Here is a 72,089-nt window from a genome sequence, read left to right as displayed (position 1 = left end):
CTTGCACCAACTACATTGTTGGTGTTCTATGACCTAAGCGCTTACGTCATTATGCAATAATGTTGAGGGATGCTTCAGATGCACTGTCCTCTTCTTTTATCATGTGGGTGGATGCACTGTCCTCTTCTTTTATCATGTGGGTGGATTCCATTTCATTATTGCTTCCTTCAGATATTTTTGAGACACATAGCTGGCACTTGTGGTCTTCTCTGTCTTTTATCAAATAGCAGAGATTCCTTTTTATCCCTTCAAGGAGCTTTTCTAAGAGTCCGGATAGATTATAGAATGCAGATTCAAATTCCACCAAGAGTCTTATCTCTCTTTCTTCAATTTTATTTCTTTTACTGGACACAAGCAGAGTATTTCTGCTTTTATAATTAATTCTTGTGTGAGATTCCCTTGTTATTTTTTGGATTCTTTCAAAAACCCTTGCTAATGTGCTGACTAGTCTTCCTTCATGACTGTAGATTGTTAAATCTTGAATTTGATCAATTGGTTGAAAGTTTCCTGGGAAGACGGACATGAATATTACTTGGTGTGCTGGAACTAAGCATTCTTCTTCTTCATTAAAAATAGGTTGACTATTTATAAATTTTAGGGATATATCCCTTGGATTTACATTGTCAATCATATTTTTAAATCTCTTTACTGCATCAACAAATCCTGCAGGAAACTCACTAATAATTTTTAGATCATTAAAATTAAAATTGTATCAATTAATCCATACTGAAAAAATTAATTAGTGTCAGATGGGGAAGCCTTTGGAAAAATAACCAGCTTTGTTAGCTGTTCTTTGGCAATAGGATAGTATCCCAAACTTGCCCTTTTTTCTTCAGTCCAATTTAGGACTATATTAAGGGTTTCTCTGAGATTTGATCTACAGACCCTTTTTTTTTCCTTGATTTCAGCTCTTGTAGGAATGTTTCTCATTATTCCTGTTCTCTAGGCTTGAATCGGAGCTTTATCTGCTCTTTTAAGGGTTTGTTCTGGATGAAGAGCTTCATATTCCCTGAAGGATTCTTTTTCCTCTTCTAGTGTTGAAAATCCTCCTTTATGAACTATCTTTGATTGATGTGTGAATGGTGCTGCTTTTTCCCAGGCATCATATACTCCTTTCATGGGGCCATTATAAATCACATAATATTTTTTGTCTTGTGTGGATTTTTTAATAATTTCAGCAATTGTTTTATTTTCTGAAATTTTTTCTTCACCTGGTTTGTCCACCATGCTTAGCTGGCTGAACTCTGATGGTTTTGCTTGTTGTGTTGATTTTATTGCTTCAATGGCTTTCTTGAGGGATTGGATCTGTACCCTTATTTGCAGACAATGCTTGCATTCTTCGAGTTCTTGCTGATATTTTTGAATTTCTTGATTTAATGCGTTGTAGACGAACTCCATTCTCTTGTCAATGTATCTGCAATAATATTTTTGTCACCCTTAATATATTCAATTTTTATTGGATATTGTAACAAAAATAATTGCTATCTTACCAATCTCCCATGATTATAATCAACTTTTAAATTGTATCGAATGAAACCTGTTAGGTAACTTGAATCTGTCCTTAATGTAAATTCTTTGGGTCGTAAATCAATTTTTCATTTTTTAAGAGATTTAATTGCTGCTAGAGTTTCCTTTTCATGAGTAGTATATCTCTGTTCTGTTGGAGTAAAAGTCCTTGAAATATACCTGCACAGTAATTCCTTTGGGGAATATTTAGAATCTAGTGATTCTTTTTCTTGTTCCAAACTTTTTATAGCATTCTTAGCTTTTAGACATCCTGACCAGGTTATGTCTGAAGCATCTGTTTCTACTATTAAGTAGTCATTCTCTATTGGAATATAAAGTTTCAGAAACTTTTCACATAATTCTTTGATTCTTTGAATTTGCATACTATCTTTTTCTTCCCATTTCCATTCTTTTTTAGTACTTATTTTTGGAAATAAGTTTTTAGTGTATTCTGTTATATTTTTTAAAAATCCTTGATCAGAAATATAATTTATACACCCTAAAAACCTTTGTAATTGTTTTCTATCTTCTATTTTATTAGGAAATAAATTTACCTTTTCTAAAATATTTGGTTGAAGTTTTAGCTTTTCTTGAGTGGATAAAATTAACCCAAGAAACTCTATTTCTTGTTTTGCTATTTTTGCTTTCTTTTTGCTAAGAACTAATCCTTTTTCTTTACATCTTTCTAAAACTATTAATAATTTTTGAAGATGATCTTCTTTATCTTGTTTTATAAAAATTAATATATCATCAATGTAAACTAGAATAAATTCATTTAACTCTTTTAGATTTTTTTCCATAAATCTTTGATAGATACCTGGGGCTTGTTTTAATCCGAATGGTAAAACATTCCATTCATAGAGCAATACACTTGTTGATTCTTTTGTTGGGCAAGTAAAAGCAGTTAATTTCTTTGTTTCTTCATCTAAACGAAGTTGGCAGTATCCTGATTTTGCATCAAGAGATGAAAACCAAGTTGCTCCTTTAATTTTTTCCAAAATAGAATCTTTTCTTGGAAGTTTATGAGCATCACCAACAGTTGCTTCATTCATTTTCTTATAATTAATTACCATTCTTCGTTTTTCCCTTTTAATTTCATTGTTGTTTTCGACATAAAAGGCCGAAGCCGCATGAGGACTTTTGCTTAGTCTTATAATTCCTTTTTCCAAAAGATCTTTACATTCTAATGAGAACTCTTCTCTATCTCTTGCAGAATAAGGAATTTTATTTGGAACATTTATTTCTTTTGTAGGATCTTTTAATTTAATGCTTATTAATTCTTTATTTGTATTTTTAACATCTAAAGGATTTTCAGCGCAAGTTTCATCCAAAAGTTCTTCTATTTTTATTTCAAGATTATTTTTTGGGATATTTATCTGAAAATATAAATTTAAATAACATGTTTCTAATATAGAAAATATTTTAAATTTTAAAATCTTATCTATGGTAGTAGTTGGTATCTTTATACGTTTTGATTTTTTATTTATTGAAAAATCGTGTGGAGCTTTTAAAACTATATATGTTAATTCTTGAATGAATGGATGATATAGCTTTAAGAAGTTATTTCCTATGATAAAATCCATCCTAGAATCTAACATATATATGGATGGAACAATGAACCTATAATTTTGAATAAATATTTCAGCCATTTCTGCTTTTTGGTTAATTTTATGTATTGATTTGTCAGCTATTCTAACTCTTAATGGTTTCTTTAATTTTTTCCAATCAAGTTTTATATTTGTACTAGCAAAGCATTGTGTTGCTCCAGTATCTATGAAAGCATTTATAAGCTTTTCTGTTATTTTTATAGTAATAAATGTGGCATTATTGCTCAGTCTCTGAGTCTGTTTCTGAGACATATTCAAAAATATAGTCTAAGTTATCATCTGATTCTTCTAATGGTTCCATGAAACAAGATTTAGCAATTTCTAATTGTTTGGTAAGGTCTTTTTTATCCTTCTTTTTTGGACATTCATTTGCATAGTGTCCTTCTTCTTGGCAGTACCAACACTTACAATTTTCTTTTTTATTTGGGCAATAGTCATTTTTTTATTTTTTATTTTTATTGTTACTTCTTTTTCTAAAATACCTCTTTTTTCTCCAATTTGGATAGTATTTTCTTTTTCTAAATTGATATTTTCGTTTTCTTTGAAAATTTTTATTAAGACCATATTTTTGAGGTATTTTTTCATTATCTTGACAGCAAATTCTAATTATATTTTCAAATCTTTTTTGAGTTGCTTCTTGCATACAACGTTCTTTTATTTCCTCTCTTATTGTAGAGGTTGCTCCTCCAAAATTATTTTCAATTGTTCCTCTATTTATTTCTCTTATAAATCTTCCCATTATAAATTCATTAGCAGGGTATAGAAGTTTTGTTATATACATACTAAGATAATGATTTTTATCTTCTTCTTTTAGTTTATAATAATGTATTCTATATTCACATATGTAAGATTCCACATTACATAAATCATATATTTGAATATTAGCTAAATGATTTTTCACTTCTTGATATTCTTTATTATAGACTTCTTGTCTATGATCTATAATATTTTTTCCAAAAAATTCTTTATATAGAATCATCATTATATGTAATATCTTATCGTAAACTGTTGTTTTTGTTCCTAATTCTTCTATTATTTGGTTTTCTATTGATGTCATATAATCTCTTACAGTTTCTTTAGTATGAAATCCTATATAATTCCAGATATCTCCTCCAGATAATTCACTAAGTTTTGGATTAGTAAAGGCTTCTAATAAGAAGGAGTTCAACCAGTTCTCGAAAATTTCTTTTTCATTCTTTTTACAGTCTAAATCGAGCATTCTTTCTCCTTCCGTTTCCTGGATTTTAGGAACGTACTTTGATGATATTTTTGTATACTTTGAATTTTTATTTATAAATCCCTTTTTAAAAGCATAATTTTCAAACCATGTTTCCCATTTAAATTGAGATTGATTATCCTTAGATGTTCCAACTTCATTTTTTACTTATATTGGAACTGCTGGTTCTTCATCACTTGAATAATCTAGGATGTGTTCTTCATTTTCTATATTTTCAGAATTTACTAATTCTTCTTCTATCTGAAATTCTTGTTCCATAATATTATTTTCTTAAGCCATTTTTAATTGTTTAAAAAGCATTGTAACTTCTTCTAATTTTTCTTCAATATTCATAATTTCAATGGTGGTTTTACTTTTAATTTTGTTATGTTGGCTATATTTTGAATTTTTTCTTCTTTAGGATTCTCTTTCTGAAAGTATTTATTTAATATTTGTTTAATTTCGTTTATATTAGGTTCCTCTTTTTTCTTATTTCTTTGAAAATTTATGGATACTAATATTTCTTCAACCATATCTACTATAAAATTTAATTGTGGGTTAAAAGTATGATAGAGATGTGGGGAATCATTTCCATGGTAGCATTTTTTAGAAATTCTATGTGAAATATAAGTTTTTTTAGGTTTTTGAAGTCTTTCAATAAAACTTATAGTAAAATAAAGATTTTGAAAAAAATCATTTTGTATTGATTTTAAGAATTCGGTATCATTACAATTAACATTAGTTAAAATCATTAGTTTTTGATCTATTAATTTTGATAATTTAATTATTTCTTCTCTTAAATCTTCTAATTTACTTTTTTCCATTAGGTGACGCTTTTCTTATAAAATGCTATGGTTTTAAGTGTTATGTAGTTAAAAGTGTGGCTTTAGAATGTATGGTTGAGGTTTTGCCACGTAGGTGTCTTTAGAAAAAGTGGTTTTTGGAATCTTTATTTGAGTGGTGCCTTTCATCTAAACCATTAAAATCAACCAAATCAAATTAACGGTAAAAAATAAAAGAACAAAGTGACAAATATCCCTAAAAATTTATATTTTGGACAGATGAATCTCTAAAGAAGAAAAAAGTATCAATGAAGTCTTTTACGATTGCACATGTGGACAAGTTAGTTCATATTAAGACTTTTTATTCTAGTCATAGGGGCTAATTTGGAAGTAATGTGTCCAGATCTACTATCCTGAAGAACTTTATTACTATTTTATTCTTTATGGATTAATATGTCCGAAACAAATTTTTAAAAATCGGACAGATCATTAAACCGTTCTAATTATTAATTTGCTGGTTTATTGGTCTAACTGAAATTGGTTCAACCAAAATAATTATTTTATAATAAAATAATAAATATAAATAAACATACTAAAATATAACATTTGTTAAGCTTGTTGATATTGATAATATACTCCAATTTAGAACAAAAATGGCAAGGGTTGAAGTTTTGATTTAGACTTTGATACTATGTCAACGACCATCTCACCTTATATATCTAAAACTATTTTAAAAACTTGCACTCAAGGAAATCACCTTATATATCTAAAACTATTTCAAAAACTTGCACTCAAGGAAATCTATAAAACTGGTGCCTAAAGTTATCATTTATAAATACACAAACTTACTCATATTATAATGCACAAACTTACTTAGAACAAAGTTTTAACTTAAAATATATTTCTTTTAAATACGCAAAACTACTACTTCCCTACATATGCATTCTTGAATATCATATAATGACATATTCACAATCTGAACTTAGGTTCTGTTGACTCCACCCTTGTCTACTTTGCCGTTAAACTGAGTTGAAAACATGAAATAAATTTATAGATAAATTCTAGTTTTTATCCCTGCCAACCCAAATTTCAGCACTTCTAAATTCTATTAAAAGCTCATATATTAATATATAAGGTTAATTATTAGAGCGTGATCCTCAAAATCTTAGTAAAACAATATAATTTCGATTCAGCAACATTAAACCAAGATAATCCATATTGATCAGCATCATGCCATAATCCATATTGTTCATGTCATAAGAATTTTTTTTTCTGATTGGAGTTGTACCTAATAATAAGAAGGGAAACTATATTTTTTTCTTGGCTAATTGATTGTATTACTCTGGTTAGTAATGTAAATGTATGTTTTGTAGCAATTGAAAACTGGTCTAGCTGCATCCTCTATTTCTTAAGATTAATGTATACTGTCTCTTAATTCGTAATTGTATATGCCAGCCTAATTGTATTAAAGGTGCAGGGTAAGTTATCAAAGCCATCAGTTGGAAAGAAAAAAAATGGCTACCTAAAAAATGGTGATTTCATTTATCCCTATTCTCAGATGGAGCAATATCCACATCTGAAGCAACCCTTTGGAGTATCATCTAGTGCAGTTACTTCTCAGGATAGCATCCATAAAAATACACCAAACATGGATTTAGATTCTTTAGGATGTGTACAGATGCGGACTCCCTTAACTCACTGAGATTATAATCATACTCCAAGTTACACTTCCCTGCTTTCAGCTTTGTCTGGATCAAGGTCTGAACATAATAAACAACTGTCTCCTTTGAAGAGTCCTCATGAAAAACCTTTGAAGGCTGCTAGCTTGGAAACAAATGATCAGAGAAAAAATTATATAATTGTTATGATGCACGACTGTTAAGTAGAGGTATCAAAAGTGAAAATATGGCTAGTCACATGACATCGCTTCCAAGTCCAGGTTCAGACCAGCGGGTAGGTCATCAGTTGGAGGAGTTAGCATTGGATTTTTACAGGAAATTGATTCTTCAAATGCTCAAGAAAGCCCATCCATGAGCTCAGCTTTGGATGAAATCTGACTTAAAGCAACTTACTTTCGGCAACTCCAACAAGACATGGATCAGGTATTTGAATATTTTCTGATGCCGAAGTTTGTTCTTGTGTTTTTGCGATAGTGTCTCCTAGGCAATGAATTAAAAATTAACATGTCATGCATTTAACTTATGGTTTGTCATAATGAAAGATTTTATCGTGTAGGTGTTAACATAGCATCCTAATTATGCTTAGCCATGTGGATGCTGGAAATATGGTGCTTATCCTATTTTCAAGTATTATAGTCTGAATTAAGTTGGTTGTTACTATGGGTGGTGAGATACGGAATATATTGAAAAAGATGGGAACAAAACTATAAAAAGGGAAGAGAAAAAAGAGAATGTCCCATGTTGTGAATGCTAAGAAAATCTTATCTATCTACCCTTGTTGAAAGTCTTCCGCTTCATTGATTATAAACTTATAATCAATTCACTTGAATGCAGTTGGATATAAGAACTAAACTATGTATAAGGGACAGTTTGTACCGATTAGCTAAGAATAATGAACAAAGACATACAGATGCAAATGTGAATGGTCAACTTGGTGATGATATTGAAACCCGAAAAGCATTAATGACACAGGGTGCAGACAGGTATCACCTGCATTATTCATTCTTCATAATCAGATATATATTTTCGTGGCACTAAACATTCACTGCATACACATTGACATGTTGTTCCCCTAGAGTAGTTTAGTTATCTGCTCATCCTTGCACTTACTTTGTACTGTAGAGTAGTTTTTATTTTATTCATGAGAATGCTATATTGATATGTGAAAAATAAAATATTGATGAATATGTGAACTGAAATAACACTAGGTAATAGGACAATATCATTTGTAACTAATATTGAGAATAAATTTTCAGATATAATATCGTTAAAAAATATTTATAGTCCATTCTAGATTTCTAGATCTTAGCTTCTAATATATATGGAATATTGGTGTTTTGCTGAAAATATTTAAAACTGGTATAACACTTTACTCTATTCAGGTATATTGGGTTCATGGATGTGGAAACTAAAACAAATCCCATTGATCGGTCTATAGCACACTTACTTTTTCATAAGCCCTCAGATGCATCAATATTTTCCTGTAATGATACAACTCCTTTTAAATCGGGTTCCATGGTATGCTTTTATGAATGATTAAAATGCTTATCAAATGTTAAATATTTTGCGCGGCCATAGTTCTCATGTTGTGGTTTGAATAAAAGATACATGCAATCCACCAGTAATGACTGAGAACCAGGTTTGCCAGAAAGGATCTTCGGGTGGAGTAAAAAAGAATCCCTTAGCGACAACACCTAGTGAAAAGTGAAACTAGCATTGGCTATTTGGCCTTAGCCTGGTGTACAATGTTTTTCTTTCAAGTAAGTCATCGTATCGTGTACCATGTATTTATTGCAGGCTTACTCAGATCCCCTTGTTTCTTAACTGCTGATTTTTTTTTTGTTTCTGATATCATAAATACTGATGACCGATGTATAATTTCCCGATCAAGATTAGATGGCAGATATGACAATGTAGAGTAATGCTATTTTTTCAACTTTTTTTGGGTTAAATAAATCGTTAAGGATATAATTTTATTTAAAAAGTGATTATGTTGCAATTTGCTTCTCAATTACCAATTGGTAGTACGACTTTTATGAATGGTGATATGATCGATGATATGGAATATCATAGGCATATGGCACTGAAAACCTCTCCAGTCACCGCGGCCTTCAACACCGAATTAATCGAAAATTAATCAACAAATTGATTAGTCTAGTTTAAGTCAACCTATACGAAGTTGATACTAACTTTAAAATGACACATTTTTTCCCATTTTATTTTATAAATGACATTTGATTGTTTATTTAATTTTAACGGTTAAACATTGTTGTTAATTAAAAATAAAATACAATAGGATAATGCTGTTATTCAGAAATCAATATTGTAATATAATAGGAAATCTGCAAGTTTTGTGATTTGTAACCATCATTTAGCCATTGTTAGTATTTTTAATGGTGTGAAATTTCATCTAATGATATGAGATTATTTACTTTTCTCTTGATGGTTAAGTGCTGACCAAATTTTAATAGAAGTACTGGCCTCATAGACTTTCTCTTATTTAAATTAAACCAATCATCAACCACGACTTAACACAAATCTACTCACAGCTCACCACTAAGAGGGGGCTTAATATTGTTACCCTAACACTTTCAAAGCACTTTCATCATTCTAAACATGAAACAAAATTCATTAGTCGCGCATAATTGTCCATCAATTATCAAAAGTATATAATCCCCTAATTGGATTTTCATACTAATTTACATAACATAACCAACAGTTCATATGCTATGTTCGGCTAAACACAGCCACTCAATTATGGGTGCCATCCTCACCGTGCTCCATCTCTTCTGCATCCTCAAAACGCTGATCGTTGATATGAAGCTGCAATCAATTAAACTTAATATAAATAAGGGATAATTTTGAAACAAATTTAAAATCTGGTACTGAACATGGGTTTCTTATATAACTGATCGACAATTTGCCATAACCACTCTTCTTTCCTCCCCGGCTCCTCTACCAGTTACTTCGGAAATAAGCAAATACAAAATCATCAATATGAAGCATTAAAGCCTCACAAGTCATGAGAATAGATAAGGATTCCGGTACAGAGAAACACATTACAAACTCCTTAATATTTAATAGATTATCATAAAATGCAATGAATTTTACATTAATATTCAGGTCATGCCTAAGGTTCTCCTTTAATTAGAATTCACAAAAGGGTACTTGATCCAAATAGTATATAGTAACCTAATTTGTTCTAGATACTAAAAAAAAGTAAGGAAACAAAACAAAACAAGGTTCATGATGTTTGCAATAGCAACAAACATTTAAACAATTTAAACACAACTGACGTCTTCTCTCCTGACCTAGTCTCTCCCTATATCACAGACCATTCAATAACTGTAACAAACCAAGAGGGACAAAATCGAAATCTAACTCCTTTTAAATTTACTTATAAAAGGAGGGGAAAACACGTAACTGATTAACAACTTCAAATTGTTGTTATTCCACATGTTTAGGGAAGTAGTTAGAATTTTGATATTATAAATAAGAAAGCTGAAAAGCTTTTAGGCAGGGAATAAGTGGAGTGACTATTTAGTGGAGTGTTTGGCCTCTCGAATGCCAAATTAATCTTTTTTCATAACTCATTCTTCATCCTTCTTTTCTGAATAATACTTCTTGAGAGTGTCACATTGATACCTCAACCTTTCTCTACCCTAACTTCTATCTTTCACGCCTTACTACTCTAATTGTTAATTATATGCTACTGTACCTCTTGATAATCTGGAATTAATGAGGAAACTCTTTAACAATAACCTACAGTGCTGAAGTGGCAGAACTAAGAGTGTCTTCGAATAAAGCATTTGGAGGACGAAATGTATTCTCTAAGAGGCTTTTAAATTCTTTCATTGGAAATGCTGTTTGGATATTAATAGAAAGAATTTTACAACTTACAAAAGTATCTTATAGAGTAATTTTGTTTAGTTTAAATAAAGAAATTAAAATATCCCATAAGAGAGGGAATTCTCAAAATTCTTCCATTATCTCTTCTTTTAAAACTTGATGGACAAAAAATTTGTTCTCAAACTTGATACATATATATATATATCATCTTTTGTTGTTGCACAAACAAGACATTTCAGAATTACATCAATTTAGTTACACAATATTTTAAATTCTTCAAAAATTTTAAAATACTCTATCCAAACAACACTCTAAAGGATTTTAGGCAAGAAAAGAATGAAGTTCTAGTTTGAATGTGTTAAAACAGAAAGCAAATGATAATTATTCCATATTAAGAGATGAACAATTAATCTGCAAGTTTTAAAATTGATTCAAGAGACTCAGTAGATCAAGACTCAAGCATAACACCATATAAAAGGAAAAATAAAAACAACCACCAAAATGAAAGAGAAAGCACAATTAACAAATAACCTAAAGTATCCATAACTGAATTTACAGAAACTTTGAAGGTTAGACATAAAATAGTAATAGACAACTTTTAAGTATCCATAACTGAATTTGCAGAAACTTAATCACAAGAGAAGTTGCAGGATTATATGTCAGAATGTGAGACTGCACAAACAAAAGTGGATAGGGAACTATGAGGAAGAGCAACCAACCTCAAGTACTGTACGAGCTAGATCATGATGTCCATTTGACTGACCAAGAGAGTTCGGTGGATTAGCAGAGATATAACCTTCTTCCTCTGGGGGAAAATGAAAATCTTTAGCAACGTAAAAACTAGAACAATCTACGGGATCAAACCTTTCCAAATTTTAATAAACAAGGTAAAAAGCCCCACATATACCTTCCTCTTCCCCTTCCATCTGATCAGCACTGAAAACCCAATCATGCTCTTCTCCTTCCTCTAAAAGAATAATATCAGCACAAACAACTCAGAAAGGAGTAAAAAGTAAAAACAGAGTATTAATAACAGTATGGGAGGTTAGCGCTAACCATCATTTGGTTCTGGATTAAGCTCTGCACACTCACAGAATACTTGAAACAAAGTATCCACTGCAAAAAATACATATAAGCAAACCCCGGAGTAACAAACTAATAATCTATCAACAAGAAAAGTACCAAAGTGTAAATTGGTAACATACATTGAGAAGGATCAGAGGGGATAAGCCTCATCTCTGTGATCCTGGATAAATCCTGTATGTCACTGGATTCAGAGTCGGAGCTTTCGGAACCATCCTCTTCAGCATTAGTGTCAATCTTCAGGAAGCGCCCTACTAGTCAGAGATTTGAAAATAACAAAACGACTAAACTGTAACACATTAATTAAGAAATAATAGGTGATACCTGGGTGTATAAACAAGGATAGGGGTAGGCATCTGGGTCTCTTGAGACGGCATGGAGGGAAATAGACAAGAAATCAATAGCATATCCCTTGGTGTTGTCTACATCGCTGAGCCATATCACTTGCCCGCAACAAAGTCACCAGATTGTGATGTTTAGTAAAATTGAGTATGTAACTGGAAAAGGAAGGAAAGAGCTATGGAAAATAACAAGTGATTTAGTTACTTGGTAGTAATATAGAGTGTGCCGGAGGAGATGGGAGGGAGGTTGGCAAGCACAAGGTCCACACCACGCTGCATGTGCATGAGTTCCTCCCCATTCTCAGTGTCCAGGACAGGTTGTCCATTATTGTTTCTCTCAGTGAAGTTTCTCAACCCTAAACCCATTTTATCACCGATTCTGCAAATATCTATTGACTCTTAGAATGAACTTCAGCTTAGCTATTACGGTTGCACACGGTTAGGTCAGCTCAAGCTCACCTTTTGTTAACAAAATCAGACTACAATTTCAGGAATCACACACACACAAAACACAGAAATATAAATTTATACAAAAGAAGTAAATTTATAATTAAAAAAAAGGGCATACTTAAAGCGAGAACAGGAGAGGCAGCGAAGCAGATTGGGAGGCAAGGGGAGAGAGGCGGAGAACAGAGAGGAGCAGCAGAACAGAAGAGAGGCGACGGCCGAAACTGGAATGCACGGCTAGAGGAGGTGACGGCAACGGCAGAGCTCAGCGGACTGGAGTTGAATCAAGCCTTCAAGCTCAGGGGCCCGGAAGAATGGTGACGGCTGGGCCTGACGAAGACCGGAATGGCGGGCTGGTGTCGCTGGAGGAGGATGGAGGAGATGTGGAGAACTGGATATTCACAGAACACGAATCCTCAGGATTTAGAGTTTTTTTTTTTTTTTTTGAATCATCACTGCATTTTAATTTTCTCATCATCTAACTTTTTAGTAACAAATTCATCACAAATAAAAATTATAACAAATCCAGAATGAGTAACACACTGAAATATAGAATTAATCACAAAATTGAATACAAAGAAGATAATCTTATTGCAAATACAACTTCTGCGTAAATGCGAGTAATTAATCAGGCAAGTAGTTAATTGCACTGATAGTAAAAATTCATACACCCAGAGAAGACAAGTTCTGTAGTTACAAATTCATACAACTGCAAACAAACAAAAAAACCAAGAGAAGACAAGCTGCAAAAGGGCACCCATATAGAACCCATTACAACAACACATAAGCGAACAGAGAAGATAGGATTGAAGAGGAGACCACAAATTGAAAAATGACGCGAAAACAGCTGCTACGAAGACGAAGGTTCGACGGCGACTAACCTTATTCGTGGTGGGTTCAACGACGAAGAGGCAGCGACAAAGCAGGGGCTTCCGCTAGGTTCTTCGATGGTGGTACAGAATCCTGTGTTTGACAAGGGAAGAGAAGAGACGAAGAAGTTAGCACAAAGGACAAGCTTGAAATAATTAATTTGGATTGAGGGTATTTTTGGAAGAAATTATTAGTTAAATTTCAATCTCTATCTCCAAAAATTTCTCTTTTTAAAAAATATTGAAAGAACTTAAATTTTGTATTTTGGTAGGCTAACAAACATAATACTGAGACTGAAAATTAGTTATTGAGATAAAATACATATTAAAAATGAGAAACAATATTTGTATTTGTGTATAATATATGGTGTTTACTGATTAGTTTTTAATATACACATGATATTTTAATTTTATATGAAATTAAGACAACTAAAAGCATAATAAGATGACTTGAGTATTGAATCAGTGATGGCAGAATAACTATTCACTATTTAGGATTTTTGGATCACAAAGTGATCAAAATTAATTAAATTATTTCAACTAAGTAATCGAGTACTTCTATAAATTAAAACACTTCAAAAGTAAGCAGAGGGAGTTTAATAATTTGAGAGAGTAATTTGAATATAAATAATTAGCTGATTTTTACCCTTCATCTAACAAAATTATATAAAGTGTTACCAAAAGTTCACCAACATATACGAAAAGTAAGGTTCTTTATACACGTGGAATATTATATTTACATTTTTTATTTTTTTTAAAATATCCAATTCGGTTTGTAAAAGATTTGTAGTGAAGGCCATAGTTGTAAGAACCGAACCGGTAATCAAACCGGCTAGGTTACTGGTTCACTGATTTACTGGTTCAACCAATAAATTACTGATTGAACCGGTAAAACCAGTTTCACGTAACTAAAAAATATAATACCAAAGGTATAAAACAACAGCTATTACAAAATACAAATTCACATCAATTGTTCAATATTGGGAGCATAACCTATTTCCAACAATTCAATTCAAAGGGTTCCTGTTGGGCAAGACAAAAGCAACCATATATGCATTCACTAAAATCTGTTTTGGACATAAAACCAGTTTTGCCCACATGTTTTCAAGCCTAAATCTGCCAAACGATTTAAATTATGAGCAAGATTGGTATCTAAGACAAACAACCATGAGAAATTGATGAATGGATAACAAGCACTTAACTCACAAGTAAAATGGTTGCATTCAACTTGAAAATAACCATTTAATTCAACACACATTTAAAAGCAACACCATAGTAGTTCAACAGCAAATAATTCGACAAAAAGACTCAGAGTCACTACACTAAAAAGATGCACAATGGCATAATAGTTCAACAGCAAATAACTCCGACAAAAATTGCTAGAAAATCCAGCAATCCTTCTTCTAAAGCAAACAGGCATAATGGCATAATCAAAAATTTAAAAAAAAAAATCCAGCAATCCGAGAGAGGAGGCAGTGGACGGAGAGGACGCGCCGACGGCACCCGACGAAGCAAGGAGCCGCGGAGGGTGGTGTTTCTGATGGTGTATCGGCTGAAGACATTCTAAAGCAATATAGAATAACAATGGTATAAAATAGCAGCTATTACAAAAACAATGTTACATAATCCATATTTCCATATTTTCATATCCAGCAATATAAATTCACAGCAATGTTACATCAACAAAAACTACCATAACCACTACAAATCTGAAAAAAAAAATCAACAATCTGCCATCAACTAGTTCAACAATATAACAAGTTATAACTCAACAATATATACATAATCAATAATCTCCCATTAACCTATCAGTTATTCACTCCCTTAATCAAATTAAAATCCAACTAAATAACTAAAAAAAATAGAGAACAGATTTCATAGTTTGGAGACCAACCTGGATGAGGCAGATTCTGGCGACAGAGAGGCAGCACCGCAGCAGCGACGGAGAGGCAGGTCCGCTGCAGCGACGGAGAGGCAACACCGCAGCAGTGACGCAGGAGACGCGATGACGACGACAAGATACGCGGAGCCCCGAACTCGACGTACTCAGACACACTGTGAAGCCAGCGAGACGGAGCAGAGGGAGAGAGTCTTCGAGACTGAGAGAGACTGCGAGGAAGCGTGTTGGTGGACGAGGGGAGGAAGAAGACAACAGGCCGGCGGTGAGGTGAGGTGCGGTGATCAACTATGTATGGTGTGATGAGCAGCTGAGGAAGACTTGAAGGACTGCCGTTTTGGCTTTTGGGGATTTAGGGTTAGGGGGGAGAGGGCAGGGGGGTATTCGAGAGAGTGAGAGACATTCGTTTTGAAACGGAAAAAAAAAAGGTTTTCCAAACCGGCCGGTTACACAAAAACCGCCGGTTCCTTGATTTTTATCAAAATCGGACGGTTCAAACCAATTTTATCCGGTTCTATTTCTTGTCCAGTCAAAATGACTAATCGGACCGGTTAGGTGACCGATTCATCGGTTTTCCGGTTAAACCAGCCGGTTCGTCCGGTTCTTATAACTATGAGTGAAGCACTCTAATTTCTAGAAAATTTTATTTACTAAATCGATTTTTAATATTTGAAAGAACGGACAATTTGTGTTAAATGTATACATAAAATGTATGTTTCATTGGTCACATCTACCCTTTTATCAATAGAGATCTGTTTCTGCTAAAAGAAATTAACTCACATTTTCATTTTTTTTTTTGGTAGAAGGAAAGGATCTAGGGTTCAAAGCAAACTATAAAACAGAACTAAATATCAAGTTAGGGGGCATTGAAACCCCTTTGGCATCATCATTCAGGAAGAACTTTGAGTTCCTCCAAGGGTTGATCGACAAAAAATTGAAAAAAAAACCTTCATCCTCTTTTGCAGAACCAAAAAAACCCATGCTTCACAACAACTTACATGAAAACAAAGCCCTAAAAACCTATTTCATGAAATCAATACCCAAACTCAAAATAGCGGAAAATATGTTACCTTTGATCGTGTCTCGGGTGAGAGTGGTTTCTCTAGGATCACTTTTCTGCTATGCGTGTTGAACGAACACTTGATCCAATACTTGAATGTTCACCTTCAGCTTCAGAAACACAAATTGGATGAAAATGGAATACAATATGACAATATGTTCAGTTATCCACTTTCATCTTCACCTTTTTACTGGGACTCTCCTAGGTTACCAAAATGCCAACAGTTAAGAGTAGGGGTAAGATTTTTATATAAACTCAACCCTATTCTATTCGCGAGGTAAGAATATCTCAACCCTAACTTTATTCTTTTTTTAATTCGTGGGTATTCGATTTTATCCACAGATTATAGAAAAGATATACTATTATTATATAATTTGATGATAATTTAAAATAGAACTGATTTTTATATAAAAAAATATTAAATTATCAATTAATGATTTTTTTTAGTGGCCAAGAATTTTTTATATTTAGTGAGAGATTTTTAGTTCAACATCCACTTAAAACATATTTTTATATACGTATATAAAGTGCGGGTTGGTCGGGTAGAATTGAGACTCAACCTGCACCCTACCCTATCCGCACGAAAACCTTACCTGCACCCTACCCTATCCGTTGCGGATCGGGTTGGCAACCCTACCCGACCGGGTGAGATCGGGTTGGGTACCCACGAATAAGGTACATATTGTCACCCCTAATTAAGAAAAAACACGAACTTGACTCTTATGCTTTTATTTTATATTTTTTAATAATATTTTTAAATAAAAATTTAACCTAATCGCCAAATAAATGAAATAAAAGGTGACAAACCCAGCCCAAACCTCAATCCAGACTCGAGATATATTCTACTGAATTTAAATTTGTTATTTTTATTCAATATTATTTTTGAGTTATATTTTGGGTTATTCGGTCTCACATTATTTTTATAGTAAAAATATATATTTTAGAATAAAATTAATAATGTTATCAATAGTGAATCTAAAAAATTTTAAAAATGGAAGCAAAATAATATAGTAAAATAATAAAAAATATTAATATAAATATATTTAGATATTTAAATTTTGGAATATATTAATTAGTCAAATTTTTAATAAATAAATATAATTAACACATCTAAAAATATATTAATTTAATTTTTTTTGTTTTAATATTTTAGTAATATTGTATGAGTAATATTTATTATTATTATTATTATTATTATTATTATTATTATTATTATTATTATTAGTGTCTAATCAAACATTTAATATCCATCAAATCATATTTTTATTGAATATTTTTTATATGATACAAAAAAATTTATAGTTTAACATCAAAAAAATTTATAAGAAGTATAATTTAAATGAACTAATTTAAAATTTTTATTTTTTTGTGTCTGAATTTTCTTTAAAATTATGTGAGAGACACAAAAATTTGTAAAAAAAAATAAAAATTCAAATCAAATAACCACAATTTTTTTATATATAAGTATATATAAAATAATATTTTTTCTATTAAAAATATTTAAATAATTTTTTGATATTTAATTGTAAAATTGATATTTTATAATATCATGACAAAAAAATTTTTGACTAAAATAATATTATATGTATAAAAACCAAATTAAACAAAACAATAAAAAGTAAATAACTTATATATATTAGAAAAAAATATTAAATACTAATAATTTTATTTATATTTAAAAAGTTAAGATTGATTTTAGATAATTAAATAATTAGATTATTATTAGTTATTATTATTTGTTTTAAATTTATATGATACAATATTTTTTATCATTGTGTTAATATCTAATAACATAAATATTTCTTATACATGATATTTTTTGAAATGTCGGAACAAATAAATTATTACAATGAGAGAAATTATCTACACATATATAGTTGTTATTTTTTTTTAAAAACTCAATGGGAGCAATTGTTCTCACAAAAATATATATATAAATCCATTCGTATATTATACTTCTATATTTCAATTAATATCTTTTATACGATAAAATATATTTTTTGTTCTTGAAGTTCGTTAAAAATCTAAAAATACTTTTAAGTTTTATTTTATTTTAATTTTATTTTTAAAGTTTTCGATTTGCATCAAATATATTCCTAACAGCTAAATTTTTAGAAAGTTTAAGATCAATCTAACAATAATGTATGACATTTATGTTTAATTTGTTTGTATTGAATGTTATTTTCGTGAAATTGTTGCTAAATTCATCCTAAATTTTTTAAAAAATTAGCCGCGACGAGTATATTTGATACAAATAAAAAATTTTTAAAATAAAACTAAAACAAAATAAAACTTAGTAGTATTTTTAAAATTTTTAAAAAATTTCAAAGAGAAAAAATATATTTTATTCTTTTTTTATATTATAAAGTATTATTTTTGCTTTAAAATAATTTACTTTGGTATAAATATGATATATTATTTGTTAAATTTATTTTTTAAAAGTAAAATTTTATTACTTTAATATATATAAAATTTACAGATTTGTATATACTAATTTTATATTGGGTCAATATTCAGTTTAACTCGATTTATTTCAGACCATTTTTAGGTCGGGTTAAAATATATCTGCCACCTTTTTAAGGTAGGTCCAAGTCTAATTAAATTGGGCCCGGCTCATGAACACTCCTAATGACACATGTTAATTTTTCTTTTAACGGAAATAAAACTTCATTAAGGGAAGGATGGATGTGGCAAATGGAACATACATTTTATGTATGTATTTAATGTAACACCCCACCACACAGAATCTTATGCATAAGTCATAAGATATGAATGATGAGGTATTACGATCTCTAAAAATAAAATACTTATATATATAATATAATTTGAAAAAGGTTTGTAGTTAGGAGCCTTTGAAAAAAGGTTTAAAACAAAGGGGCGCAACGCTCACGTAAACGGAAAACTTGCGTACGAAAAAAAGTAAGATATATGTATATACAACAAGAGTAGAGGATCAAAGATACATAGTAATCAAGCTCCTAGCTCAGCCTGCGAAGTTAAGGCTGACCGGGAGTATTTATATACATACTTATAATCCCAAATCTAAAGTTCTCAAAATAAACCTTAGTTCTCCAAAAAAAGCCTATATGAGACACTAAGGTATAATACATAAAAGGAGAAGTCTAAGCTTTTATATATACATAACAAAATATATAAGCCCAAACTCCCATCTTCGCTGCAATAGGACTTCAGACGCCTAGCGAGGCACATCTCAACCTACATTTGAAAAACAACAATATCATATGGGATGAGAACCGTAGGTTCTCAGTATGGTTAAGGTGCCCATATATATAATAAATAAGGTCCCGGAAAAACCAGAGACAATCCTAGAATGCCGACACTCATATTATAAATTTTAAAGAACTAAAACAGAAACCATAAATCAGGGTGGTTATCTAAGGTCCTAGCTTAACCAAAATCAAACTAGAACCTTCAATCTCTTCACCTTTTCTCCGTTCCTCCAATTCCGATGAAATTATATAGACAGACAAAACAAACAAGTCAAACACATATAGAAAGCATATATAACAAGTAGGCAATCAGCAATTAACATGAATAAAAAATTAAGCAAGCCAAGACAATACACACTCAAACAAAACATACAAATGCACATGATGCATGCTTTTCCTACTGGCCGTAAGTTCACGTGTCGGTTACTTTGTCAGAACCCGACACATCCGGTAGCTAACTCGGATATCGTTCTCTTGAAAACCGGTGGACGATACACCACCACGAATCCCACCATTGCGAGCGGCACACCGCCACGAACCTCGCAATATCTTCAATTGGAAAAACAATACACACATGTGGGCAGTAAACCACCACGAACTCCACCAAACATTCACTTTTAAAAACATGTGGGCGGTATACCACCACAAACCCCACCAAACATTCTCGACACTGGGCAAGTGGTAAACCACCACAAACCTTGCAAGGTCAAAGTCCAAAACAATTTCATTATAAGTCATCATTCATATACATATCACCCTTTTACCCTTCTCATTCATAATTCACCATTTCTCAACTTTCTTCGTCTCCAAGTTACTACTCCTCTCTACCTTCTTACCACTTAACATACAACTAATGTTTTGGGTTAAAAGGGTAAAAATAGAGGTCTAAAGGTTCAAAATTATATTTTAAAACACAAAACTCATTTTATTAATTTCAGGGGTCACGCGTACGCGTGGGAGTGTATTACTGAGACGTCACGCGTACGCGTGGGCATACATTTTCCCATGCTCGCGTACGCAAGCTCCTTGCTCACGTACACGAGATGCCCAACCTGAAAAGGTTGGTCGCATCGCGTATAGTGATCGCGTACGCAAGCTATGCAGAACAACAAAAATACTGAATGCTGCAGAATTTTCAGTTTTGCACTCCGAACTTCCGAAATTGGGAAGGAGAGAATCTGAAACTGGAAAGTGAGTTCCTTACCAAATTATTGGGTGGGTTTTGTAGAGAATTCCAAGACAAACGCGTAGCCACTGATGGCTCGTCAATCGGAGCTCCGGATCAAAAATTGCGTTGGATTGAAATTTCAAGAACAAGGATTTTGTTCTTCCCCCTTTGCTCTCCACCCTTCTGCACACTCTCTCTCCCTTATCTATCTTTAATGAGGTGAAAGCTCATGAAGAGTGATTAAATAGGTTGGGCCTTGGGTCTAATACGGGTCCGATTCGTCTGATTCGGTCTGTTTGGCTCAATTTTAGGCCAATTTTTTTAAATTGGTGTCAAAATTCATATTTTAATTAAATAATTAATAGATAATTTGTTTTGTGTGTGATCTTTTATGTGTATATTTATTCATTTTTTCTTAATATTTTATCTTTTAAAATTATCCTTTATTAAAGAAAAAAATAAATAGGTCCCTAACTTTTTGTTTCGCAGACATTTTTATTTTTTACTATTTAAAAGTACTTTTAAATCCTTGACCCCTTTAAAAATTGGACACATGTATCCCTCCATTCATATGAGTCTGTGAGGTCTAACAAAAATATGTAATGTAATTCTCGTTATACTTACCTAATCGTTATAGATACAAACGTGCAGGAAAAAATTTTAAAATGGGACAAATTAGTCCCCTTTTTTAAAAATAAAGTTGGTTGATTAGTAGCTCTAATCATGCAATTAGGGAGCTTCGTGTAGGCTAGTCGTGAAAAGTGTTAATTGTCGTAATAATGACCAGAAATGGAGTATCCTCAAGTTTAAGAAGTATAGGTAGGACAAGACATGAAAATTCATTTTCAAGTTTGGTTTCATGTGCTATGCATGCCGAAGAGCTGATGGACGACGCCACTTAAAGTGTTTTCTGTGGAATTTATGCAATAATGTATATGTCAAAGACCATCAGCAACTCTAACAGACTCTTCTTGGATTGCCATTTTGTACAATAAATTATTCTTGTTTGATTTGGAATGCGTTTAGATAGTATATAATCTTAAGTTTTGTTTGAAAGGGAGACTAAGACTGAGAAATAGAGTCTAAGAGATAGAGACTAAATTAAGTCTTTGTATTGTGCTTGGTATAAAATGGGTTGGATTGAGTTATGTCTAAGTATTATGTTTGATTTAAGATAAATATAAAGATTGAGAGATAGATTTAAAATTTAAAAAATTACATGAGAATATTTTTGAAAAAAAAATTGTTAAAATTTCAATTTCTAGTATCGAAATTTTTAATTCCTTCTGTCCCTACTTTTTAAAGGGATTTGGATCCTCTAAATTTTGAATTTCACTTTAGAGAGTAAAGTGTGATCTCTTACCATTTATTTTATAGGTGGGACCAAGAATAAATATGAGAGAGAAATCATTCAAGGGTAGAAGATCACACTTTACCCTCTAAAGTACAAATTCAAAATTTAGAAGATCTAAATCTTTTTTAAAGGTAATAAAGGGATTGAAATTTTGTGTTTTAATTAAAATTTTTATTTCAATTTATGACTACCAAACACAATATTAAATTTCAATCCCCCAATTTCAATTTTAATCTTTAAAAATTTTGATTTGTTGTACTGAAAAAATAACTGCGTTGTAAAATTTTTGTTTGAATCAATAGACATGTTATTAAAATTAGGAGTACTGATAGAAGCACAGGTAGAAAGCATTTGGATAAAAAAGATATTGAAATTATTAAAGAGAATGATTGAAAATAGAGACTAAATCATAAGACGGCTCTTTTAAAAAAAAAGATGGTTACTTTAGAGAAGAAAAAAAATTTATTAATTTAATGTATTGAGATAGTTGTACATGTTGTTTGTATTGCTTTTTATATTTATAGTGTTTGAAAAATGAACTAAAAAAATTAGAAAAAAAATAGTTGTTGTATTATTTGTTATGTATTAAAACATGTCATTTAGATTATATATCATGTCATTTGTAATTGATTTGTCTAAAATGCAATTTAAATTATAATGTCAATATGTTAAAAAGAATAAAGAAGTAAGATTCAAGTTACATACATAAGCTTTTAAATTTGATGTTGAATAACTTGAAGAGGAATTTGAAAAAAAAAATTAATTTATTCTATTTTAAAATCACTTTTTTCACATGCATTTGTAATAGCTATGTTAGCATTATAAAAATTATGTCACACAAATTTATTAAATCTGACAGATTTATATAAATAGAGAAATATATATATCTAATTTTTAAAGGAATTAAAAATTTAAAAATATTTTTAAATAGTCAAAGAAAATTAATGATTTTTTATTATTATTATTATTATTATTATTATTATTATTATTATTATTATTATTATTATTATTGCTTGATAAACATATAAACGTCTTTTAAAAGTTCCTAATATTATCAAATTAATCTCTTTATGAAAACTAGTGGGTTAAAGCATTAACGTGCTTACAAATTTATTGAGATTAAGTACGATTTTGATCTTTAAAGTAAATGTTTTTTTTTTTTGCATATCAATCATCCCTAAGATTTCACTTGATTTTAAAATCGTCATTCGAATCAAAATACTCTTATCCTTCTTTACAAAAATACTCTAAATCAATAATGTAACTAACAAAAGAAACAAAAGCAGAAGAATCAACAATATAATTAACAAAATCAACAAATCAAAAGCAGAATTAAAACCCGAGAGAGGAGCAGCGACAAAGACGTGAAGCAGCGGTGAGTAAAGAGCAGCGGCGACTGGCGAGCGAGGAGGAGGAGGAGCAGAAACGCGACGCAACAGATGTCCTCCCTCGCCGATCTGTTGGCGTCGACGTCGAACACTAGCGTAGGAGCAGAAACGGCGACGCAGTGTACGATGTCTGTCCTCCTTCGTCGGCATCGTCGCCACCTTCCTCTTTCTCCTTCTTCTTCTTTCCTTTTCTGTGGTTCTCTTTCTATCTCTCGTTCGTTCTTTTTCTTTTCTTTTTTTTATTTTATGATTTTTTTGTTAGGAATAATTTGATTCAAAATTTTAGGATTAAAGTAAAAATGACGATTTTAAAATCAAGTTAAACTTTAAAAACAGTTTTGTATGCAAAAATATAAAAAGGTTAAAACAAAAAAAAAAGTTAACTTACATCTTAAGAACTAAAATCGTATTTAATCCTAAATCTATTTTTTACAAAATTAAATATCCATAACAGTAAAAAATTTGATGTTAGTCAAGATAATAAACATGATATTGTACTTACATGAGCTCAATGACCCAAGAAGCCTAATATCAAATAAAATACTTAGTAAAACTTTGGCTAGAAGTAGCCAACAGTAAGCTAATTCAACCTGGTTTAAAATAATTAAATTTGAATTTTTTAAATTTTAAATTTTTATTTTAAAAGATAAAGTGTTATTTTTTGGTTTTTGAATAATTTTTTTATATTTTTTTTGTCACACTTATAAAATAAAATAGTAAAAATTATACTTTATTCTCTAAAATAAAATTTAAAATTTTTAAAAAATTCAAAATAATTAGCCTGTTCGCATATGAATAATTGGGTACGATCTTTAGATCCAATCTTAAATCTGACTTCAGGAGTAACTCTGACGTTCCCCAAAATAACCATCCACCATGAAAAAATTATGAATAATGCTGAAAAATATGGTGCAGGGTCTCTCAACCATTCTACAAATAGTTCTCTATTAAGGAGTAGGAGTGGCAAAACAGGTTGAATCCGTCGGACCGACCAACTAAACCTGCTAAAAAAGGCGGATCGGGCTAGGATTTGGAGCCCACCAAATTAAAAAAAAAATTCGCTAAACTCGCACTGCCAAATTGGCAGGACGAGGCGGGCCGGTCCGACGGGTCAAAGATTTTTTTTATTTTTTTAATTAAATAAAAGAGTAATTACTATTATAAAATTAATAATTATAAAATTTTCAAACACTTTTTTTTTTGTTTTTATTCTTCTTTTAGTTATTAATTTTATTTATTTTATTTTATAATTTTGTATATTTGCTCAAATTATGTGACTTATTTTCTAAAAGATGATTCTATTGACATATTATTTTAAACAATTTTATTGAAATTAAAAATTAAAAAAAGATAGTGAAAAAAAATTATATTATAATTTGACTATTTTTTTATTTGTATTTATTTTTTGATTTTTTTAGTTAATTTTAATGAATTTTTTAAATAAAAAAAGAGTCAAAAGATCTAGCCCGCCAATACACTATAAAACGGAGTGGATTAAGATGGACCGACTCGTCCCATTTATAAAATAGGTCTAGGCGAAATAGAGTGGAGCAGGCCGACCCGCTTTACCACTCCTGTTAAAAAGCAATTATCATTTATACACACACTAAAGAACATTTCAAAAATTTGGACCATCATCAATCTCCACAAATTAAACCACTTTAGAACAACTATATCAAAATAAAAAAATAATCGTTCAACTCTTAGAGTTAATAAAGTGTCTTATTTTTTTATTAATTGCATTTGATGAAAACTATTAGAAAAAAAATTACCCACTAATTCTTTTCCATCTCTATTATATATGTAATTGATAATTGATCATTGATAATAGACAATCTAACAAGAAACAAATTCTTTTACGAAATAAAATTTTGAGGAATAATTTTAGTAAAAGTTTTTTTTAGACTCATTTGAACTTTGTAGTATTACTCTTCTAAATAATATTTTTCTTCCCAAATAAAAAGTTCCTCCGGCTAATTTTTTTTGTTATAAAAATAGGAGTGGTGATATACCTTAATATTATAATTTTGGTATTTTTTAAAATTGTGGAAAGTACACAAATTGGAGGGTCCGATTTCATTACAAAGAGAGAGGGGGCACAAATCGGACCCAGGGTTTTCTGAAATCGGATCCAAGATTTTCTGCCAGTACACAAATCGGACCCAGAGTTTTCTGCCAGTACACAAATCAGACCCAGGGTTTTCTGTACCTCAAATCGGACGGTCCGATTTCTCTTGTACAACCATCATACACCAGTGAATCACCATACACCCCCATAACTCAGGTATACACCATTTCTTTCATCATATTAAAAATAAAAAGTTCCTCCCTTTCAACCTTTGGGATATCAACGGTCAACGGTTGTCGGTTGATAAAAGGACAAGGGCTATTTGCCTATTTGGCTATGCAGGCTCTACATAGTATACGCTGCACTGAATCTGATCCACTCTAACCGCCTTACTCGATCAAACTAGATGCTCATTTTTCGTGACAGTTTCTTATCTAAAACTGCGCGCTTCTATTGCCAATCAAACTCCTTCCACCCCTTTCCCACCCATCATACCCGTCCATTACATCTTAACCGCCTAAATCCACGGTCAAAAACACTTCTAACCGCTCAGCCCTCACTCATCACACGAAACATGCACAGCACCGAAACTTTCTACTCCGGCGCCTCTATTTCCCTCCATACATAACCGCTAAGCTTCCTCCTCGTTAAACTGCAATTTAAAAATTCGTGGCAATTATGTTGAAGAAGTTTCAATAAGAGCCGCGATTCTTCTCTCGAAACGATGAAGCATGCTGCATTCAGCTCTGTGGTTCTCCGAGCTCTGATCAACGGCAGGAATAACTGTAACCGTAGTGGCACGGCGGTTGCAACTGCGACGGTGATGCCGTTTATGGCGGCGGAAATGAGCCGCCACTGCCGGGTGCTGGTGGCTTGAAAAGAGGATTCCCCTGCTGGAAGAGAATGATGGCTTCCGAGTCCCTGCGGTCGCCTGTTGAGGCAAATTCGACGGAAAAGAAGGAGGAGGAGAAGAAGAGTGAAGGCAATAGCCTTGTGGCCTCGAGTTATTGGGGGATTTCGAGGCAGAAGGTTACGAGAGAGGATGGGACGGAGTGGCCTTGGAACTGCTTCATGGTGAGGAACTGAGGATTCAGTTTCTGATTGTTTGAGTCGGCAAATTATTTAATTATTTTGTACTCTATATATTTACGGCCTTTTATAGTTCTATAGCTCTGAAGTATAAATGTTCATGCGAATTTCCGTGCATTGGTTCGTTCATTATGAAATTTACGATCTGTTAAGGTAAATCTTAGCATTACCACAAGATTTTGTTGCTCTTATGAAGTAGAGGTTTTTTGTTAGTTGTTTTGTCATGCTGATAATTATTGGAATTCTTTTAAAGAGGTTATATCAGTATATAGAACCACTAGTTTTTTGGGCTATGGCTATCTTTGAACAGATGTTAGCATGTTTTCCTTTTTGTCTATGCAGCCGTGGGAGACTTACCATTCAAACTTGTGATTTGACCAAGCATCATGTTCCAAAGAATTTTCTGGATAAAGTTGCTTATAGGACAGTGAAGCTCATCAGAATTCCGACTGATGTTTTTTTCAAGGTGTGTAGTATAAAATCCCCTATAGTGGGCATCATCCCCAACAAAATATAAAAGAAGCCAGTATATAATTTGTGTATAAAGGGGGATATATAAAGAGATACCACAACTTCATTAGAAAACTATCAAGATATTTTCCATGTGTATAAGTTGTCCTTCATTATAATCCATGGCGTGATATTTCTAGAGACAATATGGTTGCCGTGCAATGATGCTTAAAACAGTTGCAGCTGTTCCTGGAATGGTGGGAGGAGTGTTGTTGCACCTGAGGTCGCTCCGCAGGTTTCAGCACAGTGGGGGTTGGATCAAAGCATTGCTTGAGGAAGCAGAGAATGAGAGAATGCACTTAATGACCATGGTGGAACTTGTGAAGCCTAAATGGTATGAAAGAATACTTGTTCTTGTTGTCCAGGGAGTTTTCTTCAACGCGTTCTTTGCGCTTTAAGGTAGCATTGAGAATCTGTGTCACTATCTTCTGTAATATTTAGCTCTGATAAAAATGATAAAAAATCGTAAAAGGAAAGAAAATTCAAGGAAATGACAAGTAAGGTAGATAAGACATTCTATTTTTCTTCTTTAAATGCATGGCCATTTAGATTTTTTTTTACTTTGTTTTCTTAAATAAAGGATCAGTAATCTGAATTGTGGTTCTTTATTTCTTATGTTTATGCACAGCCCCAAGTGTCATCTGCTAGTGTGAATCTAACTACAGAGACAGCAATAGTTTGGCCTGTATCTGAAGCGAAAAAAGCACCAAATTGGCAGAAGCATTTAGGGGAGGCACTTGCAGAGCATTTGACTAACTGTGGATATAGCTCCAGCCTTCGAGGTATGTTTTCAACATTATCAGTATAATGTCTCTGTGTTTCTGGGATGGGAAAAAATTTAGGAAGAGGTGTCAATGGATGCCACAAGCCTCAGTGAGACAATTCCTATGAAGGATCAGGATCAGGTGCCAAACCCAACATCTTAGTTGAGAGAGTTCGATCCTAGTAGTTGCTGGCTCAACATGGAGTTTATTCCTTTTAATATATTAATGCCTGTTTCTTTTCGCTCCCCCTGTGGTTATTCTTTCTTTTTCCACCCTTTTATTATGAATCATACCTAGTTTGTCCCATCTTAGTATATTTAGGGACAGTATTGTGCAGATCAATCTGTAAAAAGTGTAAAACTCAGCTTTGTATTACCTTCAGAATTGTTATAGCCATTGCTTGATTATTGGTAGACCAACGTTGAACCGAAGATTTTGGTTGGGAACTATTGAATAGTGTGTGAGAATAATTTTTTCGCAAGTGATTTTTCTATCAAAAGAAGTACATGGTGGTGCCTTCAAATTGCACAATAGACCTAACATGATATTGGATGCCTTTGAAAACTGGTTATCCACTTAGCAGTTATTAGTGTAAATGAGATTAGATGTTAACATATGTCATAGAATTCAATTTGATTCACATGAAGCTTGGTGGGTTAAGTGGCAGGTAAGGACGATAGCAACTGAAGGAATTATTTCATCATATAAATGCTAGAGAGTGGTTGTCTGGAGTCAATGGTATGTTCTTAATTCATGAGGTTCTGAGTTCAAAACAATACCTTTCTATATGGCTAAACTATTTCCAAATCTTATATCGACCATTCTTAGATCTATAGGATAGTTTAAAACCATTATTGATGTTGTAATTCCTCCCTTCAGTAGGTGAGTCTCCATGGATTCTTGAGGGTATTGGAGTTCCGTGACACTCTTCTGGCAGCCCTGCATGATGACGGATTTGCTGATGTTGACTCTGAAAGTAGCAACCCTTTAGTTATCAAGAATTATGAGGACTCTTGTCCATATGTAATCCTTTTGCTGGCTATTTCAGCTTAGCATAGATGTCTGTGTACGTCTTTGGTCCAAATTCTTCTTGTACAAAATTCCCCCCTTTTTTTGGTTAGTTAATGATTGTTAGTACTTGGAAAATTTGTGCCAATTGCAGGTTCTATCTGGAGTGAAACCAGATGGGAAAAAGAAGTTCATAAATGAACTACAGAAAGATCAGAAGATTGTAGCTATGGTTGGTGATGGAGTTAATGATGCAGCTGCCCTGGCCTCTTCACATATTGGTATCGCATTAGGTGGAGGTGTTGGAGCTGCTAGTGAGGTGTCTTCTATTGTATTGATGCGCAACCAGCTCTCACAGGTATTTTTCTTTCTTTAGGATCTTTTATTTATTCTAATCTTAAAACTTTTCTGTGTTGTCCAAAATTGTTTTCACCTTACAATATGTAGGACATGTCTTCAGTTTAGAAATGAATTTACTTCAATTATCTCAGCCTCGAATACTTCTTGAATCTTGATGAAATGTATTCAAGGTATCTAATCTGTTATGACTATGCTCTATGCAGTTAGTTGATGCTTTGGAGCTCAGCAGGCTAACCATGAATACTGTAAAACAAAATCTTTGGTGGGCCTTCATATACAACATTGTAAGTTCTCCCGTCCAATATAGAAATTGATCTGCATTTAAAACAGGTTGCTGCAGTGTTTGTCTTAAATTTTATTTATTTATTTATTTATTTATATATTATTATTATTATTATTATTATTATTATTATTATTATTATTTTGGTGTATTTAGATAGTGATAGAGAGAGGACGCATGTGATTTGTTAGTGGGAAAATTTGTATATTCGAGAGTGTTGAGGAGGGAGAATTTATTCTGATTCTACATAAAGGAAATTAGAGGAAGGTGAACGGCTGTGAGTTGAATTTTTTTCACGTTGGAATTTGAGCTCCACATCAATATGTTCTAAGTTCTAACAGCTTATTTCATGCTACTCTTCGTATTAAAAGTTAAAACGCAGAATACAATAAGTGTCGGATCTAATTTAAGTAATGTCCAACTGACCAGTAACATTGAGCACCGATTCTACCTCTAGGAAGAGTATTGTCATGAAACCACTGGTCAATGTCTCGCATCTCTGTTACCAGGCTGCCACTGTCCATTGCACCTTCTTTTATTTTTATTTTATTTTTTTTATGCACCCACTAAAATAACTATATAAACACGTATCATCTTTAAACTTGACATTTTGAGTCATGTTATGACAAGATAAATAACAAGACTTGCATGAGGGAGAGGGGGAAGAAAGGATAGGACCAGGTAAGTAAAAAAAGAAGGCTGCTATGTTGGGAAATGCTAAAACTAATTTTGTTTCTTTCTTTTTCATAATTGTTTTGCCAATGTTGCCATGATTTTGATGGTGGTTGTTATTTCTTGTGTCAATTATTTGATCAACACCGTTTCTTATTTATTTATTTATCTTTTATTTATGGGTATTTATCATCATTATTTTATTTTTTTTTTCAATAGTTAGAAGTGAGACTCGAATCCAAGACTGGCTCTAGGTGAGGATGATGAGACTATGCCATTTGAGCTATAGCTCGTTGGCGCATTTATCATCATGATTATTATTTGGTGTGTCTTGAAGTTGATATAACTTGAACAAAACAAAGATAACTTGTGTGTTTATTCCACTGCCACGGGGATACTTATAAGTTATAACTTACTTTGTAACTACTAGTTAAGTTTTAGTTCATTTTGTATTATATTCAACCCAGTTTGGGACTGATTATTCTTCATTTGTTGTTCCAACGCTTCTATTGATTTTTTAATCTCTGGAAATGTGCTATTCAAATGGTGTGTTATAATTATATTTCTATCTTTATACAGGTAGGGATTCCAATTGCTGCTGGAGTGTTATTCCCTATAAATGGAACCATGCTGACTCCATCAATTGCTGGGGCTCTCATGGGTAGGGATGGCAAGCGGGGAAGCCCGCCCCGCCCCGCCCCGCCCCGCCAGAAGCCCGCCCTGCCCCGCCTAGTGAGGCGGTCCCAGAATCCCAGCCCGCCCCGCCTAACGGCGGGCTGACGGGCTGGCGGGCCAAGCCCGCCAAATATCTTTTTTTTACTTTTAAATATTAAATAATATATATAAAGACATAAAAAAATCTCTTTTATTTTTTATTTTTAACTATTATAATTTCTAAAAGTATAAATATATTATAATTTTTATATTCACAAACATTAAAGTCTTTGTAATTATAAATATCTAATAAATATAATTATAAACTAAGTTTTCATCCAAAACATAATTATAAATATTGTTCCCAAAGCAAAATAAACATAATCCAAAACATAATTATAAATATTGTCTCTAAAACAAAATAAACATAATCTAAAACACTCAATTTTCATCTTCATTCTCTTGTAAGTTGGGTTGGGAGAAGTTGGGTTTTGGTAAAAAATATTGTAAAAATACCCCCTTACTAAAAAATACTAAGCCCGGCGGGGAAGCCCGCCCCGCCCCGCCAAAACCCGCCAAACTCCGCGGTTTAAGCGGTGCGAGTTAAGCGGGCTTTTGCTATTTGGCGGTCCCAATTTTTCAGCCCAACCCGCCTTTTTTGGCGGGTTACGCGGGCCGGCCCGACGGGTTCAGGCCCGTTTGCCACCCCTACTCATGGGGTTGAGTTCCATCGGTGTAATGACCAACTCGTTACTTTTAAGATTCAGATTTTCTGCAAAGCAGAAACAAATACATGGTATGTTGCCGAAGACCAAAATCTATGCAGATTCTGACCTGGAAACCAAAACCAGAAACTGAAATACCGGTATTAGATGTTAGGAGGCTCCTCCTAATAGCATAGAAACGAGGTTCCCCATCCTGATGTCAGGTTAAGTAGAGAATGCTAGGTATATGCCTCATAAATTCTAACCTTTGATCTTTGCCATCACAATGGTGGGGACACCACCCTAATTTATATAATGTATAATTGGAGGATATGAAAACAATTTTTTATTTGAACTAAATAAAATAAATTCCATAACCATTTTGGGTCTTCCATCCTGTTAATATTATCTTGACGTTTCCCATGTCATCAGGATTACTGCATAATGCCGGCTTTGCATGGGGATATTAGGTGAGGCATCATCCTTAAGCTACCGTTATAATATAAGGATGAGGAATTTTAATATGGTCATGCTATCCCTACTCTTTGAATTGGATCCTCTACAACGAGAGTAGTTATAAATAATAAAGTGAGAATTGATCAATTGCTTTTATTGTGCATGGATTTCACCGAACTGATTTAAAGGTAATTAATTTGTCATTCCTTCACTTTACAACTACTCACTTCACAGAATTTTAATATATTCTTGGAAAGACAATATTACTTTCTATTAACTCTCTATTCTGTCTTTTATTCCTTCCCGCCAGTAGCTAAGCTTGTGGCAGCGTCGTTTGTGTCAAAATAACTTATCCTTCCAATGTTCTTGCATCGGGATCCCTTGCAATCTCATGAAATTCATTCGTGTATAATGCCTTTTTTGTATTTGCAAATATTACATTTCATATTCTGTGAGAAAAATATCTTCATATTGCACTTCAGCAATTTTTTTTTATTTAATATTGGATTTAATTTATACATATGGTCTATGGATGATAATGTAAATTCAGTTTGTATCGTCACTTAAATGACTAAACCAAGAGAATAATTTGATCAATTTAAAAATTATAAACCAATTTAATTATGATAAAGATTTACATATAATTATTTTCATATAAAGTTAATAGTTAAAAACTGTTTGATTAAATTGTAATCTAATAGTTCTTAATTATTAATAAACGTTTTCACCTTTAATTATTTCGAAAAAATCAACTTTAACAGAATATCAGGTCCAATTTCTTAAATATTGCTCGCTCTTCTCTTTGCCTTTTTCTATTTGCAGTTAAATAAAAATAAAATTTAATAGTGGATAATGAACCTATTGTCCAAAGAAAGAACATACTACATCTAAACAACGTAACCATTGATCATTGAGGAAAATATCAACCTTTTAGAACCCTAAATGCTCAAGTTTGCAATAATCATATCAAGTTTTCTAATGTTATCTTAGTAAAGATGTAGGAATAACCTTAATAATAATAAAAAAAAAGTAAAAATTCAGGTGCAGTCAACTTCACATAAAGTTAGATAATTAAAAGTTGTTAGATGAAAATTTAGTCAAATCAATTAAATTATTTAATGGCTTTTAGCTATCAACTTCACATGTGAAGTTGACTGTATCTAAATTTTTACCAAAAACAAAAAACATGTAAGAATAACCTATAAGATCCGATCAGGATACCACTGTACCAACTCGGCGTTCTGTAAAACTGAACTGGAATTCCACCCCCGCATTTGTACACAGCAATGTATATGTATATATATTTTTCCCCTCTCCCTTTCCTTAAAAATGTTACAAATATCAGTTACTTTCTGTTCCCAGCCTGTTCCAATTCTGTATACCCACGTAGCAATCGACAACCATAAGGAATATAAAAATTTTCCGAATGATGAACTGAAAAGATATTCAGTAAGTTCGGAAACCACGTATCCGAGCAAACCATTCGAACTGTGCAGTTTCAAATGAGACCCCACCAAGACCCACTCACTGCTACCTTTCTGTTTTCCAAATTAAGTTGCATTTGTTTTATTTGGGTTGTGAAAAATGTGTTCAAACCATGTAAGTCATGCCAACCTGCATCAGATGTGAATGGGGTACACTTAAGTTTGCGATACCCCATCTGGAGTTTCTTTATAAAAAAAGAGCTACTCAGATAAAGATTCCTAAAACGTCTTTTTTTAAAAATATTTGTCAGTAATTAAAATTTAACATATATAATAGATTAAATTATATTATTTTTGTCAAAATTAGGTTAGACAAATTAATTTAATCGAAAAAATTGTGAATCAAATCTTGAACTGGTCTAAATTAATATAATTTTTTTTATAAAAAATAACTACAATACCCTTATTATAGAGAATGATTAAAATACTCTTATTATATATATATATATTAATTTTGAAAATTCTAAATTCTAACCCTACGATAAAAAAATAAAGAACTAAAATTTAGGATTCTCAAAATTAATATATATAATAGAAGTATTTTAGTCATTTTCTATAATAGGGTATTATAGTCATTTTTCATAAAAAATAATATTAATTTAGATCAGTTCAAGATTTGATTCACTATTTTTTTGGTTAAATCAATTTGTCTAGCCTAATTTTGACAAAAATAACACGATTTAATCAATTATATATGTTAAATTTTAATTATTAAAAAATATTAAAAAAAGACGTTTTAAGCGTTTTTATCTAAGTGACTCCCTTGTCAAAAAGGCATAAAAATAGTTAATAACGAGCTTCTTTAAAAACCAGGAGTCTTTCCTAGCCCGTATATCCCCATGACCAACAAGATAAACAACTCCAAATTCTTTAGCCTTGCGTATAAAAGATAACTCTTTTAAGACTATGCTCTGCGTCAAGCACTGGGGGATTATTTGAAGATGCTGAAGCCACCTCCTCTGATGTGCTTGCTTCAAAAGTGGGAATGTTTGTATCATTAAATTCAACCAAAAGGGGAACGCCGAGTGAGTAAACACTCCTATTGGGAGCTATGAGGACCCTAGAAGCAGAATAGTCATCTTCTGAATCACTATCATCATCCCCATCACTTTCAAGTGACCTCTCTTGAGCTTCTCGTCATATAAACTTCTCTAGGCTCTCCATCAATAGCTGCTCAAAAATCTGGTGATTTTCTTTGCGAACATCTTTATAGCCATACCTGCTGGCATATATCAGAGAGGATCGGAGAAAACGGGGAGATTCAAACTTTTCTCTTGATTATATGTGTAGAGACAATAGGGAATTGGAAAAGAATCCCCCAACAAAAATCTTGATTTGGGACAGAAAAAAGATTGTTCAATTGGAATTAGGATTACATTTCTTTTCTCCTTACTTCCTTTCCAACCTAAAGAGTTATTGCTCTCCAACCAAGTAAAACGACATTATAATTGCCAGGATCAGTATGTATTATTAGAATTTCACAGTGTGCCCACGTAAAACATAAAATATATGTTCAATTCACAAACAAATAACTGCTCAAATATAACTGTCAAAATAGTTTAAGACCAGTATAATCCAACTTCCATCCGGTATACTACACAAAACTGAGGAAAAGAAAGCCAACTCCAATCCCAAGAAGACTACCACAAAATTTAGCACTATGATGATGTGTGTCTGCCATATAAGGACCATAACAAGAGTTACTAAAATAGTGGTCATCATCATCACCCCCAACTCAGCAATGCCTGAAAAAGATAAAATTTACAAGCTCAAGACTATATATTTCATATTCATAATAAAGAGATAAGTTGAGCACTGAAAATACAAGAATCAACTTCCTCCTTCTATCTAAGCCAGCAGGTCAAAATAATGTTTAATCCATGAGTGAGTGTTGAATGGTCGGATCAAATTTGTTAATGAATAGGTTATAGGTTTAATTGCGCGTACTGCACATCTACTTTGTACTTAATCTGCCATTATAAGGCCTTGCAGAATCTCACAGCATATCCTGACCTTGGAATGAAACAACCTACTCTCCCTCTGAACTTTTAAATATCCAGAAAAAGGAAGGTTTGATTGCATCCATTTCAAATCGCATGATGATTGACACTTTTTAAAAGCTTGCAGATGGAACCAAACATATCTTTATATTTTATATGTATGGAATGTAATAATTGTGAGCATACAAAATTCTGAAAGAACTGTGCAATGATAGTATTCAATGCAATCAGTGCACACAGGTTTCTTGATGCGAATTAGATCCTTTTAAACATAATTCAACCACTGCTATTATTATTTTTTAGCAATAGTTGAGGATATATTTAAATAGTTGATATCCCATTGAACATGTGAAACTATTTATAGTTCCCAGGTGATAGCATATCCAAGTATCCAACAAATAAATTTGATAAAATACTTTGAAAGATTAAAATAAAGAAACTGAAAAAAAATTACCATATGCATTTCCAATCTCATCAATATTGGATATATAGCAGACAAATACTAGGGAAACAACCAATAGAAACCAGATTATGACAGGGATATAGATCTAGCCCATAAATTTTCGAGAAGTATGAACTATTTTTAGACGAGGAACCAAAATAGTTATTTTATAATAAAATAATAAATATAAATAAATATACTAAAATATAACCTTTGTTAAGCTTGTTGATATTGATAATATACTCCAACTTAGAACAAAAATGACAAGGGTTGAAGTCTTGATTTAGACTTCGATACTATTAGGTCAACGACCATCTCACCTTATATATCTAAAACTATTTAAAAAACTTGCACTCAAGGAAATCTATAAAATTGGTGCCTAAAGTTATCATTTATAAATACACAAACTTACTCATATTATAATGCACAAACTTACTTAGAACAAAGTTTTAACTTAAAAATATATTTCTTTTAAATACGTAAAACTACTACTTTCCTACATATGCATTCTTGAATATCATAGTGACATATTCACAATCTGAACTTAGGTTCTGTTGACCCTACACTTGTCTACTTTGTCATTGAACTGAGCTAGAAACATGAAATAAATTTACAGATAAATTCTAGTTTTTACCCCTACCAACCCAAATTTCAGCACCTCTAAATTCTATTAAAAGCTCAGATACTAATATGCAAGGTTAATTATTAGAGCGTGATCCTCAAAATCTTAGCAAAACATTATAATTTCGATTCAGTAACATTAAACCAAGATAATCCATATTGATCAGCATCATACCATAATCCATATTGTTCATGTCATAAGAAATTTTTTTCCTGCTTGGAGTTGTACCTAATAATAAGAAAGGGAACTATATTTTTTCTTGGCTAATTGATTGTACTACGCTGGTTAGTAATGTAAATGTATGTTTTGTAGCAACTGGAAACTAGTCTGGCTGCGTCCTCTATTTCTTAAGATTAATGTATACTGTCTCTTAATTTGTAATTGTATATGCCAGACAGCCTCATTGTATTAAAGGTGCAGGGTAAGCTGTCAAAGCCATCAGTTGGAAAGAGAAAAAATGACTACCTAGAAAATGGTGATTCCATTCATCCCTATTCTCAGATGGAGCAATATCCACATCTGAAGCAACCCTTTGGAGCATCATCCAGTGTAGTTACTTCTCAGGATAGCATCCATAAACATACACCAAACATGGATTCTGATTCTTTAGGATGTGTATAGATGCGGACTCCCTTAACTCACTGAGATTATAATCATACTCCAAGTTACACTTCCCTGCTTCCAGCTTTGTCTGGATCAAGGTCTGAACATAATAAATAATTGTCTCCTTTGGAGAGTCCTCATGAAAAACCCTTGGAGGCTGCTAGCTTGGAAACAAATGATAAGAGGAAAAAATTATATAATTGCTATGATGCATGACTGTTAAGTAGGGGTATCAAAGGTGAAAATATGACTAGTCACATGACATCGTTTTCAAGTCCAGGTTCATGCCAGTTGGTAGGTAATCAGTTGGAGGAGTTAGCATTGGATTTTCACAAGAAATAAATTCATCAAATGCTTAAGAAAGCCCATCCATGAGCTCAACTTTGGATGAAATCTCACTTGAAGCAACTAGCTTTCGGCAGCACCAACAGGTCATGGATTAGGTATTTGAATATTTTCTGATGCCGAAATTTGTTCCTGTGTTTTGCGATAGTGTCTCCTAGGCAATGAATTAAAAATTAACATGTCATGCATTTAACTTATGGTTTGTCATGATGAAAGATTTTATCGTGTGTGTGTTAACATAGCATCCTAATTATGCTTAGCCATGTGGATGCTGGAAATATTGTGCTTATCCTATTTTCAAGTATTATAGTCTGAATTAAGTTGGTTGTTACTATAGGTGGTCAGATACGGAATAGATTGAAAAAGATGGGAACAAAACTATAAAAAGAGAAGAGAAAAAAGAGAATGTCCTTGTGAATGCTAAGAAAATCGTATGATTTCCGATCAAGATTAGGTGGCAGATATGACAATGTAGAGTAATGCTACTTTTCCAACTTTTTTTGGGTTAAAAAAGTGGTTAAGAATATAATTTTTTTTAAAAAGTGATTGTGTTGTAAGTTGCTTCTCGATTACCAATTAGTAGTACGACTTTCATGAATAGTGATATGATCCATGATCTGGAATATCATAGGCATATGGTACCGAAAATCTCTCCAGTCACCGCGACCTTCAACACTGAATTAATTGGAGATTAATCAACAAATTGATTAGTCTAGTTTAGGTCGACCTACGTTTAGATATACGGGGTTGAGCTCTATCCAACCGCCACATCACTTAGATCCTTCGTCTGCGCTGAGCATCGGAGCCTAGAGCCAAATATATATATATATATATATATATATATATATATATATATATATGTATATATTATATGTATATATATATAATCCAGATGGATCTCTAAAATTGGTCCTTGTTTTAGATATGATAAAAATGATGAAAGATTGTTCAACATTTGAGGAAAAAAAATGCAAAAAAAAAAAAACAGAAAAATGATACCAATAAATATAAACCATCACACTAAATCACTAATACAATCCCCAACGTTTGAATCTTACTCTTTGTTATCTTAATATGACAAGAACTATCTACAGCCACAACCCAAACCTTAGCTTATGCTCCAATTCAAGCTGAACGGCTCTACCATGAGACGAAGTTAGTTTCACCATTCTACTAAGAAAAAATCAACATATTATATATATATTTTGTTAAAAAAAATTTAAACAAATATTTTATTTACAAAAATAAATAATTTAGATTTGTGTCTTATTACTTGTGACTCATTTTCTTATCTTATAATAAGTTTTTAAACATCTGAAATTTCTAGAACTATTACTCCTTATTTAAAGCTATTGCACTCCGATTCTTATAACTATATATGATTTTAATTAAAGTATATTTTTTTAATAATTAGTATTTTTATATCATATGAATATTTATTTGTAAGTTATCACAATATTTTATCTTTGTCACCCTTAATGTTATGAGAACCCTAAAGGGAGTACGTATTCCTTATTGTTTTTCTTTTGTCTGTTTTCTCTTTTTCGACCCTCCATGTCCACCAAAAAATAAATATATATGATTTTAATTAAGATATATTTTATTTAATAATTTATATTTTTATATCATATGAATATTTATTTTTAAGTCATCACAATATTTCATCTTTAACTCTGTACGATGTTGTTGTAATAATAATAATAATAATAATAATAATAATAATAATAATAATAAATGGATGTATATGTAAAATTTCTTAATTTTGGTTTGTTAAAATTAAATATTCTTATAAAAATTCAATCACAATCAAAACATGATATTATAACATTAATAAAATTAAAATCTCTTAATAACAACATCAAATTGTTCGATTTTCTCTTTAAATATACACTATATTGATCACTGAAACTTTATCATATAACAATGAATTTGTTTGCACAAATAACTGTTACTGTTATCCTATTTCTTTTTCTTCTTATCTCCCTTTTCTGTTATATCAATGTTTCTTTGGGCAAAATTGTAACAGTCAAATTTCACGTACTATTACAGTTGATCAATCTGAAAAGTCAAAATTTAAAACGTTTAATCTGCAATTAATTCAATACCTAAAAATAATAACCAATAGGTGAAAATTCACATCAATGCTGGAACCTACAAGTATGTTACTTTGATTTAATTATTTTATTCTTTTTCAGTTTGTTGTTATTATTACAATGAATTAATTTGTTATGGTTTGTGTTTTGTGTAGAGAGAAGGTTCATATTCCGTGTCAAAAGCCCTACATTTTTTTGGAAGGGGAAGGCATAGACTTTATTAAAATTAAAGTTCTATGTTTAACTACTTTTTTAAAATTATATTTAATCATGTTAATATTGTAAGTACGACGAGGAGTACATGAAGTAGTTTTATATTGGAGAAAATAAAGAGAAGGGAGGAGTTTATAAAGATATCACATCTTAAAGTTTTGAGTTGAATGTGATATATTTTTATCTTATGTTCTCTCACTTAATTTTTTTCTCAAATTTTTCTAGTAGTCGAGAGCTCCGTAGTCCAACAAATAATTATACTTATATTAAAGAAAAGTTTTAAATATGCTTATTAAATTAAAAAATTAACATAGAAAATCAAATCATACTAAGATCAATATTTTATCTTTCTATTTTATACATAAACTTTCATAAAAGAAATAATTATATAGAATAATATATTGCCATAAACATAAAAATTATTTATTTAAATATTTCATTGGTTTTAAATTTTTGACTAGCTATACACTTTTAAAATAATACTAAATAAGATATCTAAGTATTGACTATTTTAGAAGATTCGGGCATTGTGTTTGATATTTCAATTATAATTTTTAATTTAAGGATTGTATATATAAACTTTTTTATATAATTATTAGCTTTAGTCATTCTTTTCATAGAGTTATTAGTTTTAATTTAGTCATAAATTATTATGACTAATTTTTTATAGTTATGAAAATTTTTTGTTATTCATGTAAAATGTATCATTTGAATTTAAGCAAATGAGAATTTTGATTTGACTTAGGATTGTGTGATCAATGCAACATCCACAGACTTCATAACAACCCAAGGGCGTGAATCAGATCATGACCCAAGTGGTTTTGTATTCAAAGGGGGTTCTGTGGTTGGCTCCAACCTAGCTTCATCTTTCTTGGGACGAGTCTATAGTCCCTATTCTTGAGTTATATTTTATGGAACTAATTTGGGTTCTGTAGTTCATCCTAAAGGTTGGCATTCCTGGCATTTTACAACTCACGAGTAAGTATCACACATCTATTATAACTTGTAATCCAAATATGAAAATCAATTTGTAACAAATCCATTCTTATTTTATATTATTAATTTCAAACACACTGATTTATTTTTATTTCAATTTATTTTAAGTCAAATTAAATCTATTGCAAAAATATTTTGTTTCAAACACACCTTTATGATTTTTATTACATTTTGCTAACAAATATATGTTGTAACATACATTTATACATAACATATGAGCATGTTAGCAATGTCCATTTTCAAAGTAAAATAAAATGTCAAATTTATCCTTAAACATGTTTTGAGTGGTTATTTTAGAAGTAGGTATAAATCTTACTGTTAATATTGAGGAATGCTAGGGGACCAGCAAGTTTTGTGATTTGTAGCCATCAATTAATCATTATTAGTATTTTTAATGGTGTGAGATTACATCTAATGATGTGGGATTATTCACTTTTCTCTTGATGGTTAAGTGCCGGCCAAATTTTAATAAAAGTGCTGACCTCCTAGATTTTCTCTTATTTAAATTAAACCAATCATCAGCCACGACTTAGCACAAATCTACTCACAACTCACCTATTCTTAATGGTTTAGAATAAAACTAGGGGGGCTTAATATTGTTACCTGCTAACACTTTCAAAGCACTCTTATCATTCTAAACTTGAAACAAAATTCATTAGTCGCACATAATTGTCCATCAATTATCAACAGTATATAACCCCCTAATCAGATTTTCATACTAATTTACATAACATAACCAATAGTTCATATGCTATGTTCGACTAAACACATCCACTCAATTATGAGTGCCATCCTCATCGTGCTCCATCTCTTCTGCATCCTCAAAACGCTGATCGTTGATATGAAGCTGCAATCAATCAAACTTAATATAAATAAGGGATAATTTTGAAACAAATTTAAAATATGGTACTGAACATGGATTTCTTATATAACTGATTGACAATTCGCCATAACCACTCCGCTTTCCTCTCCGGCCACTCTACTAGTTACTTCGGAGATAAGCAAATACAAAATCATCAATATGAAGCATTAAAGCCTCACAAGTCATGAGAATAGATAAGGATTCCGGTACAGAGAAACACATTACAAACCATCATTATGTTTATCCACATCAATACACAAAATAGAATAAAAATATGCCCTCAACCAGTTAATAAATTGTCTTAGTGTAATCATTTTTGCTTCAAATTTTTAAAATAATAACAAAAAACTATATTCTAATATTTGAATTTAGAAATTAGGTTACCATGAACTTGAAAGTGTAAATAGAATGAAATTCCATAAAATAACATTAATCATTCAAATATTCTAAAATTGTACTTATCAAAATTTTTGCAACAAAGATAGGTGGTCTACCCCTCCGAAGCACAAGCCAGTTATTGGTAAAAAATTATTTATAGAATGGGAAGTAAAATCAGTTGAAAAACTTTCATACACTAGATACAGTGAAGGCACTACACAATAAATAGCCACCCCCTTAAACAAGTAAAATAAAGACCAAATGATATGTGTGGCTGTGTTGTTCTTATAGCGACTGCCAACAACTTTTTTACATCCATATCTAGCTCAGTGTCTCGAGCCTATCAAAATAAAAAGCAGAGGAGAAAAAAAAAAGATTTTGCCAAACTCCTTAATATTTAATAGATTATCATAAAATGCAATAAATTTTACATTAATATTCAGGTCATGCCTAAGGTTCTCCTTTAATCAGAATTCAAAAAATGGTACTTGATACAAATAGTATATAGTAACATAATTTGTTCTAGATACTAAAAAAAGTAAGGAAACAAAACAAAACAAGGTTCATGATGTTTGCAATAGCAACAAGCATTTAAACAATTTAAACAAATCTGACGTCTTCCCTCCTGACCTGGTCTCTCTCTATATCACAGATCATTCAATGACTGTAACAAACCAAGAGGGACAAAATCGGACTTTAACTCCTTTTAAATTTACTTAATGAAGGAGGGGAAAACACGTAACTGATTAACAACTTCAAATTGTTGTCATTCCACATGTTTAGGGAAGTAGTTAGGATTTTGATATTATAAATAAGAATGCAAAAAAACTTTTAGGTAGGGAATAAGAGGAGTGACTATTTAGTGGAGAGTTTAGCCTCTCAAATGCCAAATGAATCTTCTTTCATAACTCATTCTTGATCCTTCTTTTATGAATAATACTTCTTGAGAGTGTCAAATTGATACCTCAACCTTTCTCTACCCTAACTTCTATCTCTCACCCCTTACTACTCTCATTGTTAATTATATGCTACTGTACCTCTTGATCATTTGGAATTAGTGAGGAAACTCTTTAACAATAACCTACAGTGCTGAAGTGACTGAACTAAGAGTGTCTTCGAATAAAACATTTGGAGGACAAAATGTATTCTCTAAAAGGGTTTAAATCCTTTCATTGGAAATGCTATCTGGATATTAATAGAAAGAATTTTATAACTTATAAAAGTATCTTATAGAGTAATTTTGTTTAGTTTAAATAAAGAAATTAAAATACCCTATAAGAGAGGGAATTCTCAAAATTCTTCCATTATCTCTTCCTTTAAAACTTGATGGACAACAAATTTGTTCTCAAATTTGATACATATATATCATCTTTTGTTGTTGCACAAAAAAGACATTTCACAATTACATCAATTTAGTTACACAATATTTTAAATTCTTCAAAAATTTTAAAATACTCTATCCAAACAACACTCTAAAGGATTTTAGGCAAGAAAAGAATGAAGTTCTAGTTTGAATGTGTTAAAACAGAAAGCATATGATAATTATTCCTTATCAAGAGAGGAACAATTAATCTGCAAGTTTTAAAATTGATTCAAGAGAATCAGTAGATCAAGACTCAAGCATAACCCCATATAAAAGAAAAAATAAAAACAACCACCAAAATGAAAAAGAAAGCACAATTAACAAATAACCTAAAGTATCCACAACTGAATTTACAGAAACTTTGAAGGCTAGACATAAAGTAGTGATAGACAACTTCTAAGTATCCATAACTGAATTTGCAGAAGCTTAATCATAAGAGAAGTTGCAGGATTATATGTCAGAATGTGAGACTGCCCAAACAAAAGTGGATAGGAAACTATGACGAAGAGCAACCAACCTCAAGTACTGTACGAGCTAGATCATGATGTCCATTTGACAGACCAAGAGAGTTCACTGGATTATGAGAGATATAACCTTCTTCCTTTTGGGGAAAATTAAGATCTTTAGTAACGTAACAACTAGAACAATATATGGGATCAAACCTTTCCAAATTTTAATGAACAAGGTAAAAAGCCTGGCATATACCTTCCTCTTCCCCTTCCATCTGATCAGCACTGAAAACCCAATCATGCTCTTCTCCTTCCTCTAAAAGAACAATATCAACACAAACAACTCAGAAAGGAGTAAAAAGTAAAAACAGAGTATTAATAACAGTATGGGAGGTTAGCGCTAACCATCATTTGGTTCTGGATTAAGCTCTGCACACTCACAAAATACTTGAAACAAAGTATCCACTGCAAAAAATACATATAAACAAACCCCGGAGTAACAAACTAATAATCTATCAATAAGAAAAGTACCAAAGCGTAAATTGGCAACATACATTGAGAAGGATAAAAGGGGATAAACCTCATCTCTGTGATCTTGGATAAATCCTGTATGTCAATGGATTTAGAGTCGGAGTTTTCGGAACCATCCTCTTCAGCATTAGTGTCAATCTTCAGGAAGCGCCCTACTAGTCAGAGATTTGAAAATAACAAAATGACTAAACTGTAACACATTAATTAGAAATGATAGGTGATACCTGGGTGTATAAACAAGGATGGGGGTAGGCATCTGGGTCTCTTGAGATGTCATGGAGGGAAATAGACAAGAAATTAACAGCATATCCCTTGGTGTTGTCTACATCGTTGAGCCATATCACTTGCCCGCAACAAACAGAGTCACCAAATTGTGATGTTTAGTAAAATTGAGTATGTAACTGTAAAAGGAAGGAAAGAGCTATGAAAAATAACAAGTGATTTAGTTACTTAGTAGTAATATAGAGTATGCCGGAGGAGATGGGAGGGACGTTGGCAAGCACAAGGTCCACACCATGCTGCATGTGCTTGAGTTCCTCCCCATTCTCAGTGTCCAGGACAGGTTGTCCATTATTGTTTCTCTCAGTGAAGTTTCTCAACCCTAAACCCATTTTATCACCGATTCTGCGAATATCTATTGACTCTTAGAATGAACTTCAGCTTATCTATTACGGTTGCACATGGTTAGGTCAGCTCAAGCTCACCTTTTGTTAACAGAATTAGACTACAATTTTAGGAATCACACACACACAAAACACAGAAATATAAATTTATACAAAAGAAGTAAATTTATAATTAAAAAAAGGCATACTTAAAGTGAGAATAGGAGAGGCAGTGAAGTAGATTGGGAGGCAAGGGGAGAGAGGCGGAGAACAGAGAGGAGCAGCATAAAAGAAGAGAGGCGACGGCCGGAACTGGAATGCACGACTAGAGGAGGTGACGGCTGGTGAGCACCACGTGAAGGCGACGGCAACGGCAGAGCTCAGCGGACTGGAGTTGAATCAAGCCTTCAAGCTCAGGGGCCCGGAAGAATGGTGACGGCTAGGGCTGCAAAAGACCGGAATGGCGGGTTGGTGTCACTGGAGGAGGATGGAGGAGATGTGGAGAACTGGATATTCACAGAATAGGAATCCTCCAGATTTAGTTTTTTTTTTAATATCCCCAAATTTAACTCTAAAGCTAATTTTACCCTAATTATACAATTCATAATCCAACCTAATCTAAAGACAACACACACAGCCGCCATACCACAGGGAAAAGAAAGAAAAAAAGAAAGAAAAGAAAGGGAAGAGAGGAGAGGGGCCACGGGAAGAAGAAAGCAAAATAGGAAAATGGTCCGATTGGGAGAAGAGGGGGGAAGGAAGTCGCCGCGTAAAAAGCCCTAGAAAACCTAGAAGAATCCTAGAAAACCCTAGAAAACTTATAGTTAACCCTAGAAAACCCTATAAATTACTAAAAGCACTAGAAAATCCTAAAAAAATGTAGAACACCCTAGAAAACCCTAGAAATCACTGAAAAATCCTAAAAAAATCTTAGAAAACCCTAGAAAAACCAATGAGAATCCTAAAAAACCGTAGAGAATCCTAGAAAACCCTAGAAATTACTAAAAATCCTAGAAAATCATAAAAAACCGTAGAAAACCCTAGAAAATTCTCAAAATCACTGAAAACCCTAGAAAAATCTTAGTAAACCCTAAAAAATCCTAAAGAAACCCTAGGAACCACAAAAAACCCCTAGAAATTACTGAAAAATCTTAGAAAAATCTTAGAAAAATCCTAGAAATCACTGAAAAATCCTAGAAAATTGTAGAAATCACTGAAAAACCCTTGAAAACCATAGAAAACTCTAGAAAAACCTAAGAAACTCTTTAAAAACCCTAGAAATTAGTGAAAAACCCAATAAAAACTCTAGAAAATCATAAAAAACCGAAGAAAACCTAGAAAAATCTTAGAAAACCCCTAGAAATCATTAAAAAACCCTAGAAAAACTTTATAAAACCCTAAAAAATCGTAGAAAATCCTAGAAAAATCTTAGAAAATACTAGAAATTATTGAAAAACCTTAGAAAATTCTAAAAAATTGTAGAAAATTATAGAAAAATCCTAAAAAACCCCTAGAAATCACTGAAAAACCCTAAAAACCGTAGAAATCCTAAAAAACCCTAGAAAACCCTAGAAATTACTGAAAAACCTTAGAAAAACCCAAGCAAATCCTAAAAACCGTGAAAAAACCCCTAGAAAACCCTAGAAATCGCTGAAAAACCCTAGAAAAACTTTAGAAAATTCTAGAAAAATCTAAAAGAAATCCTAAAACATTAGAAGAATCTTAGAAAAAACCAAGAAAACTCGGGAAAATCCCAAAAAACCACTAGAAAACCATAGTAAACCATAGAAAACTCTAGAACACTATAGAAAATTCTGGAAGAAATTACTGAAAAATCCTAGAAAAATCTTTGAAAAACTCTAAAACACCTAGAAAAACTCTAGAAAACCTTAGAAAATACTAGAAAAATCCTAAAAATCTTGGAGAACCCTAGAAAAATCCTAGAAAATCTTGAAAAATCCTAGAAAACCCTAGAAAATGTATAGTAAACCCTAGAAAACCCTAGAAATTACTAAAAACACTAGAAAATCCTAAAAAATCGTAGAACACCCTAGAAAAAACCCTAGAAAATACTGAAAAACCTTAGAAACTACTAAAAAATCCTAGAAATTACTGAAAAACCCAAGAAAATCTAAAAAAACACTAGAAATCACTGAAAAATCCTAGAAAAACTTTAGAAAATCGTAGAAATCATTTTAAAACCCTAGAAAAACCTAATAAATAGTAGAAAATCCTAGAAAAACTCTAGAAAATCCTAGAAATGACTGAAAACCCCTAGAAAATTCTAAAAAAACGTAGAAAACCCTAGCAAAATCCTAAAAAACCCTATAAATTAGTCAAAACTCTAAAAATACCTTAAAAAGTCACGGTTCTGTGAATATCCAGTTCTCCACATCTCCTCCATCCTCCTCCAGCGACACCAGCCTGCCATTCCGGTCTTCTCCTGCCCCAGCCGTCACCATTCTTCTGGGCCCCTGAGCTTGAAGGCTTGATTCAAATCCAGTCCGCTCAGCTCTGCCGTTGCCATCGCCTTAATGTGGTGCTCGTCATCCGTCACCTCCTCTTGCCGTGCATTCCAGCTACAGCTGTCGCCTCTCTTCTTTTCTGCTGCTCCTCTTTGTTCTCCACCTCTCTCCCCTTGCCTCCCAATCTGCATCGCTGCCTCTCCTGTTCTCGCTTTAAGTATGCCCTTTTCTTTAATTATAAATTTACTTCTTTTGTATAAATTTATATTTTCGTGTTTTGTGTGTGTGTGATGCTTGAAATTGTAGTCTGATTCTATTAACAAAATGTGAGCTTGAGCTGACCTAACCGTGTGCAGCCATAATAGCTAAGCTGAAGTTCGTTGTAAGAGTCAATAGATATTCGCAGAATCGGTGATAAAATGGGTTTAGGGTTGAGAAACTTCACTGAGAGAAACAATAATGGACAACCTTTCCTGGACACTGAGAATGGGGAGGAACTCATGCACATGCAGTGTGGTTTGGACCTTGTGCTTGCCAACCTCCATCCCATCTCCTCCGGCACACTCTATATTACTACCAAGTAACTAAATCACTTGTTATTTTACATAGCTCTTTCCTTCCTTTTACAGTTACATACTCAATTTTACTAAACTTCACAATCTGGTGACTCTGTTTGTTGCGGGCAAGTGATATGGCTCAGCGATGTAGACAACACCAAGGGATATGCTGTTGATTTCTTGTCTATTTCCTTCCATGATATCCCAAGAAACCCAGATGCCTACCCCCATCCTTGTTTATACACCCAGGTATCACCTATCATTTCTTAATTAATGTGTTATAGTTTAGTCATTTTGTTATTTTCAAATCTCTGACTAGTAGGGCACTTCCTGAAGATTGACACTAATGCTGAAGAGGATGGTTCCGAAAACTCCAACTCTGAATCCAGTGACATACAGGATTTATCCAGGATCACAGAGATGAGGCTTATCCCCTCTGATCCTTCTTAATGTATGTTGCCAATTTACACTTTGGTACTTTTCTTATTGATATATTATTAGTTTGTTACGCCGGGGTTTGCTTATATGTATTTTTTGCAGTGGATACTTTGTTTTAAGTATTCTGTGTGTGTGCAGAGCTTAATCCATAACCAAATAATGGTTAGCGTTAACCTCCCATATTGTTATTAATACTCTATTTTTACTTTTTACTCCTTTTTGAGTTATTTGTGCTGATATTGTTCTTTTAGAGGAAGAAGAAGAGCATGATTGGGTTTTCAGTGTTGATCAAATAGAAGGAGAAGAGGAAGGTATATGTGGGAATTTTTACCTTGTTTGTTCAAATTTGGAAAGGTTTGATCCCGTAGATTGTTCTAGTTGTTACGTTGCTAAAGATCTTCATTTCCCCCAGAGAAAGACGGTTATATCTTTCATAATCCAGCGAACTCTCTTGGTCAGTCAAATGGACATCATGATTTAGCTCGTACAGTACTTGAGGTTGGTTGCTCTTCCTCATAGTTCCCTATCCACTTTTGTTTGTGTAGTCTCTCATTCTGACATATAATCCTGCAACTTCTCTTGTGATTAAGTTTCTGCAAATTCAGTTATGGATACTTAAACATTGTCTATCACTATTTTATGTCTAACCTTCAAAGTTTGTGTAAATTCAGTTATGGATACTTTAGGTTATTTGTTAATTGTGCTTTCTCTTTCATTTTGGTGGTTGTTTTTATTTTTCCTTTCATATGGTGTTATGCTTTAGTCTTGATCTACTGAGTCTCTTGAATCAATTTTAAACTTGCAGATTAATTGTTCCTTTCTTGATATGGAATAATTATCATTTGCTTTCTATTTTAACATATTCAAACTAGAACTTCATTCTTTTCTTGCCTAAAATCCTTTAGAGTGTTGTTTGGATAGAATTTTTTAAAATTTTTGAAGAATTTAAAACATTGTGTAACTAAATTGATGTAATTCTAAAATGTCTTGTTTTTGAAAGATGATATATATGTATCAAGTTTGAGAACAAATTTGTTGTCCATCAAGTTCTAAAGGAAGAGATAATGGAAGACTTTTGAGAATTCCTTCTCTTATGGGGTATTTTAATTTCTTTATTTAAACTAAACAAAATTACTCTATAAGATACTTTTGTAAGTTGTAAAATTCTTTCTATTAATATCCAAACAACATTTCCAATGAAAGGATTTAAATGTCTCTTTGAGAATACATTTCGTCCTCGAAATATTTTATTCGAAAACACTCTTAGTTCAGCCACTTCAACACTGTGGGTTATTGTTAAAGAATTTCCTCATTAATTCCAGATTATCAAGAGGTACTGTAGCATATAATTAACAATTAGAGTAGTAAGGGATGAGAGATAGAAGTTAGGGTAGAGAAAAGTTAAGGTATCAATGTGACACTCTCTAGAAGTATTATTTAGAAAAGAAGGATGAAGAATGAGTTATGAAAGAAGATTCACTTGACATTTGAGACGCCAAACTCTCCACTAAATAGTCACTCCACTTATTCCCTGCCTAAAAGCTTTTCAGCTTTCTTATTTATAATATCAAAATCCTAACTACTTCCCTAAACATGTGGAATAACAACAATTTGAAGTTGTTAATCAGTTATTTCACATGTTTAAGGAAGTAGTTAGGATTTTGATATTATAAATAAGAAAGCTGAAAAGGTTTTAGGCAGGGAATACGTAGAGTGACTATTTAGTGGAGAGTTTGGCCTCTCGAATGCCAGGTGAATCTTCTTTCATAACTCATTCTTCATCCTTCTTTTCTGAATAATACTTCTTGAGCGTGTCACATTGATACGTCAACCTTTCTCTATTGACTCTTAGAACGAACTTCAACTTAGCTATTACGGCTGCACACGCTTAGGTCAGCTCAAGCTCACCTTTTGTTAACAGAATCAGACTACAATTTCAGGAATCACACACACACAAAACACAGAAATATAAATTTATACAAAAGAAGTAAATTTATAATTAAAAAAAGGGCATACTTAAAGCGAGAATAGGAGAGGCAGCAAAGGAGATCGGGAGGCAAGGGGAGAGAGGTGGAGAACAGAGAGAAGCAACATAACAGAAGAGAGGCGACGGCCGGAACTGGAATGCACAGCTAGAGGAGGTGACGGCTGGCGAGCACCACGTGAAGGCGACGGCAACGGCAGAGCTCAGCGGACTAGAGTTGAATCAAGCCTTCAAGCTCAGGGGCCCGGAAGAATGGTGACGACTGGGGCTGGAGAAGACCGGAATGGCGGACTGCTGTCGTTGGAGGAGGATGGAGGAGATGTGGAGAACTGGATTTTCACAGAACAGGAATCCTCGTGATTTAGGGTTTTATTTTTTATTTTTTTAATATCCCCAAATTTATCTCTAAACCTAAATTTACCCTAATTATACAATTCATAAGCCTAACCTAATCTAAACACAACACACACAACCGCCATACCACAGGGAAAAGAAAAAAAAAAGAAAGAAAAGAAAGGAAAGAGAGGAGAGAGGCCACGGGAAGAAGAAAGCAAAAGGGGAAATGGTCAGACTGGGAGAAGAGGGGGAAGGAAGTCGCTGCGTAAAAAACCCTAGAAAACCTAGAAAATCCTAGAAAACCTATAGTAAACCCTTGAAAACCCTAGAAATTACTAAAATCCATAGAAAATCCTAAAAAATCGTAGAACACTCTAGAAAAAATCCCAAAAAACCCTAAAAATCATTGAAAAACCCTAGAAAAATCTTAGAAAATCCTAAAAAAAATTCTAAAATAACCTAGAAACCCCTAAAAAACCCTAGAAATCATTGAAAACCCCTAGAAAAACCCAAGAGAATCCTAAAAAACCGTAGAAACTCCTAGAAAACCCTAGAAATTATTAACAATCCTAGAAAATCTTAAAAAATCGTAGAACACCCTAAAAAAAATCTTAGAAAATCCTAGAAGTCACTTAAAAACTCTAGAAAAATCTTAGAAAACCCTAAAAAAATCCTAGAAACCCCTAAAAGCCCTCGAAATTACTGAAAAACCCTAGAAAAACCCAAGAGAATCCTAAAAAACCGTAGAAAATCCTAGAAATCACTGAAAAATCCTAGAAAAATCTTAGAAAATCGTAGAAATCACTGAAAAACCCTAGAAAACTATAGAAAATCCTAGAAAAACCCTAGAAACCCCTAGAAAACCCTAGAAATTAGTGAAAAACTCAATAAAACTCCAGAAAATCCTAAAAAACCGAAGAAAATCCTAGAAAAACCTTAGAAAACCTCTAGAAACCACTGAAAAACTCTAGAAAAATCGTAAAAAACCCTGTCGTAGAAAATCCTAAAAAAACCTTATAAAACACTATAAATTACTGAAAAACCTTAGAAAATCCTAAAAAATTGTAGAAAATCCTAGAAAACCCTAGAAAACTCTAGAAAAACTCTAGAAAATGCTAAAAAACTCTAGAAAAACCATAGAAAACCCTAGAAATTACTAAAAAACCTTAAAAAACCTAGCAAATCTTAAAAATCGTAGAAAAACCCCTAGAAAATCCTAGAAATTGCTGAAAAACCCTAGAAAAACTTTAGAAAACTTTAAAAAATCCTAAAAACCTTAGAAAACCACTAGAAAACCATAGTAAACCCTAGAAAACCCTAGAACACTATAGAAAATCCTAGAAAAATTCTAGAAACCACTAGAAATTACAGCGAAAATTCATATAGGGAGAAATGCAAGAGCAGAAAAAAATGCATCACATCAGTTGGGAAATATTATGCCTCTCCAAAGCTAGCTTTATTCTTTCTACTAAGATTTGAGTCATGCATTTGTAGCAAACATTGCACAATGCAATAGGACAAAATTGAGAGATGTGCTCTGGCTTTTATATTTTGGGTATGAGGGCAATCAAAGTCTTATTTAGATGTTCAATCAGAATAGGATCCAACCAAACTTTTTTCATTGGTGAATAACACTCCCTTTAATAGTTTTCCAGTTATCTTTACAGAACAAGGACAGGAACCCATCTGGCTTAGGAGCCTTTATGGAATCTATGTTGAATATGGCTCGCTTAATCTCACTCTCTGTTGGAATGGTAGAGCTAATATATTTTTCTTCATTGATGGAAGGGTAGTTGTTGCATGTGTTGATATAATCATAGGTGCTTTCCTCTTTCTTATAGAAGCTTTTGTAAAATTCTACTGAATGTTCCCCCAATTCTGCTTCATCTTCTATCCACTCTCCCGAGAGGCCTTTCAACTTTATAATGCAATTCTTTCTTCTTCTGCTGATTGTTTTGGTGTGGTAATATCAAGTATTCCGATCTCCCTGAACAATTCAAATCTTTTGAGACTTTTGCATCCACATAACCTCCTCTTTGTTTAAGATTTTTTGTAGCTCCTTATTAAGGTTCTTCTCTAGTTTGTTAAGATGACGATTTGAACCATAGCTGGGTGATCTTTAGATTCATCCTATTTTGTTTAGAAGCCTAATTTTAGTCTTTTCGTTGTGGCTAAAAACGTTTCTATTCCACTTTAAGAGCTTGCTAGCAAGATCCTTCAAGGTTGGTCCCAATTGGCCCTATCATTTCAATTCATCTTTACAAAAGTTTCAAACTCAAAGTGAATACCCCACAATCCCACATTGTCTCAGACCTAAATGGCTTCTCTCGTTTCTCTATAATTTAGTTCTTTTTTTGGTCATGATTATTTTTTTTTGTTTGGTCAAGGTCATAATTTAAAGTTCAAAACAAAGTCATAATCAAGAAGCAATTCTTGACCTATCAACCGAAATTAATAGGCCTAACGAGCCCAACAGTAGAAGAAGGCTTGCTGTAGCTTTATGAAGCTTGATGGCAAAAAAAAAAAAAGCTTTTAAGACTTGTTTCCTAGATACCAAATAAGATTTTTTTTACTAGTGTGTCAATATTGATTCACTTGTTTATTTATTAAATGTTATAAAAATAATAAAAATAAAATTAATTGAAATAGAAAGTTATTTATAATTTAAATAAGATATTTTGATTTCAAATCATAAAAATAACAAAAAATTTATGAAAGTTGTCTATCATTCTTTGTAATAATACTAGTTAAGTAGTTATACACTAAATACTTTTTATAAATATATAATTTTTATTAATTACTTATATATTTATTTTTAATTAATAGAACAATGAGAATACGTGATGGTTGTTAAAAAATATTTAATTATTCAATTAGTTTTTACAGTTTCACCAAATTTACAATTAGGTTCTTATATATATATATTTTTTTCAATTGAGTTTCTATACTGTTTTTAATTTTGTAATTAGATCCTTTCTAGTTTAAAAATTATTAGAGTTAATTAGATATTTTTTCACAAATTGCAGGTATCTATAATTAAAAATCTAATTAGATCTTTGACCACATATTTTTTGAGATAAATATTCTATTAATTTTAATATTTTTTACATAAAAATGACATAATAATAAAATTAAAAATAGTATAGCAACTTAATTAAAAAGAAAAGAAAAGTATAAAGACCTAATTAAAATTTTGATGAAATTATAAAAACTAATAGAGTAATTAAACCTTAAAAAATACACCTAGTAAAATTGATTTAGGTTAACTACCAATTTAGTATTCAAAAGATTCGGCCGCTAACAAAAAAGTCCATGAAAGATGTTATCGATAAAATAGTCTCTAAATAATTTGAAAATATGACAAAAAAAAACCAATAAATATTATATTTTTTGTAAGTAACAAAAAAAACTTTCATATTTAATAAACCACTTATTCATTAGATCTAAATTTTTGTGACAACATTTGAATAAATATTTAAAAAGTGCAGAAAAAATCGAAGCAAAATTTGATCTCTTGATTTTTCTTTTTATTTTTTAAAAAAATGTGATCATTCATAATAAAAAAAATCACTTGACAAAAAATTATCAAATTTTAAAGATAATATCTTATTTTTCTAATAATGATTGCAAAAATTTTTATCCAAATTTGATATCTGAAATTATTTTTTAGAATATATATTTAATATCCAATTTTTTTTGCCATTATGTTACTAATATTCTTTTGGGTCAAGAGTACATATCCTTTTATAAACTTTGTTCAATTATCCAATATGCCCTAATTTTATGTGCATTAATATAATCCTTTAAATCATGCCATTATGTTGTTAATATTCCCTTAGGTCAAGAATACATACCCTCCTATAAATTTTGCTCAATCATTTAATATGTCTTATTTTTATGTGCATTAATATGATCTTTTAATTTATGCCATTATGTTGTTAATATCTCTTTAATTAGAGAGTACATGCTTATCCTGTGCCATATAACTATGGTATCATTATTTCACATGTTTCTTTTATCATTATATATGTCCATCTTCTTGCATGATTTTCTTCTTGTGTATGCTTAAACAACCTTATCTGTGAATTGAACTGAGGGAATGATTTTTCGGTAAGGAAAGGTGATAATCGAGATGATCCTTTGGGAAGGGAAGGTGATCGCCAGACCTTTGGGATAAGAACCTTCGTTAACGGTAAGGGAAGGGGACTATCCCATCAATTTTATATAATAATATCTCTTGTTTGACATAACTTCCTTCTTGTGTATGTTTAAATAACTTTGTAAATTGAATTGAGGGAATGATCCTTCGGTATGGAAGGTGACCCCAAGGACAAGATATCGATATGATCTTTTAGTTGTTAAACGGTCGCTAATTCCTCACTAAATAAGCTTTTGATTAGTGACTCAATTGCGACCAGTTACTTATAAAATTTTATCGATCAATTTTGCATTTGTTATAACTCTGCGACGGATTTCCAACGAGATTAGCAAGTAATTTGCTACAAAATAGGTAGGATATAGCTTTTGCTTTGCGACAAGATTGTAGTTGCCAAGTCGCTCGCTAAATTAAACTTGCGACAACTTAGCGACAAATGTATTTCGCCCGCTAATTAGCGACTTGAAATCAGCGAACGAACTGTGTCAGTTGATAAATGATCGCAAATTTCTCACTACTTAGATCCTAGGCGCTCAATATCCGTATTTTCACTTTAGCGACCAATTAGCGAGGAACAGTTCCCTAGCTAAATGATTTATCTATTGCGATAAGTTAGCGACGACTATTTTCTATCGCTACTCTTATTTTCAATTTTACAATATTATGCAACAAATAGCGAGAAACTAGTTGCTCGCTAAAAAATAAAAACTTTGGTGACAAATTAGCTAGGAAATTATCCATCGTAAAATGCATTTCAATTCTTCGTGAGGGATTAGCTAGGAACATTGTTCCTCACTAATTAGCCATTTCACACAAAGTTTATTTAGCGACGAACTAGTGTGTGAATTGTATATCAAACACTTGTGACAGAATAGTGACAATAATATCACTCGTTACTTTACTTTTATTCGATTGAACCCCTAAGTGACTGATTTGCCAGAACATTGTCATTCGCTAATTAATTTGTGACAAATTAGCGAGGAAATTTTCCCCGCTCCATTTTTAGCCACAAAAGTCAATCTGCGAGAAACAAACCTACTCGTAAATCTCTCGCTAATCAGTCACTTTTCTCAAATTCGGGTATTTTGTGACCGCTCATTAATTTTGTCGTTAGTGCGTCACTAATTCCTCACATGTTAGTGACGGATTAGTGACAAAACATATTTCTCGCAAAAATTTGTCGCTAATTTGTCAAATTCTTGTAGTGTCGCCAAAACGTTTGGGATAATAACCTTCGGTAAGAAAAGTCATCTTTTATACCGGTTTGAGCTTAATACCTTACATAGAAGTTACAAGTTAAAAAAGGAGAAGTATAAAGGAAAATTTGATTGTGATTACTATTTTTAAGGTTATTTTCTTAAGTCATGATTATGTTGATTTTTCATAAATTATTATCCTTTCTATTTGGCTTGCCTATGTCAACGTTACATGCTTTCTTTTTGTGCATATTATGTTTTACGTTTATGAGAAAAGTTCATAATACATGCCATGCCTTATAACTTTTAAAATCCCATAAGTAGGCTAGGGATAGATATAGAGGTGTTACAAAGCACTCCTACTAAGATCTTTTAAGTACTCACCCCTCTTTCTTTCCCATACTATCTCCAAAGGAGCATGGCATAGCAGATAGAGACGACGCAGCGCCCCCGAGGGTGACTTCTGAGTATGATCCCTCAAAGCACGCATGGGTAGTTACGACCACTATTACCGTACTCCAAACTATCTACTTAGGTCAAGACTTCGTAGGAGAAGACCCCCAACTGTCTGTCATAACCTTCCTAGATACGGATATTTCAGTACTCAAGAAGTGGTCACCCGAGATGGTCTACCTCGAGTCAGATTCTGAGACAGAGGAAGAGGAGTCCAGCAGCCCCCGCTAGGAGGAGGACCTAGAGGAGAAATTGACTTTTCGCAGAAGTCCAAAAGTGGAATACGTGCCTATTCTCCCACTTCAGCATCCCGTTAGATCTTAGTTCACCCACAATAGAGCCATACCTTCACCCCACAGAAGAATGTTAGAAGAGAATTGCTGGTACCCCGATTTATGGAAGACTGAAGGGTCCCGACCAAAGATAGGATATGGTATAAGTATGAGGGTTTCTTCGACGAAATTTGTTAGGGCGCGTCGGGTTTTTCGTCACAGTTACTTTTAGGCATTTCCTTTTTAGAAAATCGTACTCATGGGAACTGGTTGTTATTTTATTTGCTTGAACTTGCTTGTGTGTGTTCAACTCCATCTTTTAGATCCTTTATCGATTTTTTCCCAAAACTTCATGCGTATTTCCCTTCTTTCTTGTATAACGATTGAGTTAATTTGCTTCCCAAAAGAGTGATACCCTATCTAAAGGCCTTCAAGGATAAGATCTAGCTTAGGATGTTGCATTCTTCTTTATCATCGACTGCCTTTCGATTGTCGATGGCTTCTGGCATCACCATCTTCACATTGTACTCTAGCACCTTAGTATACTGGTAAGATCGATGACCGTATTTACCACATGAAAAGAAAATTATGTGAAGACTCTCATATTCAATGTTGAGAATATTTTCTAGCACAGAGATTTTTGGAACCAACTTCTTAGATAAGTCAAGCTCAACACAGATCCTTGCAAACCTCCCTCGATATTGTACGAAAGTGGCTCGATCAACTTTTGACATAGTGCCAATGGATGAACCAACTCTCCAGAGAAAATGGTGGTTGTACAACTCAATGGGGGAGATTAGGGATTCGAATCCACACTGCGATCTTTTTAACTACACTTTTTAGAAGTAAAGAAGAATGTCCACCATCTTTGAACAATCAAGTAATGGCTAGCAACCATCTATGGGCCTTTGAGAAGAGCATGGTTGTAGTCTTCTTCATTTGAAAATGAACCAAGAAATTATCACAATCCATGTCAATAACATTAATATTACCTTGTTTTACCTAGTCTTTCTGAGCTTTTGCTTCATGTATCCCAAGCCAACTTTCTTGCCCAAGACTTTCGTAATGAGCGCTACATACCATGGCTTGCACCATTCTTCAAACTCATCTTTAGAGAGTGGAATAATCGGACAGGGATCAAAGAGTTTTTTCCCTTTCGATAGTTCTTCTTTATTCTTGTACCAATGGTCCTCCAAATCAAATGCATCTTTATCAATGTCCTCGATAGCTCCATCTTCAGCGTTAATGGACGTGACAAGGACCATAAAGAGCGAGTCCTTATACGATTGTTAAGGAGGTTAAACAGGCACCTTGCTCCCTTTATCGATCATCTCCATATTATCACTCGGCAAATTTAGGACAACATCCGCACGAGTCTTAACCTTTTTAGTACTCAATTGCATCTGATCAAACTCTTGTTTAAAAATCTTAGAAAAGTGTGCATGCGACATTTAATATTCTGGTTGTTTCTCTTTTACATAATCTTTAAACTATTAAATTAATTAAATTGAATTTAATTTCTAAAATAATTTAGTTATATAGGGACAATATATATAAAAATTAAATTTTTATAGTAATAATAATAATTCAAATCATTTAATATTTGTCCATATATCGTTGGTTGACTTATTGTAAATAAAAATAAATTAAAAAAGAAATAATTCTCTATCAAATAAACTGATCGTCAACTATGATTTGGTTATCACATTTAGTAAACAGAAAAAATAAATTTAAATATAAATCTTTTAAGACTTTGATTGTCATTTAATTTGTAACTAAACACCTTAAATCATTCCTTCACTTATCCTTTCCTTCCTTTCATTATTTTCTTTCTTTAGCTTCTCAATCACAAACCCATAGGGCATAGGCACATCTTTAGTGTTTGAATCATATACTAATACATTATTGTATAGTCATAGCTTAAGAAAAATACACCATTCTCTTATTTGGACCACAAGCTGGTGTGCCAAACATTTAACTATTACCGTAATATTTTGTATCACCATGTAATGTTTCGTTATTTTTACTTTCTAAAAGTACGACTTAAGCCCCATTTTGGTCTCTGAGATTGACGAGTTGCACTGATTTAGTTCTCCAGATCCCAATTGCACTAAATTAGTCCCCCAGATTAAAAAAAATGCACCACGTTAATCTTTACCTTATTTTTCGTCACCGGAGGACTCACGCCGTTACTGACGTGGCCAAATATTGCCACGCTGGACACACTAACGGTTATATGACGTGGCCTAAAGTTTGATTTGCTCTAATTTAGTCCTTATCTCCCTTTTAAAACCTAAGTTTATCCTGTGACCCCATCATCATCTTCTTCTTCCCGTATCTCTCTGGTTCTTCGTCTCCTGCTCCCTTCCAAGTTTACCATCATGATTGCAAGTGGGAGCCAGAGTTTCATGCGGTCCAACACAAGGAGTTCCAGTCGAAGTAGAAGATCGGGTGTTCCGCAGTGGTGTGGGTGTGGGTGCCGCCTTGTTCTTCGGTGGTCCACAACAGAGGCTAACCCTAACAAGCCATTCTTTGGGTGCCCTAACTACAATATTAATGGTAAGAGGTGGTGTGGTTTGTTTGTCTAGGCGGACATTGGAGAAGAAGACCTGAGAGGAAGGGTAATATCTACTGTGGATGGTGACCAAGTTAGGGTGGATTTGGCTTGGAGAATTGGGAAGATAGAGGCTGAAGTTAGAACCCAAAAAAGTGTACACTTTAGCTTTGGCTTTGTTTATAGTTTTTGTTGTTAATTTTATGTTGGTAGTTAAAGATTGAAGATGAGTTTGTGTTACTGTGTTCAGGGTGGAAGTGTATTAGAAGAAAGAAAAATTCTCCTTCTCAAATGTCCTAGTTGTTTTCTGTCATTCAATGAAATTGCTGAAAGAAATTACAAAAAAATGCATCTGAAGTAGCATAATTGAAGCTGGAAGAAATTGTCATAATAATAATACCCATATCAATAAGTTTTAACAAAAGTAACAATAATCCTGCCATATTAATGACAACTCTTAAGACAAGTAAAGAGTAGGTCTAATTCTCAAATACACCTTAGCTAAAGGACACAGAGTGCCATCATTGTCATATTGTATTCAAATATATTAAAAGTCTACTGTCAAAAATTCAGCCCACAGAACAAAAAGCATGATTCATGGTGCACGAAATTGTGATCATCAATGGCGCCATCAACATGGTACGCTCAATTGCAATCTCAACTCTTTATCACAACTTCGCACAACTAACCAGCAAGTGCACTGGGTTGTCCAAGTAGTAAACCTTACGCGAGTAAGGGTCGATCCCACGGAGATTGTTGGTATGAAGCAAGCTATGGTCATCTTGTAAATCTCAGTTAGGCGAATTCAAATGGTTATGGATGATTTATGAATAAAGCATAAAATAAGGATAGAGATACTTATGTAATTCATTGGTGAGAATTTCAGATAAGTGTATGGAGATGCTTTGTCCCTTCCGTCTCTCTGCTTTCCTACTGTCTTCATCCAATCCTTCTTACTCCTTTCCATGGCAAGCTGTATGTTGGGCATCACCATTGTCAGTGGCTACAGTCCCGTCCTCTCAGTGAAAATGTTCAACGCGCTCTGTCACAGCACGACTATTCAGCTGTCGGTTCTCGATCATGTCGGAATAGAATCCAGTGATTCTTTTGCGTCTGCCACTAACACCCCACAATCGCGAGTTTGAAGCTCATCACAGTCATTCAATCCTTAAATCCTACTCAGAATATCACAGACAAGGTTTAGACCTTCCGGATTCTCTTGAATGCCGCCATCAATTCTAGCTTATACCATGAAGATTCCGATTAAGGGATCCAAGAGATATCCACTCAATCTAAGGTAGAACGGAGGTGGTTGTCAGGCACACGTTCATAGGTGAGAATGATGATGAGTGTCACGGATCATCACATTCATCAAGTTGAGGAACAAGTGATATCTTAGAACAAGAATAAGCCGAATTGAATAGAAGAACAATAGTAATTGCATTAATACTCGAGGTACAGCAGAGCTCCACACCTTAATCTATGGTGTGTAGAAACTCCACCGTTGAAAATACATAAGAACAAGGTCTAGGCATGGCCGAATGGCCAGCCTCCAAAACATGATCAAAAGATTCAAAGATCTAAAGATGAAAATACAATAGCAAAAGGTCCTATTTGTAGAGAACTAGTAGCCTAGGGTTTACAGAAATGAGTAAATAACATAAAAATCCACTTCCGGGCCCACTTGGTGTGTGCTTGGGCTGAGCATTGAAGCTTTCATGTGTAGAGACTTTTCTTGGAGTTAAACGCCAGCTTTTGTGCCAGTTTGGGCGTTTAACTCCCATTCTTGTGCCAGTTCCAGCGTTTAATGCTGGGTAGTTTTGAGCTGATTTGGAACGCCAGTTTAGGCCATCAAATCTCGGGCAAAGTATGGACTATTATAAATTGATGGAAAGCCCAGGATGTCTACTTTCCAACGCAATTGAGAGCGCACCAATTGGGCTTTTGTAGCTCCAGAAAATCCACTTCGAGTGCAGGGAGGTCAGAATCCAACAGCATCTGCAGTCCTTTTCAGCCTCTGAATCAGATTTTTGCTCAGGTCCCTCAATTTCAGCCAGAAAATACCTGAAATCACAGAAAAATACACAAACTCATAGTAAAGTCCAGAAAAGTGAATTTTAACTAAAAACTAATAAAAATATAATAAAAACTAACTAAAACATACTAAAAACATACTAAAAACAATGCCAAAAAGCGTATAAATTATCCGCTCATCACAACATCAAACTTAAATTGTTGCTTGTCCCCAAGCAACTGAAAATCAAATAAGATAAAAAGAAGAGAATATGCAATGAATTCCAAAAAAATCTATGAAGATCAGTATTTAATTAGATGAACGGGGCTTTTAGCTTTTTGCCTCTGAACAGTTTTGGCATCTCACTCTATCCTTTGAAATTCAGAATGATTGGCTTCTATAGGAACTCAGAATCCAGATAATGTTATTAATTCTCCTAGTTAAGTATGATGATTCTTGAACACAGCTACTTTATGAGTCTTGGCCGTGGCCCAAAGCACTCTGTCTTCCAGTATTACCACCGGATACATACATGCCACAGACACATAACTGGGTGAACCTTTTCAGATTGTGACTCAGTTTTGCTAGAGTCCCCAGTTAGAGGTGTCCAGGGTTCTTAAGCACACTTTTTTTGCCTTGGATCACGACTTCATTTTTTTTCTTTTCGTTTTTTTTTGTATTCACTGCTTTTTCTTGCTTCAAGAATCATTTTTATGATTTTTTAGATCCTCAGTAACATGTTTCCTTTTTCATCATTTTTTCAAGAGCCAACATTCATGAACAACAAATTCAAAAGTCATATGCACTATTCAAGCATACATTCAGAAGTCAAAGTAATGCCACCACATCAAAATAATTAATCTGTTATAAAATTCAAAATTCATGCAATTCTTCTCTTTTTCAATTAAGAACATTTTTTATTTAAGAAAGGTGATGGATTCATAGGACATTCATAACTTTAAGGCATAGACACTAAGACACTAATGATCATAAGACACAAACATAGATAAACATAATCATAAAATTCGAAAAACAGGAAAATAAAGAACAAGGAGATTAAAGAACGGGTCCACCTTAATGATGGCGATTTGTTCTTTCTCTTGAAGATCTTATGGAGTGCTTGAGCTCCTCAATGTCTCTTCCTTGCCTTTGTTGCTCCTCTCTCATGATTCTTTGATCTTCTCTAATTTCATGGAGGAGGATGGAATGTTCTTGGTGCTCCACCCTTAGTTGTCCCATGTTGGAACTCAATTCTCCTAGGGAGGTGTTGATTTGCTCCCAATAGTTTTGTGGAGGAAAGTGCATCCCTTGAGGCATCTCAAGGATTTCATGATGAGTGGGATCTCTTGTTTGCTCCATCCTTTTCTTAGTGATGGGCTTGTCCTCATCAATGAGGATGTCTCCCTCTATGTCAATTCCAACTGAATAACAGAGGTGACAAATGAGATGAGGAAAGGCTAACCTTGCCAAGGTAGAGGACTTGTCCGCTACCTTATAAAGTTCTTGGGCTATAACCTCATGAACTTCTACTTCCTCTCCAATCATAATGCTATGAATCATGATGGCCCGGTCTATAGTAACTTTGGACCGGTTGCTAGTGGGAATGATTGAGCGTTGGATAAACTCCAACCATCCCCTAGCTACGGGCTTGAAGTCATGCCTTCTCAGTTGAACCGGCTTCCCTCTTAAATCTCTCTTCTATTGAGCGCCCTCTTCAGAAATGTCTATGAGGAGTTGGTCCAACCTTTGATCAAAGTTGACCCTTCTAGTGTAAGGGTGTTCATCTCCTTGCATCATGGGCAAGTTGAATGCCAACCTTATATTTTCCGGACTAAAATCTAAGCATTTCCCCCGAACCATTGTAAGCCAATTCTTTGGATCCAGGTTCACACTTTGATCATGGTTCTTGGTGATCCATGCATTGGCATAGAACTCTTGAACCATTAAGATTCCAACTTGTTGAATGGGGTTGGTAAGAACTTCCCAACCTCTTCTTTGGATCTCATGTCGGATCTCCAGATATTCACTCTTTTTGAGTTTGAAAGGGACCTCGGGGATCACCTTCTTCATGGCCACAACTTCATAGAAGTGGCCTTGATGCACCCTTGAGATGAATCTCTCCATCTTCCATGACTCGGAGGTGGAAGCTTTTGCCTTCCCTTTTCTCTTTCTAGAGGTTTTTCCGGCCTTAGGTGCCATAAATGGTTATGGAAAAACAAAAAGCAATGCTTTTACCACACCAAACTTAGAAGGTTTGCTCGTCCTCGAGCAAAAGAAGAAAGAAGAGAGTAGAAGAAGAAGAAATAGAGGAGATGGAGGTGGCTTTGTTTTTCGGCCAAGGGGGAGAAGTAGTGTGTAGGTTGTGTGAAGATGAAGGAGTGAAGATGGGTTTATATAGAGGTGGAGAGAGGGGTAAGGTTCGGCCATTATGGGTGGGTTTGGGAGGGAAAGTGGTTTGAATTTGGATGGTGGGGTAGGTGGGGTTTTATGAAGGATGGATGTGAGTGGTGAAGAGAATGGTAGGATTTGATAGGTGAGGGGTTTTTGGGGAAGAGGTGTTGAGGTGATTGGTGAATGGGTGAAGAAGAGAGAGAATGGTGGGGTAGGTGGGGATCCTGTGGGGTCCACAGATCTTGAGGTATCAAGAAAAATTCATCCCTGCACCAAGTGGCGAGCAAAAATGCTCTTTATGCCAATTCTGGTGTTAAACGCCGGGCTAGTGCCCATTTCTGGTGTTTAACACCAACTTCTTGCCCTTTCCTGGCGTTTAACGCCAGTCTGGTGCCCCTTTCTGGCGTTAAACGCCCAAAATGGTGCCAGACTGGTGATGATTGGATTTTTGACGGTTTAGAATTTCACAAATGAATTCAAGTTGCAAGTATAGTTTCTAAACCAATCACTAATCCTTTCATACAAAAAGTTGTTTGTCACTAAAACAAACCCCTAAAATTAATAAACCGAAGTATTCAAACCTCGGGTCGTTCTCCCTAGTAATTACAATAAAGTGTCTTGTTATTGGTTAGAAATGTGTTTTGGGGTTTTGGATAAGAAGCATGAAAGTAAATGGCAATGAAAATAAACTAACAACTATAAAAGGCTCTTGATAAGGTATGAAAATTAGAAGTCCTATCCTAGTTATCCTTCTCAATTGTGATGAGAATTGTTCATTGCTACCACTTAGTTAACCCTTACTAAATAAAGGAAAGTCAAGTGGATGAATTGACTTAAGCCACAAGTCCTAGCCAACTCCCAAGGAAAGACTAGCTTTAGTGCACTCCAAACCAATTAGCAATCTCTCCAATTACCAATCAACAAAGGAATTAGATAACTCAAGTGTCACTAATTACTCTCCCTAGGCCAAGAGGAACAAAATCTATACTATATCTAGAAGAGGCATTTCAACAAACACATAAAAGGCAATAAAAGTAAACAACATAAATTGCAAGAATTAAAGAGAGATCTAACTACAAAGGCAAGAGATCAACAATAGAAAAGCAAAGAAGAACAATTATTATGAATTACCTCTTATTGAATTGAAAGAAAATGGAAGGAATAATAGTAGATCTACAACAAAGTATAAGAACAACATAAAGGAAATTACAATAAAAGAATGGAAGAAGAATGAATGTAACAAGAAAGAATTGAAAGGTAGAAGTAGAAGAAAGCAAAGATTAAAACCTAGATCTAAGAACTAAACTTAATCCTAATCCTAATTCTAGAGAGAAGTGAGAGCTTCTCTCTCTAGAAACTACTTCTAAAACTAAACTATGACTAATGGTAACTAACATCTAAAGTATGAAAGTATCCTCATTCCCCCTTCAATCCTTGGCTTAAATAGCATCAGAAATGAGTTGGATTGGGCCCACAAGGCTTTAGAATTCGCTGGCCATGTATTGCTTTAAGTGGACCATATGGCAGCAGCGATGCGTGCGCGTATAGTGCGCGTACGCGTCACCATACGCGGTTCAACCATAGCAAATCTTATATCGTTTTGAAGCTCCGGATGTTAGCTTTCTAACCCAACTAAAACCGCATCATTTGGACCTCTGTAGCTCAAGTTATGGTCGTTTAAGTGCGAAGAGGTCGGCTTGACAGCTTTCCGGTTCTTTCATTTCTTCATGAGTTCTCCAACTTTTCATGCTTTCTTTCTTCATTCCCTTGATCCAATCTTTGCCTCCTAAATCTTAAATCACTTAACAAACATATCAAGGCATCTAATGGAATCAAGGAGGATTAATTTTAGCTATTTTAAGACCTAAAAAACATGTTTTCACTCTTAAGCACAATTAAAGGAGAAGTTATAAAACCATGCTATTTCAATGGATAAATGTGGGTAAAAGGTGATAAAATCCCCTAAATCAAGCACAAGATAAACCCTACAAATGGGGTTTATCAACTGGGCGTTAAACGCCCATTTGCTGCCCTTACTGGCGTTTAAACGCCAACAAGTTTTCCTCTAGGGTGTGCTATTTTTCTTTCTGTTTTTCATTCTGTTTTTACTTTTTCAATTGATTTTGTGACTTCCCATGATCATCAACCTACAGAAAATATAAAATAACAAAGGAAAATAGATAAATATAACATTGGGTTGCCTCCCAACAAGCGCTTCTTTAATGTCAGTAGCTTGACAATGGGCTCTCATGGAGCCTCACAGATACTCAGAGCAATGTTGGAACCTCCCAACACCAAACTTAGAGTTTGACTGTGGGGGCTCTGTTTGACTCTGTTTTGAGAGAAGCTTTTCATGCTTCCTCTCCATGGTTACAGAGGGATATCCTTGAGCCTTAAACACAAAGGATTCTAAATTCACTTGAATGATCAATTCTCCTCTGTCAACATCAATCACAGCCTTTGCTGTGGCTAGGAAGGGTCTGCCAAGGATGATGGATTCATCCATGCACTTCCCAATCTCTAGGACTATGAAATCAGCAGGGATGTAATGGTCTTTAATCTTTACCAGAACATCCTCTACAAGTCCATAAGCTTGTTTTCTTGAATTGTCTGCCATCTCTAGTGAGATTCTTACAGCTTGTACCTCAAAAATCCCTAGCTTCTCTATTACATAGAAAGGCATGAGGTTTATGCTTGACCCTAAGTCACACAGAGCCTTCTTAAAGGTCATGGTGCCTATGGTACAAGGTATTGAGAACTTCCCAGGGTCCTGTCTTTTTTGAGGTAATTTTTTCCTAGACAAGTCATCCAGTTCTTTGGTGAGCAAAGGGGGTTCATCCTCCCAAGTCTCATTACCAAATAACTTGTCATTTAGCTTCATGATTGCTCCAAGGTATTTAGCAACTTGCTCTTCAGTGACATATTCGTCCTCTTCAGAGGAAGAATACTCATCAGAGCTCATGAATGGCAGAAGTAAATCCAATGGAATCTCTATGGTCTCATTATGAGCCTCAAATTCCCATGGTTCCTCATTAGGGAACTCATTGGAGGCCAGTAGACGTCCATTGAGGTCTTCCTCAGTGGCGATCACTGCCTCTTCCTCCTCTCCAAGTTTAGCCATGTGGGTCATGTTAATGGCCTTACATTCTCCTTTTGGATTCTCTTCTGTATTGCTTGGAAGAGTACTAGGAGGGAGTTCAGTAATTCTCTTGCTCAGCTGTCCCACTTGTGCCTCCAGGTTTCTAATGGAGGATCTTGTTTCAGTCATGAAACTTTGAGTAGTTTTGATTAGATCAGAGACCATGGTTGCTAAGTCAGAGTGGCTCTGCTTAGAATTCTCTGTCTGTTGCTGAGAAGATGATGGAAAAGGTTTGCCATTGCTAAACCTGTTTCTTCCACCATTATTATTGTTGAAACCTTGTTGAGGTCTCTGTTGATCCTTCCATGAGAGATTTGGATGATTTCTCCATGAAGGATTATAGGTGTTTCCATAGGGTTCTCCCATGTAATTCACCTCTTCCATTGAAGGGTTCTCAGGATCATAAGCTTCTTCTTCAGATGAAGCATCCTTAGTACTTCCTGGTGCAGCTTGCATTCTAGACAGACTTTGAGAAATCATATTGACTTGCTGAGTCAATATTTTGTTCTGAGCCAATATGACATTCAGAGTATCAATCTCAAGAACTCTTTTCTTCTGATTCGTCCCATTGTTCACAGGATTCCTTTCAGAAGTGTACATGAATTGGTTATTTGCAACCATTTCAATGAGTTCTTGAGCTTCTGCAGGCGTCTTCTTTAGATGAAGAGATCCTCCAGCAGAGCTATCCAATGACATCTTGGACAGTTCAGACAGACCATCATAGAAGATACCTATGATGCTCCATTCAAAAAGCATGTCAGAAGGACATTTTCTGATCAATTGTTTGTATCTTTCCCAAGCTTCATAGAGGGATTCACCTTCCTTCTGTCTGAAGGTTTGGACTTCCACTCTAAGCTTACTCAATTTTTGAAGTGGAAAGAACTTTGCCAAGAAGGCATTGACTAGTTTTTCCCAAGAGTTCAGGCTTTCTTTAGGTTGTGAGTCTAACCATATCCTAGCTCTGTCTCTTACAGCAAAAGGGAATAGCATAAGTCTGTAGACTTCAGGGTCAACCCCATTGGTCTTGACAGTGTCACAGATTTGCAAGAACTCAGCTAAAAACTGATGAGGATCTTCCAATGGAAGTCCATGGAACTTGCAATTCTGTTGCATTAGAGAAACTAATTGAGGCTTAAGCTCAAAGTTGTTTGCTCCAATGGCAGGGATAGAGATGCTTCTCCCATAAAAGTCGGGAGTAGGTGCAGTAAAGTCACCCAGCACCTTCCTTGCATTGTTGGCATTGTTGTTATTTTCGGCTGCCATGGGTTCTTCTTCTTTGAAGATTTCTGTTAGGTCCTCTACATAGAGTTGTGCCTTAGCTTCTCTTAGCTTTCGCTTCAAGGTCCTTTCAGGTTTAGGGCCAGCCTCAACAAGAATGCTTTTGTCTTTGCTCCTGCTCATATGAAAGAGAAGAGAACAAGAAAATATGGAATCCTCTATGTCACAGTATAGAGATTCCTTGAGGTGTCAGAGGAAAAGAAAAATAGAAGGAAGAGGTAGAAGAATTCGAACTTATCAAGAAAGATAGAGTTCGAATTGTGCATTGAGGAGGAATGTTAGTCCATAAATAGAAGGATGTGAGAAGAGGGGAAGAAATTTTCAAAAATAAATTAAAAAGATTTTAAAAACATTTTGAAAAAATACTAATTGATTTTCGAAAACTAAGAGTGGAAAAGAAATCAAGTGATTTTTTTGAAAAAGATTTTGAAATTAGAAATCAAAAAGATATGATTGAAAACTATTTTGAAAAAGATGTGATTAAAAGATATGATTTTAAAAAGATGTGATTGAAAAGATATGATTTGAAAAACAATTTAAAAAGATTTGATTTTTTTAAAATTAATGACTTGGCTAACAAGAAAAGATATGATTCAAACATTAAACCTTTCTCAACAGAAAAGGCAACATACTTGAAATGTTGAATCAAATCATTAATTGTTAGCAAGTATCTTTGAAAAAGAAAGAAATTGATTTTGAAAATATATGATTGAAAAGATATGATTTGAAAAAGATTTGATTTTGAAAAATTTTGAAAACTTGAAAAAAAATTTGAATTAAAAACAAAATCTTCCCTCTTGTGCCATCCTGGCGTTAAACGCCCAAAATGGTATCCATTCTGGCGTTTAACGCCCAAAACTCACCCCTTTTGGGCGTTAAACGCCCAACCAGGTATCCTGGCCGGCGTTTAAATGCCAGTTTTCCTTCCTCACTGGGCGTTTTGAACGCCCAGCTTTTTCTGTGTAATTCCTCTGCTGAATGTTCTGAATCTTCAATTCTCTGTATTATTGACTTGAAAAGACACAAAAAAAATTTTTAGATTTTTAATAATGAGGAATAATCAAAGTGCAACTAAGATCAAATAAACAATGCATGCAAGACACCAAACTTAGAAGTTTGTATACTATTGACACTAACAAAATGAGAATGCATATGAGAAACAACAAAGCACTCAAGACAAGAGAAATTAAAGATCAGAACAAGGAAATCATCAAGAACAACTTGAAGATTAATGAAGACACATGCATGAATTCGAAAAAATGCAAGAAGAATAGAAACATGCAATTGACACCAAACTTAAAATGAGACACTAGACTCAACAAGAAACATAAAATATTTTTGGTTTTATGATTTTGTAATTTTTTTTGGATTTTTTTGAAAATTGAGTGAAAAAAAATAAGGATATCAAAATTCTTAATGAGAATTCCAGGAATGATGCAATGTTAGTCTAAAGCTTCAGTCTAAAGAAATTAGACATGGCTAGCCAAGCTTCAGTAGGACATTGCATTCAAGAGCTAAATTGATGAGAATCAATCAGCTTTGGTGATGATGAAAACATCACCTTGAAACTCTAGAATTCATTCTTAAGAACTCTGAAGAAAAATACCTAAGCTAAGCAACAAGATGAACCGTCAGTTGTCCAAACTCAAACTATCTCCGGCAACGGTGCCAAAAACTTGGTGCACGAAATTGTGATCATCAATGGCGCCATCAACATGGTACGCTCAATTGCAATCTCAACTCTTTATCACAACTTCGCACAACTAACCAGCAAGTGCACTGGGTCGTCCAAGTAATAAACCTTACGCGAGTAAGGGTCGATCCCACGGAGATTGTTGGTATGAAGCAAGCTATGGTCATCTTGTAAATCTCAGTCAGGAGAATTCAAATGGTTATGGATGATTTATGAATAAAGCATAAAATAAGGATAGAGATACTTATGTAATTCATTGGTGAGAATTTCAGATAAGCGTATGGAGATGCTTTGTCCCTTCCGTCTCTCTACTTTCCTACTGTCTTCATCCAATCCTTCTTACTCCTTTCCATGGCAAGCTGTATGTTGGGCATCACCGTTGTCAGTGGCTACAGTCCCGTCCTCTCAGTGAAAATGTTCAACGCGCTCTGTCACAGCACGGCTATTCAGCTGTCGGTTCTCGATCATGTCGGAATAGAATCCAGTGATTCTTTTGCGTCTGTCACTAACGCCCCACAATCGTGAGTTTGAAGCTCGTCACAGTCATTCAATCCTTGAATCCTACTCAGAATACCACAGACAAGGTTTAGACCTTCCGGATTCTCTTGAATGCCGCCATCAATTCTAGTTTATACCACGAAGATTCCGATTAAGGGATCCAAGAGATATCCACTCAATCTAAGGTAGAACGGAGGTGGTTGTCAGGCACACGTTCATAGGTGAGAATGATGATGAGTGTCATGGATCATCACATTCATCAAGTTGAGGAACAAGTGATATCTTAGAACAAGAATAAGCCGAATTGAATAGAAGAACAATAGTAATTGCATTAATACTCGAGGTACAGCAGAGCTCCACACCTTAATCTATGGTGTGTAGAAACTCCACCATTGAAAATACATAAGAACAAGGTCTAGGCATGGCTGAATGGCCAGCCTCCAAAACGTGATCAAAAGATTCAAAGATCTAAAGATGAAAATACAATAGCAAAAGGTCCTATTTGTAGAGAACTAGTAGCCTAGGGTTTACAGAAATGAGTAAATGACATAAAAATCCACTTCCGGGCCCACTTGGTGTGTGCTTGGGCTGAGCATTGAAGCTTTCATGTGTAGAGACTTTTCTTGGAGTTAAACGCCAGCTTTTGTGCTAGTTTGGGCATTTAACTCCGATTCTTGTGCCAGTTCCGGCGTTTAACGCCGGGCAGTTTTGAGCTGATTTGGAACGCCGGTTTGGGCCATCAAATCTCGGGCAAAGTATGGACTATTATACATTGATGGAAAGCTCAGGATGTCTACTTTCCAACGCAATTGAGAGTGCGCCAATTGGCTTCTGTAGCTCCAGAAAATCCACTTCGAGTGGAGGGAGGTCAGAATCCAACAGCATCTGCAGTCCTTTTCAGCCTCTGAATCAGATTTTTGCTCGTGTCCCTCAATTTCAGCCAAAAAATACCTGAAATTACAGAAAAACACACAAACTCATAGTAAAGTCCAGAAAAGTGAATTTTAACTAAAAACTAATAAAAATATAATAAAAACTAACTAAAACATACTAAAAACATACTAAAAACAATGCCAAAAAGCGTATAAATTATCCGCTCATCAATTCACAAAAAGATTCAAAGTTTCATCCAAAATATACTGCACAGATCAGGTACATCTTCATTTCTTCTTCCTTGGTGGCTTGAAGCCAGGTGTTGGGACAAATTTCAGAAAGTTGGCCGGTCTGAAAGATGTGGCTGAGCTTGCTCTTTGTAGTGGATCCACAGTGATCAATCCTGATGGTGGTGTGGAAGACCTCCTTCTGGTCTGCAACTTGGATGGCCTCGCAAGTGGATCCTGTTTCAGTAGGACATAAATTCAGTTGAACGTGGATAACAATTCTGAGTATGAGTCATGAAACTAAATGCAACTACCTCTTGACTATGTTGGGACTGTTGTGCATCGGAGTAGTTTGGCTGGGAGAGGTCGATCTCAACTGGTGCAGGTGGCTGAGCAAGGGCTTCTGGAGCAGCTTGAGAAGGTGCTTCTGGAGGAGCCTGAGCAGGTGCATCTGGAGGAGCTTGAGTAAGTTCTTGTTCAGTGGGCTTTGTCTTAGCAGCAGCTGCAGCTGCATCAGCAAGAGCTTGAGCAACATCAACTG

General features: G+C 33.6%; 2 protein-coding genes, 1 non-coding gene and 4 pseudogenes across 11 annotated transcripts; 4 read left to right on the top strand and 3 right to left on the bottom strand.

Moving 5' to 3' along the window:
- Positions 1 to 1,227, bottom strand: part of LOC130957531 (probable inactive ATP-dependent zinc metalloprotease FTSHI 2, chloroplastic) — a 7,200-nt pseudogene extending 5,973 nt beyond the window's left edge.
- Positions 1,228 to 5,419: 4,192 nt separating this feature from the next.
- LOC130957530 (protein LNK1-like) lies at positions 5,420 to 8,927 on the top strand (annotated as a pseudogene).
- Positions 8,928 to 9,402: 475 nt separating this feature from the next.
- LOC130957922 (chloride conductance regulatory protein ICln-like) lies at positions 9,403 to 16,457 on the bottom strand. Of its 9 annotated transcripts, XM_057884775.1 has the most exons (11): positions 16,347 to 16,457; positions 15,274 to 15,617; positions 13,392 to 13,473; positions 12,632 to 12,901; positions 12,269 to 12,442; positions 12,047 to 12,170; positions 11,845 to 11,959; positions 11,696 to 11,755; positions 11,547 to 11,606; positions 11,359 to 11,444; positions 9,403 to 9,613 (listed from the first exon to the last, which is right to left on the bottom strand). In XM_057884775.1, exons 5-11 carry the CDS (start codon positions 12,427 to 12,429, stop codon positions 9,542 to 9,544), a joined length of 678 nt encoding a protein of 225 aa, XP_057740758.1. In that variant the 5' UTR covers positions 12,430 to 12,442; positions 12,632 to 12,901; positions 13,392 to 13,473; positions 15,274 to 15,617; positions 16,347 to 16,457; the 3' UTR covers positions 9,403 to 9,541. The 9 variants fall into 9 exon arrangements, with proteins under 9 accessions (XP_057740758.1, XP_057740757.1, XP_057740756.1 ...); XM_057884774.1 differs by lacking the exon at positions 16,347 to 16,457 and having other exon boundaries at positions 12,269 to 12,452; positions 15,274 to 15,666; XM_057884773.1 differs by lacking the exon at positions 16,347 to 16,457 and having other exon boundaries at positions 12,269 to 12,522; positions 15,274 to 15,665.
- A 9,495-nt stretch (positions 16,458 to 25,952) lies between these two features.
- LOC130954911 (ubiquinol oxidase 2, mitochondrial-like) lies at positions 25,953 to 32,492 on the top strand (annotated as a pseudogene).
- A 9,122-nt stretch (positions 32,493 to 41,614) lies between these two features.
- LOC130954234 (chloride conductance regulatory protein ICln-like) lies at positions 41,615 to 45,033 on the bottom strand. The gene is made up of 7 exons (XM_057880967.1): positions 44,873 to 45,033; positions 44,647 to 44,770; positions 44,446 to 44,560; positions 44,297 to 44,356; positions 44,148 to 44,201; positions 43,960 to 44,039; positions 41,615 to 41,686 (listed from the first exon to the last, which is right to left on the bottom strand). Exons 1-7 carry the CDS (start codon positions 45,031 to 45,033, stop codon positions 41,615 to 41,617), a joined length of 666 nt encoding a protein of 221 aa, XP_057736950.1.
- A 2,875-nt stretch (positions 45,034 to 47,908) lies between these two features.
- On the top strand, positions 47,909 to 50,828 carry LOC130957529 (chloride conductance regulatory protein ICln-like; annotated as a pseudogene).
- A 16,901-nt stretch (positions 50,829 to 67,729) lies between these two features.
- LOC130959720 (small nucleolar RNA R71) lies at positions 67,730 to 67,837 on the top strand. Its single transcript, XR_009078788.1, has one exon. It is a non-coding gene; the product is annotated as a small nucleolar RNA R71 (small nucleolar RNA).
- The last annotated feature ends 4,252 nt before the right edge of the window (positions 67,838 to 72,089 follow it).

Source organism: Arachis stenosperma, chromosome 10 (assembly GCF_014773155.1).
Source record: "Arachis stenosperma cultivar V10309 chromosome 10, arast.V10309.gnm1.PFL2, whole genome shotgun sequence".
Lineage (NCBI taxonomy): Eukaryota > Viridiplantae > Streptophyta > Magnoliopsida > Fabales > Fabaceae > Arachis > Arachis stenosperma.
The sequence above is the reverse complement of the archived record's forward strand: the minus strand, read 5'-3'. Positions and strand labels throughout refer to the sequence as shown.

Bases quoted from the DNA above. Each gene is read 5' to 3' on its own strand.
- LOC130957922 (XM_057884775.1), bottom strand. From the start codon at position 12,429: ATGGGTTTAGGGTTGAGAAACTTCACTGAGAGAAACAATAATGGACAA. The intron at 12,171-12,268 runs GTAACTAAATCA...ACTTTGTTGCGG, and splicing joins ACACTCTATATTACTACCAA to GCAAGTGATATGGCTCAGCG. The intron at 11,756-11,844 runs GTATGTTACCAA...TATTTTTTGCAG, and splicing joins CCCCTCTGATCCTTCTCAAT to TGGATACTTTGTTTCAAGTA.
- LOC130954234 (XM_057880967.1), bottom strand. From the start codon at position 45,033: ATGGGTTTAGGGTTGAGAAACTTCACTGAGAGAAACAATAATGGACAA. The intron at 44,771-44,872 runs GTAACTAAATCA...TGTTTGTTGCGG, and splicing joins ATACTCTATATTACTACTAA to GCAAGTGATATGGCTCAACG. The intron at 41,687-43,959 runs GTTGGTTGCTCT...GATTGATTGCAG, and splicing joins TAGCTCGTACAGTACTTGAG to CTTCATATCAACGATCAGCG.